Consider the following 61,946-nt stretch of genomic DNA (forward strand, 5'->3'; position numbering starts at 1 on the left):
TTTTTAATAGTCTCTCTTTCTCTATATCCATTTATCAATCCATCTTGGTTAAATTTGCTTTTATCTAATGACAAAAGAACCAATTCAAAATTTGCATTTGCCCAAATTTTAAAATTTCAACCTCAAAGGAGCTAATAATAATTCTACTTTAGTTTTCCATGAACTGAAAAGATGAAACTCTCAAAAAGCTTTCTAACTCTAAAAATAATATCTACATTAATTCTCGGATCTAATAGGGCACATAGCCCAATAAAAAAAATCACCTGGTTCAAGATAAGAGATTACAGATTATTACTGACTATTTTATAGAATATTAATGCATCAGATAAGAGAGGACAGGATACTCCTGATAAAACAAAATAATGAAAAAAAAATATCTGCTGTACTTAGAATCTTTCTGTTTCTCATCACTGATTACCAAGTTTATATGACTTTGCATATCGTTTGAATTGTAGAGCTACACATATAATAACATTTGCTACAAAGATTCTAAAGACATAAATGCCAATCAGTATATAAAGGCAGCAAAGTTTTGATATGGTATAATAATCTGATTCTGGGTTTGTATTTGAATATACTAAAAAAAGAAGAGAAAAAAGAATCAAACAAAAAAAGAGACTGAATAAATAATAACTATACATTTAATTAATTATACTATTGGAATGAACAATTAGAGTTACAACAAAAGCATATAATTGTACAAGAGATCTCAGACAAAAGCATATAACACACAAACATACAATACTACTAGTCTACTGCAACAACATAAAAATTCAGAGCTAATAACAAAGAGGGTACTTATTAAAGTGGCCACATGAACAACCATACTTTCCTCTGCAGGGACACGTGGCATAATAGTAGGGCGGTGGCATTGGACAAGGCCTTCGAGTCTCAGCAGATGAGAGCCAATGCACCATGGCTAACAGCAACAATGGTGTGATTATTAGAGCCCAATTGATCTGGACTTTTGGGGTTTCAACCTCTATCACTGGCTCTTGTGAGACCACCCATGGTATAGCCAATAAAATTGCCACCACTGATAAGAATACCACAACTGGGTATAAGGGTGGGCTTTCATTTCTTCTACATGCACAGTAACCCATTATAGATCAGAGATTTTTTCTTGGGACAATTTTCAAAGAATAGTTTGATTTATATTATAGATAGGAATATTTATTGTTGAGGATGATATTGTATCAAAGTCTACCACAAACTGTTGTGTCCACTTTTTTCTTACTATTATTAATATTTTTTTAAAAAATTAATTTTAGTGCTATTGTTTGGTTTGGTCATAGAGCTATCAATCAAATTCAAAGCCATAATGTCATTTATCAATAAAGTTAAGCCATTGATAGCCTTTAGGTGAGGAGGAGACAAAAGTGGAGGGGACAAGGCCATTAGCTTGAAAGATAATCAACCCTATCTATATATGATTTTTGTTTGTCCTGTTATTTAAAATTTCTTTAAGCTTTTTATTATTTTTTTTTTTACTTTTTAGAGAGTAATATGAATCACACTATGATAACTGTCGATGCAAATGAACTTTGAGTAAACAAGTTAATTATCTAGTCAAAGATATATAAAGTCAGAATATGAGTTACTACAAACAAAACGATTTTTATAAGACTAAATTATTTCGAAAATTTAGACAAAATAACTTAAGACCACTTTCAAGAGACATTCGATGTACAGAGACAAAATTTCCCCAATGTCGTATCCAGATAGTTTCCCTAATTCCCCTACTTGATATCTTCTAAACTTGTCCTCCAGCTCGTTTATCTGCAATTGGATTGGATCCTCTTGCTTTGGACCAAGCTGTTGGCGAAGGTCAGGTTTCTTCCGATTCAAGTGCTCTCGCAGATCCAGTTGGGAGTAATTGCTGGCAGATCTTGTCTTACTCATTGACTTTGTCTGTGAGTGGCTTCCGGATTTACTAGTTCCCATACTTTCTCGGTCATTAGCTCGTTGAGTACTTTCTCCTCTTCGAGTTGATCGACTATGGGTTCTGGATCGCCTCGAAGTCACACTTGCTTCTTCACGCTCTGTTCCTTCCTCCCGAGAGCGGTTTGTCGTATTTCCCCCATCAGGATATGTACGAGTCCTCGCTCTATGGGTTTGGGATGAACGTTGGTGATTTCTAGCAGGTGATCTCCGTTCTCCCGGTTGAGTCCCAAGATCCTCCTCATTTTCATGAGGGATTTCTCGTTCATCAGTTTCCGGTTGTCTCCCATCTGGCTGTTCGTCCTGATTTTTTAAGGGGTGTCTCATTTTTTCTGGGTTATTTTTCCCGGGCCTTTTCCTATCTCCTGGTTCGTGAGCCACGAGGTCTACCCCGTGGTCTTCTCTCCAAGTTCAGGTTGATTTTGAGCATCCGTCCCTTGTGCCGCCCTGGCTGAGGCTGCCTCACGTTCTAACTCAGCGTTTCGACGTTGGGCTTCTTCCAAACGGCGTCTCAGACGACGACTTTCCGTTTCATAAGTTCTTTCTCCCACAGATTTGGGCACCTCCACAATTGTGTACTTCATCCCTCGATCCGAGGTTTTGACCATTCCCACGCCGAGTTCTCCTCAAGCGTGTTGTCCGTGTACTAGGACCAACGTTGGGTCGAGTTCTCCGGGAACGCGTGGTCCGTGCATTGGGGCCACCCTCAGGTTGAGCCCTCCTGGAACGGGTGTTCCTTCTGGACTGCGGGTTGGTAGATCTTTTGAAGCCCATAGGCTCTTTCCCAGAACGATGATTGGTTTTCTCATGTGGGGTGTTAACATTTTCTGAATTTTAAGCCATGAAGGAGATGATTTTTCTTCGAAAGAAGGGAAGGTTTATCTGAGCTTTTTTACAGAGACTCTCAATGAAAGCACCAAACTGTTAACGCAGATTTTTGTTAACTAAATTTAAGCCTCACAGTGATGATTTCACACAGAACAAATAAAAGCTATAGAAAAGTAAAGAATATGAACACAGAGTTTTTTTTACGTGGTTTTGTAGTTAAAATTCTACATAGTCCACGAGTCAATCTTATTCAGATTTCTGAGTATGTTTCAGGGCTTCTTTCATATGAGTTTTTTTCGTCCCTTTTTTGATCTTCTTTGTCACTATTTATAATTACATAGTGGACATTGAATTACAAAGTTGACCAAAATAATTTTACAGCAATCATCCCTAAAATTTTGGGATTTGATTACATATCACGTAGTGTAAATGCGATTTATAATTTGAAAATCGTATAACTGTGATTTTCCCGCTTTTATTGGGTCAAAACTATCGTGTATTAAACACGTGTTTAACTGTTGAATCTGGAGATGTCTCGATAGAAACTTTGATTATAGTGATCCCAATAGCGAGCTGGGGCCATTCTTCCTTCCGAGGTCGACAATTTATGTCTTGTGTCGATCGTGGTTATTTGCAGAGAAGTCTTCTAACTCGCTAGGGTTGTAAACCTTGCTCCTGTTAGCTGGATGAAGCTATATGAAGTCTTCCCATAGCGAGATGGTCACCTCACTTACTTGTTCTTTGAGCCGATCCGACTTTTACACTTAGTTTGTTCATTGCATACTAAGGACTTTCATGGTTGATACGTGTCGCTTTCTCCGGTGCCTCGCTATTCATATTTAGCGACATATGGTTTCTCGCTAATACACTAAGTGCCAATTTGTACATTGATTCCTCGTCTAAGACCTTACAGTCAGCGGGTTACAAATATACTCTGATACTTACGTAATTAATGAGTTATTCCATAAAAAGCTATTGCACCGATTCACATTCCCTTTATCTTAACACGTGTCCTCCAGCCGAATTTCGGGTATAACATGAGTCACTCCTCTTCAATTCACCTGCCAAACCAAGAGTAAGCCACTAGTTGGCATATGCAATCTCGATAACTAAAATCTAAATTAAAGTCACTGCAAAGTAACACTGGCTTGGCAATCCAATAAGCTTTAGCCACAATTCTTGCATGTCAACCACATTATTACTCCCATGTATAAAGTAATTAAGACAAAATTCCTTGTCCTAACATGTCATTCTAACCTTGCAGTTAATAAACTGAGTGTTTTCCACCATAATATCAACTATAACAAATGTTTTGTGCCATACAAGCGAAATTTTACGTTATCTATAAATAGGGTGGAAATACTTTAAATACTCCTAAAATATGAAAATCTAGGTAAATTCGAGACTGACCAATTGGTTAAACAGAATTACCAACCGATCTACTGGTTGACACACTGCCAACCGGTTAATCGGTTAACCGGATCTACTAGAGAAACTACAACTCAAAAAATTTCGAGTTCTTTCCTTCTACAACCTGCTCAAAACTGAATCAATCTTGTTCAAGCTTCTCAGATCAATATAATATCACTAGTTCAACAGATCTAGAAGCTTGAAACACAAATTAATCCAAAGAAGCAAGAATTGCCATTAAAATCCTAGCTTGAAGTTCTAAAACTCTATAACACCTCCTTCAAACTTAATACCTAGCTATTATGCTCACAATTTCTAACTCCATAACAGTTTGAAATTCATCCAACACACAAATAAAAGAATTAAAAGTCAACACTAAACTCACACTAAAATTACTAATACAAGTCCTAATTTTCTTATACCTATTTAATATGTAAAGTAAGAGTAACCTCAATTCTCCACTTGATTAAAGCTTGAAATTCCTCCTAAGATTTGCTCTTAATTTTCCTTGAGTTGAAAAGGGATTGAAGATGAGATGGGAGATAAATTTTCAAAGTATATGTGTGTGTGTGTGTGCATATATATGGATCGGCCAAGACTTCCCAGGGAAGAGAATTCCCAATTAAATCAAAGTTTTTTTCTTATTTATTCTTTGATGAATAATCTAAAAAGAAGTCTAAATGTCATCTCCACCATAACTCCCTAAAATCATCTATACCTCTAATATAAATCAAATAATTTATAACCACCAACATTGAATTTCAGCAAATTGGCTAACAGTCACAACGAGATAATTTTAGTAGTATAGCAGTAATACCACAAAAATAAAAAAGTATCCAAATTCTCATATTATAAATCAAATATAATATTTATTTTAATTGTTTAATACTTAGTAATACTTTAATCATATTATTATTATTATTATTATTATTTACTAAATACTCTCTACTGCTTCTCCAAATTCTCATAATTCTTTAGAATCTACATAACTTACTAAACTCACCAGTTTTTCCCCTTGGACCCTAATTAAGCACTGACATTAGTGTAACTAAATAGCTCATCTTTAAATTTTTAACTAAAAAATAATAAAATAGTGCTACATCAAGTGAGCTAAATCATTCTTAATTTTAGCTCAAACACTATTTCCTTGTTTACATGTAGAGATATTTTTCTAAATTTTTAGGATTCTTCAAATTTTTTTCTTCATCAAGATATGATATTACAATGTTGTAAAAGAAAATATAAAAAAAAAGGGATGTATGATATAACATAAAAGTGTGAGCTAAAATAGATAAAGTTAAATTTTAATGAAATATTTTAAAGAATAAAATAGAAATGCTGATGTGAGTACTCTAACACGAAATTTGCTTGTTGGCCCCTGCAGAGTACCAGCCCTATATGTAATCAATAATTAGGAAAGCCTAATAGTCTTATGTTTATTTAGTGTGCATGTTTGGCCTAATTTTCAGACCAAAATTAATGCCTTACGCATTGTAAATATCGATCGGTTTTTAATAGCTGCATATATAACTCTCGATCTCATATTCAAAATATACACATATACTACTTAAAATATATACTTTAGTTTAATGTATAATTTATATTATAATTAATTATTTCCAATGACTAATATTATTGTATTTCTACTACCTTTTCTCTTACTGCAATGGCTTCTCATTTCTGGCTCCCCCACTACAAATCAGATTCCCAAGGTACGTAAATAATAATGCTGTACGTATTTCAAAACTGAAGATGTTACTCTTGTATTTAAACGGGGATAATAATAATAATAATAATAATAATAATAATAATAATAATAATAATAATATTATGTGTAATGTAATTAAGAAAATTCTTAAATTTACAACCTAATTAAATATATACGTAAGTCTCATGGGGTCATTTTGTTCACCTCAATTATTATTATTATTAAGCTAATTATAATTTTGTTCCTGAACTTTGACATATATTAAATTATGCCTCTTGAACTTTTAAGGTCGTTAAAAATACTACCTGAACTATTGAGATTGTTGAATTTAAAGATTTTTTTTTCTAATTTTAGTAAAAAATTATAATATGGATGAAAGTTTAGGGGACATAATTTAGTACATGTCAAAGTTCGATGGGTATAATTTAGTATATATAAAAGTCCGGGGAGCATGATTTAATACATAAACAATCACTGAAATAGTAAAATTGTCCTTAAATCCAATAATCTCAATAGTTCAGGGGCATTTTTAACGACCTTAAAAGTTTAGGGGGCATAATTTAATACATGTCAAAATTCAAGGAACAAAAATCCTAATTAGTCTTATTATTATTATTTTTTAAAAGCAAAAACTAATATCATTGAAAACCAACTATCACCTCAACTTTTGATAATATAATTTTTTGTAAATTTTAACTATTTTTGACTCCATACAAATAATATTTTTTTATTTATGTTGTTACATGTTTTTCCTTATAAGATTTACATTTTTGTTTATTAATTGTCCTTATAAAAGTTATATTTTTTATTTTTATCTTTACAAAATTTATATTTTCTTTTTATATTTTTAGTTTTTATTTTTGTTAGGTGTGTTTTGAAAATTTTATAAATTAAAAGAAACCCCTTATTAATTTTTTAATTTTATTTTTTTTTTTAAAAAAACAATAATGAAAGTTTTAAAAATTTGAGGAAATAAATATAAAATTTCAGCAAAAAAAAAATATAAAATTTAAAAATATTAAAATTGAATCACAACATTAAAAATAACAATGAAATAATAATAATAATAATATAAAAAATATATTAATATTTATATATTTTAAATTAATCTAAAAATTAATATAAATTCAATTAACCTAAAACAAATAATATATAATATAATATAATATAATATAATATAATATAGAGACAGCAAAATATAGAAACAAATTGAGAAGTGTTCACAGGCTCTGTTTCTACATAACCAAATAGAGACTAAAATTAAAGGTTAATATATATAATATAATATAATATAATATAGATACACAGCAATATATAGAAACAAATTTTACTAACATTGGTACTAAGGTGGTGTGAATTTGTACAGTTTGTTAAATGCACATGTGTCATTTTAATTGAGTTATGTCAAAATATAAATGGTTGAGACAGTAGTTGGGATAGGGATATGAGACAGAATTTTCATCCGTTAGTAACTTGCACCACAGTTAATCTAACAGTATCTAACAATACTTCCCTTATTTATCGATCTTATTATATATTATATAATGATATTTAATCTTCTATATGTTCATCGTGTACATGTTTTGTAAATATAAAAGCTTTTATTATACAACTGATTAAATATATAAAGGGAAATTTGAATATCTATGCATTAATTGGAAGATAATTTTTTCCCTAATTGAATACATATGGAAATTGAAAATATGTGACAATTTTATCTAAAACCCAATACTACCCCTCCCATATCTCAACCCCATCTCTCTCTCTCTCTCTCTCTTCCCCATCTCTCTCTCTCTCTCTCTCTCTCTCTCTCTCTCTCTCTCTCTCTCTCTCTCTCTCTCTCTCTCTCTCTCTCTCTCTCTCTCTCTCTCTCAACTGACCGAACCACAACCCCCAATCCCCCTCACCACCGCCCAAGCGCCGGCCCCTCACCACCGCCCAAAATGCCGGCCCCTCACCACCGTCCACAACACTGTAAACACGCACCGACGGAGACCCAAAGCACCATCCACGAACCGAACCCACGCCCACTCGACCAAACCCACGCACGCACCACGCCATCTCGACCGAACCCATCTCGACCGAACCCACGCACGCACGCCGGCCGAACACCACTGGAGAAGAAGAAGGTCCGATGCCGCGCAAAAATTTCAATTTTTTTTTGGTTTTTAAGGTCGGGTCCGATGGGCCCATCAGACCCCATCGGACGGGGTATCGGACCCATCGGGCCCCCGACTTCAAAAACCCAAAAAAACCCATCGGACCCCAAAAATTTGGCATCGGGCCCATCGGACCCCATTTCAAAAACCCAAAAACATGCCCCATAGGGCGGGCATCGGACGGGCATCGGGCGCCATCGGACCCGACCCATTAAAAGCCCAAAAAAATGAAAAAAAAAAGAGTTTTTGAGAGGGGTATTTTTGGAGTTTGGAAAAGTGGTCATATATTTTCAATGTAGAAAAGTATTAGTTTAGGGAAAAATATTAGGTATATGTAAGTATAGAAAATCAAATTTCCCTATATAAATATATATTGTTGATGTCTACTAAATCCCTACACCAACTCGCCATACACATTACATCATCAAAATCATCATTGATCTTTGCATTCAGTCAAACAAGTTATAATCATGACATAATAGATTGCACATACACACACTTGAATTCAAAACTTTAAACACAAACTGATATGAACAAACTTCGAATGATCAATTTTCTTATAGATAAGTTAGAAGACTACTACAAAAAGGAGTATTCACGACAGTCTTAAAAACGTTTTTTTTGGAGAACCGTCACTAAAAAAATTAAACGAGTGTTTAAAACTGTCAGAAAAAATAAGGTATTATCGACGATTTTAAACTGTCTGGAGGTATAGGCGACGATTTTTAAACGTGCCATAAAAAATCTCGTGTATTTTTAAATGGTAATTGCCGACGGTTTTAAACCTCCGGCAATTCCTATGTTTAAATTTAACGCGTTACGGATCTCAAATTTAATTTATCGCATCTTAAATTTCATTTTCCGCCTCTTAAGATATAAACCCCTCCCAAAAAAAAAAATCAGATCTCATTTTTTCAAAGTTATTCTCTCCTTTGCTACCACGAGCTGCCCCATCCATTTGCTATCACGAGCTGCGCCATCCATCTCCTCCACTCTCTCTCTCGCTCTGTCCCTCTCCTCCACTCTCTCATGGCAGCACAAAGGTAAGCAACATTCTCTTATTTATCATTTAAATTTCTATTAGCCATGATTTGGTTTGTTGATCTTGATCTGTGCGTGTGCGTATGCAAAAGAATTCTGAAGCTTACAATCCGAAGAAAGTTTCGAGGATCGTCAAGTGATCGCAATCCGAAGCTTGTAAAAGAAAGTTCGAGGAAGATGAAGACGAGCACAATGACGGTAGAGGAGGATGAAGCTTGTGAAGGTTTTGGAGTGGCTACGACATATGCGAGTAGTGGTTTCGAGGAGGATGAAGACGATGATTTTCTTTGGGGGGAATCCACTGTAGCGACAGTTTAAAATCGTCAGCTATACTATAGCCGATGGTTTTAAACCGTGGCCTATAGTATCGACTATAGCCGACGGTTTTAAACCGTCAAAAATTCTTTTCCCCGATATTTTTCTACCATTGCCTATTCTACCTAGTATTTTCGACGGTCGTATAAGCGATGATTTTATAGATCGTCGGGAATTTTTTACCCGACAGTGTAAAACCGTCAGGAATTCTGGGGTTGTTAGTGGTGGAATTAAAAATTCAAACATGAAACAAACATAACAATCATAGTAAAGAACATACACAATAATACAGAAAGTTGAAGAGAACAAACACAGAGATTTTCCAGAGGTTCACCCTAAATCATAGAGTTACATCCTCGTTGAGCCCGCCATAGAAATTGGTATGCTCTTGCACTATAATCAATATTAGATTACAACAATGGTGTGGAAATTCCAAGTCACAATCTGACTGGCAATTTCAGCATCTCACTCTTTCTCTTTCAATCTTTCTTTACAAAATTGTTCCCCACCTTCCCCCTCTTACTCTCTTCTATTTTCTCTCTTGAATTACTTCTCTCTAGCTCTGTTGAAGCTCAATTCTTGCTCAGGATGCGTCGATCTAATTTGAGTTGAGAAGGCAACTATTTGTAGTAGCCTTGGTAGTTTAATAAGTCGGTTAAGTTGGTTAGGACAGTTGAATTGCAATCTAGATGTAACTAACTTAGATTGAGATGAGTCTAGTTATATGTCCACGTGTTCAATGAGTTTGTAAGGATATTTAATCAAATAATATTCTCCTAAATCTCCTTAAAAGCTTATTGTCATAGTGCAAGTCTATTCAATATGTGTCATCTCTTTTAGCAATGGTTTATCCTCCATTGCTTATGCCTAATAGTTCCAAGGAATGCTTGAACTTTGTTAGGTTCAAAATTTTTGTTACCTAACCAGATTTCCTTTGGTGTTTTGAGATCAATAGCACTTGATAGGCATCTGTTGACAAGGTATGCAGTTGTTAGTATATCTTCTCCCCAAAATCCTTTCGATAATCCAGCTTGCATCAAGAGGCATCTGACTTTGTCCATTAATGTACTATTCATCCTCTCTACAACTACATTTTGTTGGGTGTCAACCTAGCAGTTATGTGCCAATTGATTCCCATCTTTGCACAATACTTGTTAAATTCATCATTGCAAAACTCCAAGCCATTGTCAGTTCTTAGATTTTTAAGTCTAAGATTAGTCAAATTCTCCATAAGTGTTTTCCATTCAACAAATTTATTCAATCATCATTTCTATGTTTATGTAAATACACCCATAACTTTCTTGAGTGATACTATGGGCAGAAAGTAAACACTACCACCATGTGTAAGAGTTTTCTCAGGACCCCACAGATCTGAGTGAACATACTCAAGAATTTATTTTGTCTCGTAGATCGCAGTTTTGAACTTAATCCTATGATGCTTCCCAAGAATACATGACTCCCAGATTTCAACCTTACTCACCTTGTCCTTATTACATAACAGGTTCTGATCACTCATAATTTGCAAGCCTTTCTCACTGATATGGACTAATTTTCTATGCCATATAGTATTGCCTTCTGATCCTCTAGGGAGTGTATTATTGTGTTGTGGCATTTTGAAACTAGTTCCCCTTGTAAGTAGTAAAGACCTTCATGTTTCTTTCTTTTGATTACTGTCATGGAACTCATGCTTAATTTCATAGTTTTGTTTCAATTTTGTTCAAAATACCCAAATCATCAAGTACACTAATAAAAATCAAATTTCTAGCTAGATTATGTGCATATTTGACCCCTGTCAAAGACCTTACAACCCCATTAAAAAATTTTAAACTTACAGTACCTAATCCTTCAATTTAGCATGATTGATTGTTTCTCAAGATGACTTTCCCACCTTTAGAATCCTTTAAATTAGACAACAAATGTTTATTGTTAGTCATATGGAAAGTACATCCTGAATTTGAAATCCAATCATCCCTGAACTCAGTAGCAGCAAGATAAACTTCTCCACCATCATATCCATAACTATCATTTGTAGATTGTTGGTCAGATTTGTATTTGTTATCTCCTCTTTGAGAGTTTGAGCCTTGTCAAAATCCCTTGTAGTTGTTACTTCTTTTCCAGAAGTAACAATCTATTCTCATATGTTCCAATTGACCACAATGGTAATAACCACTGGGATCTTTTGGTCCCTTTGCTGGAGATCTTCCCTTTCCAATACTAGGTCCTTTGTTAGGCTCTCTACTCTAGCTTCTACCTCTATAAGGATTCATGTATTTGTTCTTTCCTTGACTGAAATTCAGTTCACAATTTGAGGAGCTTGGTCTTTCATTCTTCATTTCAAGATCTTCTAATTTAAGGGCTAAAATAACCTCTTCCAAGGTAATTGATGTTCTACCATATTTGATAGTAGTCTTGACTTCCTTGTAAGTCATCTCTGGGAAGGAATTTAATATGATGATGACCTGGTTCTCATTACTCGAGGCTTCTTTTTCTCTTAAGTTTGCAATTTCAATGTACATTCTCAGAAACTTATTAAGATTTTTTTCCAGGGATTTGGATTGACTCATCTTGAAGCCAAAAATTCTTTCCTTTAAATAGATCTAGTTGGTGAGTGACTTTTGTTGAAATTGTTCCTCCAACTTCTTCCATATCTTAGCTAAAGTTTCTTCTTTATCAACCAATAGAATGATTTAATATGAGAGATTGAAGATTATAATTCCAATGGCTGTCTCCAAGAGTTCTTCCTTCTAAATCTTGGTAATGTCTTATGGCCACTAAATATGCTCTTTAAGCACTCTCAAGAGCTTTTGTTCAGTTAGAAGAAATCTAATCTTCCTTCTCCATATCAGATCCATCAAACCTGTCAATGTCAATGTTTACATTACTCATGCTAACACAATCAAAATTCGATAGAGATTTAGTTAGAGAGGGTTTTGTCAGATTGTTCAAATAAGGAATATCCACAAATCTTCTATGTCACGTACTCTTTGTTGGGGATCAACTTCCTCTAGCCTTTGTTTGATTCTTGATCATTTCTTAAGTTAAATCTTTAGCCAATTTGTGGCTTTGATACCATTGTTGGGATTAATCTACTCAATCCCTACACCAACTCACCATACACATTAGATCATCATGTTGGGAATATTTTACCAGGATCTAGATTTAGTAACAAGTATGTTGAATTAACATCCTAAATATGAATTCTCTAAAATAATGAAATAAACACATAAGGGTTTAAGAAAACCTTACATTGATTGCAGCGGAATATAATGACTCATTCCGTTCAAGATCTCTAGCCTTTTATTTCTTTCTATCGCAGAGCTTTATCAAGATCTGAACCTGGATCTCTTTCTCTCCTTCGGGTTTGATTACCACCGTCTTACTCACTATGATTGAGTACTTGACTTGCTATGTATGGGCATGGCCCTCATTCACTCAAGGTTTCGAATATGGAAGAACAATGAAGGAGGTGAGAAATCACTAAGGAAGGAACTCTCTCATCTACTAGTTGTCAGAGAATGAAAAATAGGTTTGATTTGGTTGAAGGCATCAAGTGTATGAGTGAGAGCATCATGCTCCTTTTATAGTGTTTCAAATAGGGCTGAAGGCTGAATTATATGGATTAAAAAAGAATAAAATATTGGGCAAAAATCCAACCCTAGGGCCGGCCTTAAAGGACTATTTTCTAGTTACAATTCTGCCACTTTTTTCAACCACTTATTCTTCTTTTAATAATACCATATTTTCTAATTCAATCCTATAAATGCCAAAACTATTTATTTAATAATTATAATTAATTACTAAATAAAATTGCCATTTATGTTATTTGTTAATTAGACCATACAAAGTCTCTTAATTAACAAATTGACCCCAAAAACTCCTTTCTTCACAATTAAGCCCTTGCTTAGTGAAAATTCTTAAATAAGACATAGTCTAATTTTAAAATTATAATTGACTAATTAAAATCGATTAACTGAGTCTACAAGCAATATTATCTCAACTAATGAGGGGACCATGGGCCTATATAATCGAGCTTTCAATAAGTAGATTTAGAATTTACCAAGTAAATTCTCTAACTTATTAATTCAGCCTTGCGCCACTATAGATTTGGAATTGAATAACACTCTCAATTATATAGAACACTCCATATGTACCACGATGTAGATAGTAATGATTATCCATTGTTACAATCCTAATAGTCAAAGATCCTCTATAGATGATCTACACTGAATAGGGACAAATTTACCATTCTACCCTTCAATGTATTTTATCCTTAAAACACTTAGCTACCTATAAATGATATTTCAGTAAACTGATATAATTACTAAAATGAGATCTCAATCATTTATCTCTATCAAGCCAAGCTCAAAGGAAATTATCGTTTCACTTCTAAATACTTATAGAAGCTATAGATTTCATATCTATGATCAGCGCTCCCACTCAATTGAACTACCATGTTCTTAATCTGTATGTCACGAGAAGATCCAATTGGTTGACTTTAACTAACAGATTGAAGAATATAAATAATACAACTAAGATTGAACCTAACCATATCAAGATTATGATCCATAGATCTAAGATCAACTATTGATATTGACTTAGAAAGATATGACAGTAAGTTTATGATATCTATCCAAGATCAATATCGGTCCCTTCCAATGTATACTCCATACATCCGATACTGGTAAACTTTGCCAATGCCCTGGAAAGGACATAACACTTATCCAAGGTGTAAGTATACCTTACCGCCGGTTATCATGTCAGTCTAAATCCAGTGAACTGGCAAATCATGGGAATTAAACTTTTGAACATATAATCATGATTATATTCTACTGTGCTGATGACACTATAAATCATGAACAAATATATACATATGTATATATGTTCTGGACTTAATAGAATTTATACATTAAGTATAATCATGAAATAAATCATGTGAACCATGCAACATAAAACGATTTCTAATCTTTATTAATTAGTAAATCTAATTATATTGAAATTAGTTTTATTTAGGGCACAAAACCCAACACATCAAGGTCATCATTGACCTTTAGATTCAATCAAACAAGTCATAATCATGACATAATAGATTTCACACACGCACACTTGAATTTCGATCTTTAAACACAAACTGATATGAAAAAACTTTGAATGATCAATTTTCTTATAAATCGGTTAGAATTAGAAATTCAAACATTAAACAAAGATAAAAATCACAGTAAAGAACAAAAACAATAATGCATAAAGTTAAAGAGAACAAACACAATGATTTTCTAAAGGTTCACCCTAAATCATAGAGTTACATCCCCGTTGAGCTCACCATAAGAACAGGTCTGCTCTTGCATTATAATCAATATCAAATTAAAACAATATGGTGAGGAAATTCCAAGTCACAATCTAACTGGTAATTTCAAGATCTCACTCTTTCTCTTTCAATCTATCTTTACAAAATTGTTCCTCACTTTCCCTCTCCCCTTCAAACTCCCTTCTATTTTTATCTCTTGAGATAACTTCTCTCTCTAGCTCTCTTGGAGCTCAATTCCTTCTCAGTCTGCGATGATTTAATCTGAGTTAAGAGGGCTGCTATTTATAGTAGCCTTGGTAGTTGAATAAGTCGGTTAAGTTGGTTAGGACAGTTGAGTTACAATCCAGATGTAACTAACTCATATTGAGATGAGTCTAGATATATGTCTACGTGTTCAATGAGCTTGTAAGGGGATTTAATCCAAAAAAAATATATTCTTCATAATAAACAGCATTATGTGATATATATGGGAGCATCAACAGCATCACCAAATGTAACTAATGAAGATACTAAAGTTGCTGATGAATTATCTCATCTGCAGTTACTTTCCTCCATCATCCCAAGGTTAATTATTTTATATATTTACATCAATATTTAAATGTTGTACACTACATATAAACTTAAATTTAAATATTACGTATAATATATATACACTAAATTTTTGGCAGGAAAGAGAAGGAAAGAATATCTCTAATCCACCATTACCACCATGCGATTAGAGGATTCTCTGCTATGCTTACCGATAATGAAGCTTCTCTTTTATCAGGTATTTGTCTCTTTTAATTTTAACAAAGATCGTTTGAATTTAGTTTTTATTAATAAATTAATATTATTTATATATATATATATATTCATCTTTTGGAAATACAAAATAGCAACTCCATCATAATGAATGTTTTTCTGATAACAATGATGAAAATTAAAAATTGAAAATGGGAGAACAGGTCACAGTGATGTGGTATCAGTTATTGAGGATGAAATAGTGGAACCACAAACAACACGTTCATGGGATTTCTTAGAAGAGGGAATGCAATCAAAATGGGGTTTGGCTAAGCCTGTCACCAGCAACATGATTATTGGGGTCATTGACTCAGGTATGTAATACGTACACACGTCGTATAATAATATATATACATCTTATTAAATTATATTCTCATGTCATCTACATATTATTTTGCAAGATTATTATACTTAATAGCGTAAAATAAAGCAAGATGAACAACTCATTGACAAGGTTCACCCCTAGAAACAAATTCTAGGTTACTATGTTCTTGGGTCCCCTAAAGAATGAGGGCAAATAACATCCAATTAGAATTAAGGTTACGTTACAATTTCCAGTTTGTAAATTAATTATAGAGTGTAAAGCAATACAACATTGATTTTTACAACAAGTTTACCCTAGGATCTTCATAGATCAATCAAGATCACAATCTATGTCCACTTAGATTCGAAGTCAAGATCCCCTTGATTCGGTTCTGTTGAACTTCCTTCATCAACACATCTGAAATCCCTTCAGGTTAAACAGGTTCCATTACCACTTTATCCCTAAAGCTTGATCACAATTAATGGAGAAACTTGTAACAACAAAGAGAAGGAGAGAAGAAGAATAATTTGCCTTAGAAGAGCAAAATCAATGTCAAAGTTTCTACCAAAATGAGAGTTAGTTAGAATTTGTTGAAATCAAGAATGTATAGTATTAGTACTCCACTAACCGACCCTGAAACTCAAAAAACCAGTTCATCATAGATGGCAAAGATATTTTATCTTTGAATGCACGCTGACCTGGCAAAGTAAGGAAACTAAACCCACAAAATACAAACTTAGATGGAATAGATGACACTAACACATAGTTTGCCAAACTAAAAACTATGGTTTTTACAATTGGGTTTGTACATTTTTCTATCTACATGATTAATTTTTCTTTTTTATTGGGGTAAAGAGAAGATTCGAACTTGGGACCTCCTCTTTGTTAGGAGAGATGTAAAACCACTACCTCATCTACATGATTAGTTAAAACATTTATTTATTTTTCATTAAAATAAACATATTTATATTTCTTATTAATAGATAGATGGTTTAAAAAAATTGTAATTTATTTTGCATGTATAAATTTTATACACTAACTAATATATATACATATAATAGTTTCACTAGTTAATCATGTTAAAATAACGATTACTCATAATCATTAAAGTCAAGATCTAGTATTTATTTAGAGCATCAAAAACAATAAAACACATACCTCATATGCCATCCATGAGAGCCATCACCACCAAGATCTTTGAGCAAAAGTTTTGGAGAGAACACTTGTGGAGCAACCCTTTTGCCTTTCACCACACAAAACCATCTCACCCCTTTACCACACATTACACATATATATACATATATGCTATTGCCCTTATAACCCTAAGGGGTTATTAACCAATTGGGCTTATGGGGCCTTTTATGGTGTACTATAATTTAATGGGCCAACTATAGTATTAAATGTGCTCTCATGTGCCTCTAACACATAATTAAGTTGTTAACCATCCCATTATAGTTATTAGCAACATTAGGCACATAATTAATGATTGTGTATTATGGAATTAATCCTATGATTGTATTAGTCCATTATAATAATTCTAACATTCTCCCACTTGGACAATACAATCACGCCACCATAATAATATCTATCACACATAAGGTAACCAATTAAGATGTACATAATATCATATCGACAGGATACATGCATTATGTATGAATTGACCTTGTAGACATTTATCCATTAACAATCATTAACAATCAAGCTAAACATGCATGACGTACGACAAAATTTAGATTATGCGCATTCATCTTGTTTTGTACCTGTCACTTCCTTGAACAACAACATATATGTATAAGCGTACATATGTAACAACAATAAAGAAGTCACTTCAGTATCATAATGCATGTTCTTAACAAAACACAAGCCATAAGTAATCCGTACAAAATACTAGCATGTTCAATACATAAATAACAAACTCCCACTGAGCTTAACAAGCTAGGCTTCCAACAATCCCATTCGGGCAACATGCTCTAAAAATACACATATGGGTAAGCCTTTCGTTAGTGGGTCTGCTAACATGCCAGTGCTAGGCGTGTATTCAATGGAAATAAGAGACTCTGTAACTTTCTCTTTAACAAAATATTACTTTATGTCAATATGCTTTGAGCGAGAAGTACTTCTAGTGTTCTTAGAGAAAGCTACTGCTGCAGAATTATCACAATATAATTTCAGCGGCCTCGTGATAAAGGCTACAATATCTAGTGCTAAAATGAAATTCCGCAGCCATATTGCTTGACAAGTAGCCTCATAACACGCCATATACTCTGCCTCTATCGTGGATGAAGCTATGAGTGTCTGCTTGACACTTTTCCACAATACAGCTCCTCCAGCCATCATATGAATGTAGCCTGAAGTGGACCTTATTATCGTCCACGCATCCCACACAATCGGCGTCACTAAACCCAACTATATCTAGAGTGTTAGCTCGCCGATAGGTCAACATATGATCCTTGGTACCCTGAAGATACTGCATGACCTTCTTAGCCGCTTTCGAATGGCTAAGTCCGGGATCACTCAAGTACCTACGCAACACGCCAACAACAACATCAATATCAGGGCGTTTGCATACTTGAGCATACATAAGGCTACCAACCAGTGACGCATAAGGAACAACTTTCATTTCATCTCTCTCTCTCTCTCTCTCTCTTTATCATTTTGTGGACATTAGGCTTTTGAGAACTTGTCACCCTTCACTATCGGTGCCTTCCCAGAAGAACATGAATGCATGTTGAATCTTTTCAAGATCCGATCAATGTAAGTTTTCTGAGACAAACGAAGAATACCATTGGCCCTATCTTGAAGGATTTGAATCCTGAGCACATAAGAAGCATTGCCTAGGTCTTTCATGTCAAAATGGTCAAACAAGAGTTGTTTTGTCTTAACCAACATGTCAGAATTATTAGATGCAAGAAGGATGTCATCAACACACAGTACCAAGAAAATGAAACTGCTCCCACTGACCTTCATGTATATACATTGATCCACCATGTTCTCCCACTGACAATCATATCAAACTTGAGATACCACTGCCTTGATGCTTGTTTAAGCCCATATATATACTTCTTGAGTTTGCAAACCATCTGTTCTTCACCTGACTTCTCAAAACCTACAGGTTGAGTCATGTATATCCTTAGATAGGTCACCATTCAAGAAGGCATTCGTTTTTCTCACTCTTTGAGAATTTCTTGTACTTCTTCTTGATCGCATTGACAAAATCTTTTGCAATCTTAGTTTGGGGAATACTATCACGAATGGACTCATCCATGTGATATCTCATAAGCATCAAACAACAACAATTGGAATGCTCCCAATCCTCATAGGACTTTCTATCTTTTTCAGTGGTATCATTAGTAGGTTTCAGAGGTGCAGAAGTTCTCAAGGCCAAATCCACTCTCATAAGAGTCAAATTCATCATGAGAGATTCTACCCACTGCTTGTGGTTAGTTCCGTTCATCGTCAACATGGCAGAGGTTCTTGGATTGCTTAAAGCTAATGAGAAACAATAGCAATAACCATTAAATGTATCTTATAACATAATCATGCCATTTGTGCTCTTTTCTCATAAATAAATGATCACAAAATAACAAACGATCATTATGCATGCTAGAGTACTCAGACAAATTAACAAGATGGAACTCATACACAGGTAAGAACAATCTATTAAATATTATAATCAAATACATTAATTCACTATAGAAAGGATAGATGAATTGTGATTCATAATATTTAATAATTTTCTTCACCATATTAAGCATCTTTAATAAACAACTATTATCGATAGGATAATTAAATACTTATAAAAATCTTAATGATATTTGGAGGAAAATACAATACTTAAATAAATTAATATTTAAGTGTTCCTCATTACCAAATAATTTTCCATGCTTAATCTTACGATAGGCAAGAAAATAAGCACTAATTGTTGAAATAAATCACAAAATTTATGTTACAATACTAAAATCATTAATCAAATATGAATAATATTCATGCAATTAGTATTGTGCATACCAAAAAATAATAGAGAATTAAAAAACATGAAAATGGTTGAATACTGGCCCAAAAACACCCTTGCACGCGCCCCCACGCGCCTATTTTCGTCCTCTTTTTTTTATACTGATTGTACGACATGTCGTTTTGCAAAAACGACATGTCGTTTGGTGGATGAACGACAAGACAGAGGATCAAAACGACCCGTCGTTTGCGTTGAAGGGGGGCTGAGTCGTTATGCGTACAATATGTCGTTTTACGGAGACAACATGTTCGTTTTCCTGAACGATAGCCAAATGGTTCAGAAAACGACCCGTCGTTTTTCTCCGTGGGGGCTGAATCAAAAGGGCGAACGACATGTCGTTTTGCCCGATAAAGGCAAACAACATGTCGTTTTTCAGTCGTCCCTATCGCCCAAAATTGTTCAGTCGGGTCCGTGGGTCTGAAATCTGGATCGGCGCGACCCGATTCGTGATCCGGCCATATCTCCCACAACCGGCCACCGAATTCGACGCCGTTTGAGGCGTTTTGTCCCATTTTTAATCCTCTATCATTTTTCAATACCCATTTACTCAAAAAATACAAAATAATACATCATAAATGATGAATCCAAAATGGGTTTCCATTGTTAAAGCTCATATATATCTCAATAAAAAATATATAAAAGATTGTTTGCAAGAGATATTTATATATATATATATATAAATGAATATATTTAGGAGGATAAAACACATATCCATTCACCATTAAACTTATTAATCTGAAAAAACATCATACATTTCAGATTTTGAAAATGGGTTTATGGGAAAAAAATTTGAGCCCTAAAATCAATAACTTTGGCTCTTGATACCAATTGTGAAAATAACGATTACTCATTATAATTAAAGCCAAGATCTAGTATTTATTTAGAGCATCAAAGACAATAAAACACATACCTCACATGCCATCTATGAGAGCCATCACCACCAAGATCCTTGAGCAAAAGTTTTGGAGAGAACACTTGTGGAGCAACCCTTTTCTCTTTCACCACACAAAAACTATCTCACCCCTTTACCACACATAACACACATATATATACATGCTATTGCCCTTATAACCCTAAGGGGTTATTAACCAATTGGGCTTATGGGGTCTTTTATGGTGTACTATAATTTAATGGGCAAACTATAGTATTAAGGGTGCTCTCATGTGCCTCTAACACATAATTAAGTTGTTAACCATCCCATTATGGTTATTAGCAACATTAGGCACATAGGTAATGATTATGTATTATGAAATTAAACTTATGATCGTTTTAGTCCATTATAATAATTCTAACAAATCATTCATTAAAAATATAACACAATAAATTAACTCCACAAATAATATGCTTGTTTAAACATGAATAATATAATCTTATGTGTTCAAAACATGTAGCCTATTATTAAACTAAAAATACTTAATGCATGCTATTTAGATCATAAAATGTATAATGTGGAGTGCAATATCAATATTTACATTAATTTACAAATAATTATATAGATATATATATTTGTATGTACGTAAATGACAGTAATAATAATTGCGAAAAATAATGATATATGATTAGGGATCTGGCCGGAGGCTGAAAGTTTTAACGACAAAGGAATAGGGCCAATACCTTCAAAATGGAAGGGAGCTTGTGAGAGGGCATCAGACTTCAATGCCTCCTCCAACTGTAATAGGTGTGTCATATAATAAAATTATATTTAAATAAAGCAACCTTTAATTTATTTAAATTATATACACGTATATATTCTAACATACTTTATATATAAATTTGATATTTTTGTAGACATAATTTGATTATATATATAGGAAGCTGATAGGCGCAAGATTCTACGTTCCTGATCCTAAACAAGCGGCGAGTAAAGAACTGACACCAAGGGATTCAACTGGGCATGGAACACACGTGGCCTCCACTGCAGCAGGTGCAGTAGTTCCCGGAGCTTCAGACATGGGTTTAGGCAGTGGGACAGCGAGAGGTGGTGCACCATCAGCAAGGATTGCCAGCTATAAAGTGTGTTATAGTGGTGGTTGTTCATCAGCAGGAATATTAAAAGCCATTGATGATGCAATTAATGATGGGGTTGACATAATCTCTATGTCACTCGGATACTCAACACCCTCCTCCAACAGCTTCTTGGAAGATCCACTTTCCATCGGTGCTATTCATGCTGACCAAAATTCTATCTTGCCAGTTCTTGCAGCCGGTAATGCCGGCCCTACTCCTTCCACAGTTAGCCACACCGCACCCTGGACATTTACTGTCGCAGCTTCCACCATTGATAGAGATCTCAGGTCCATAATTCACCTTGAAAATGGCAAAATTATCAATGTAAGTTTTTATATATATCTATTCTATATAAAGTGTGCCTATATAATAGAATTCTTGGTTTATGAGAAATTTATGGGGGACTTTTTATTTATATTAAAAATAAAATGGTTTATGAGAAATTCATGGATCACTTTCTATTTATATATAATAAAATAAATCCCATTAAATCCAAAAAAAAAAATATGATTGGGTTTTTGCTGTTGTACATTTACGATTGGGTTTTCTATAATTATTTATTGTATTCCTTTTCCTATTACAATTTAGACATTCCCAAAGGATCACACATAATATTCCAATCCGCACTTCTCTTTTTTCTTTTTCACAACTTAGTAACAAAATATATAAGTAATAATAATAATAAAAAAGAAGCGTGACTTTTATCAAAGTTCACAAAACTAAGTATCAATAGCGAAAAAAACCCAATAAAGTTTACAACTAACAAATGATTGTAAGTGCTCGGCATATGCATTAGTTTCCAGGAGCAAAGTTTTTTAAAGTTACGTAATAATTTACATATATGCTGCAAACACAATATACAAAAAATAAAGAAGAATATGGAAGAAAGAAGAGACCATTATTCACATCTAGAAAGGCAGTAGAGATAATAATAGAAACTTTTTATTTTTTTTTCTTTTTTTTATCAATTTTTTTTCTTTTTGAATAAAGATAAATTTGAATTTTTAACCGTATAGAGTTTTATTTTAATAAAATATAGTATTTTAAAATAATTTAATAGTATCTTGTTATAGAATACTGTCACTTTTTGTTAAACATGATTTTCACTTTTTTGTCGACACTACCATATTCAATTTGTCAACGAAAAAATGGACAATCCTGATATATGCAGACCCGGCTAAAATGAAAAGTGCAAAATACAAAAATTACACTATTGTCTCTATCGAAGCAAATGAAGATTGAAATCTACTAATGACTATCATTAGTTTTCTTATCTACAATTTTTAGACAAATGCTATATTCAATTATCAACAATTTAGAGATTGATTTTTAATTTTCTTTTTATCTTACACCCATTTAAGTAATCTTTCTTTAAGTATTGGAACATCAATTTTTAATTTATTTTTGGATTAACTTAAGAACATATTTAAATCAATCATCAAGCTTTCTTAAATACTAATATATTGCATTCAGTATTCACTTTTAATTGACAACATTATAAACTATAATATTTAGATACACATAATAATAATCTCACCTAATAACTAATAATATTGTTTCTTTAATTTTTAATTGTATCACTTTCAAATAACATAGAAAAAAACTAGCATAAAATTTAGTATACGTGTCTCGCACGTAACTTTTTACTAGTATAAATATATATACGATAAATATTAATGTGAAAGTATTGCTACTCTGTATTTTAAAGTTGTTACGCATATGGTTATTATTGCAAATTAAATGTATATTGATTTAATTTGCCAAATCAAAAATCTAGAATATTATTGAGGTAATAAGCTTTTTTATTTGGTTTGTTAAAAGTATGGAATGTAATATTTTTGTTTTCTTTCCTTTTATTAGGCACTTGGCATTAATTATTCAAATCTTTCACGGTCAGCTATATATCCATTTGTAATTGGAAAAGAAGCTGCTATTAATTCTTCAGTTGTGTCAATTGCAGAGTAAGTGTCATCACACCATCAAAACATCAAGAAATGGTTAAAAACATGTAACTAATTAATTAGATCAATTGACATGTTATGGATGATAACATTAATAAACATATTATACATATATATATATGTCATAATACACATTTAACATATTTTAAAATGAAATAAAAAACATTATTAAAGAAAAAGCATGAAATAAAGTAAAATAACATTATTTACGAATTAAAATATATATATTATTTATGTAATAATATCATATTTTACGCACATAGAGTAACGTTGTATTTGTAAAAGAATTTATTATTAAATAATAAATTATATACTAAATGTGCAGAAAGTGTTATAGTGGATCTTTGGACATAAAGAAAATCTCTGGAAGTATTGTAGTTTGTGTTGATGGTGGAGACCCTTCACGTTTAGACGTTGTGCCTTTAATAACAAGCAAAGGACTAATTATGTTTACGGGAAAGACTGTGCTCGGTTCTACATCCACATTCCCATCAGTACAAGTAAACAACATCGCAGACTATGACATTCTTGTAAACTACTTTCACTCTACCGCGTAAGTATATATCTTCAATCTCTATTACTGGCTAACTAGTGTTGACCATAATAACATGTGTCACTCTGTCATGGGTCTAAAACAGTTAAATTGATATTTTAAATTATAAAATTAATATATGTTGAATTTAAAATTAATAAATAATTTATTTCTCAAACAATTTAAATAAAAATATGATAACAAATAAAACCCAAAATCATTACCAAATTACAAATTAAACCCAAAAATCACCCTCCCTAATCTCACCCACCATCCATGATTTGACCTTCATCACACTCACCATCAAACTCCCCAAACCACACCGGCCCACAACCACACCCTAAGGTGGCGTTTGGTTGGAGGTAATGAAATGTAATGGAATGGAAAGGAAACAATTTTCATTCCATTCCTTTGTTTAGTTGCATTTTAAAGTATTGGAATGACATTTTAATGGAATGCCCTTTCCACCATTTTGGTGGAATGACTATTCCGTTTTGAAATGGAAGGAAAGACCATTCCAATGTAACATGAGAAAAAATTTAATGATTTTTTTATCAATTTTTTGTATGCATTTTAAATTTTATTCTATTCCATTCCTATCCTCATTTCCATTCCCATTCCTACGTTTTTATTCCTCCTAACCAAACACCACCTAATTTCCTAAACTTATAAAACCCTAATTTCTTAAAACTAAAATGTATGGATGGCTACAATGTTTGGGGGATCGGTGACGAGATGGAGGTCGAAGATGGGTGATGGGTGCCGAGATTGAGGTCGTGGTCGCAGATGATGTTGGCCAACATGGGCGACAGTTGTCTTGCGATCTTTAGTGAGCGACAAATCTTATGATCTCCAATGGAGAGTGGCTGGTCTGAAGCTCACAGAAAAACTCAATTGTTGATTTCGTTGTTGGGTTAAATATGGGAGATGGATTATGGGGGAGGATTAGATATGAGAATGAATAATCGATCACTAAGTTTGATATATATATATTATTTTGATTTATAACTAATAGAAAAATTCCAATGCCTATTTTGAGGTGCCAAGCAACACAAATAATAATAATAATAACATACCATTATTGGTTGAAGGTGCTTACCAATATAGTCTCACCAGAATTCAATTTATGAGAATGCAATTCAAAGACTTGTAAATGCTATTGAGTCTTTGTGTGGAGTTTTATTTATATAGAGGATTTACAAGAGATGAAGCTATACATAATATCACTGTAACATAATTTACAACTTGTAAGAACAAGTAATTATATTAAACTAAAAAACTAACTCAAGACACTAAGTAATAAGATTAATTTCTCTATCATCCCTCCTCAAGTGAAAGAGTATTGTACACACTTGAAGCTTGTGCTTGCGATAGTCAAAAAGATCGGTAGACACCGACTTTGTAAGAATATCAACTATTTGATCATGAGCTAGAACATATCTCACTTCAACTTGTTTGGTCAAGATTTAATCACGAATGAAATGTAAATCGATCTCCATGTGCTTGGAGCATGCATGAAATACTGAATTCACAACTAATGAAGCAGCTCCTTGGTTGTCATCCAAATAATTTGAGGAGAGGTTAGAGTGAAATTTAGTTAAGAAAGAACATAACACAACCAATTCACTTCTGCAGCTGTGTTGGCAAGCACAGAAAACTCGCTTTTAGTATTTGATCTTGCAACCACCTGTTGCTTTTTGACAGACCAAGATATCATATTTCATCCAAAGTAGACTGTGTATCCCCTTGTTGAGCGTCTCTCATTGGGGCAACTTGCCCAATCATCGTCTAAGTAAGCATGTAAATAGAGTCTTGTTTTTGGTCTGACATGAGGCCCTTCATTTATGGTACCTTTGAGATACCTAAATAGTCTTTTGCAGGCTTCCCAATGTATGGTAGTTGGGGCATGTATGAATTGACTCAGTTTGTTGACTATGAATTCCACATCTGGCTAAGTTAAAGTGAGATATTGTAAGGCTCCTAACGTGCTTTTGTAGAGAGATTGATCTGTAAAGGGTTCTCCACAGGTAAGAGACGGCTTGTGTTGAGCTTGTAGGACTTAGACTAGGTTTTAATCCTTCCAGATCCAACTTTACTAACATATTAGAAATATACTTTGTTTGACACAAGTATATTCATGTATTGTCACTTGCATTTTCCACCCCAAGGAAATAGTGTAAGGAGCCAAATTTTTTGATAGAGAACACCTGATTCAGTTCACCAATAAGGTTGGAGATATCATCTTCATTGGGACCTGTTACTATTATGTCATCTACATAAACTAGTAACCCAATCAAGGTCTGTCCAAAACCTTTTATGAAGAGAGATGTGTCTGACCGAGAGGCTTTAAACCCTTTGGTGAATAGGGTTTGCTTCAACTTACCATTCCAAGCTCTGGGAGCTTGCTTAAGACCGTACAAAGTTTTGTGTAGCTTGCAGACATGAGTTGGCTTGGTATCATCCACAAAGCCAGGTGGTTGGGGCAAAAACACTGTCTCTTTTAACAATTCATTCAAGAATGAATTGGAAACATCTAGTTGATTGATTTTCCAATTGTTAGATTCAACTAGGGTGAGTAGATCTCTAACAGTGGCTGGTTTTACAACCGGACTAAAGATGTATGTGAAGTCAATACCTAGATTTTGGTGGTATTCTTTAGCAATAAGTCTATATTTAAAGTTGTCTATTGTGCCATCAAAGTTGAGTTTGATTCTATGCACCCATTTTTTGCCCACTAAACGCATGTGAGGATCATAAGGCACTAATGTCCAAGTACCATTCTTCTTTAAAGCAAGGTTCTTCCTTTATAGAGTTGAACCACCTTGGATTAGTAAGAGCTTGCTTGAGAGTTGTGGGAGCCTTGGGTAGAATGCACTCTTTAAGAGGATGTTTGGTGGCATGATAAGATTTAGGCTTTTAAACTCCATATTTAGATCTGGTTGTCATTGAGTGATCATTGACAGTGGGTGGGGGACTGTCATGTTTGGAATAACACTGGTGGATGCAATAGGTATTGTTGTAGAAGATGTTGAAAGAGCTAAAGTGGATGTTGCAAGAAGTGGAGTTTGTGCTGCGGGAGCTATTGTTGTGTCTGTAGGAACTATTAAGGCTATAGCTTCAGGATTTGTGGTCACAGGAGATGATTGATTAGTGCCAAGCTGGGGTGGCACATGGACAACCTCCATAGGCAATGGTGAGAAGAAGCAGTAGCAGGCTCAACTCTAGTAGTCACATAAGTTGAGGACCTTAAGTGGTAAAATAGGAGCATTAGCATCTAAGGGAGAAGTGTAGAAACTTGTGGTTGGAAATAGTGATTTAGGAGAGGGAGTGCAGGGAAGTCCAACTCATTGAATTTCACATTTCAAGCTATATAGATTCTCCCTTTACTATTCTGAGATGGATAGCCTTTATGATGTAGTGAATAGCCAACAAAGATACACTTCTCTGATCTGATGTCCAACTTGTGTGGTTGATAAGGTCTTACGTGTGGAAAGTAAGCACATCCAAATGGTTTTAGACGGTTGTAATCTGGTAGCTTATGAAAGAGACATCCATAGGGAGATAAGTCATCAATAACATGGGTTGGCAATCTATTGATAACAAATACAACATGCTGATATGCTAACCACCAATAAGAAAAAGCTAACCTAGATTCTACAAGTAGTGAAGACCTGTTTCTATTATGTGTTTGTACTTTTGTTCAACCCTACCGTTTTGTTCATGGTCATAGAGACATGCGTGTTGGAACTGAATCCTATGTTGAATGAGAAACTTAGAAAAGGATATGTATTCCCCACCCCAATTGGACTGAATAGTTTTGATTAGAAGGCCAACTTGTCTTTCAATAAGATTTTTAAATTCAAGAAAAGAGGGGTATTCTTAGGACTTTAGGGTAAGGAGAAAGATCCATGTAAACCTACTAAAATAATCAATGAAAATTATGTAATATTTATGGCCTTCTATTGATGAAACATGAGATCGAGGGCCCCTAAAGAATTGGGTGGAGCAGTTCTAGGGGTTGAGATGCTCTCGAATTAAAAGTTGGGTAAGGCAGCTTATGAATTTTTCCCATGTTCCAAGCCTCACAAAATTTTAGGTTTTTTTAAAGTGGTTGAAATATTAATTTTAGATAGTGTTTTGTCAAGAATTCTAGGTGTTGGATGGCACAATTTTGAGTGCCAAATATTGACATCAGAGTTAGTTTGCAAAAAAAAAAAACTTTCAGAAGAATAGGAAAACACATCTTTATTATTTGCCGAAAGTACAATTATTTTCAGCTGATGGACCAACTTTATTACAATTTGACTAACAAGAAGAAGACTCTGAATCTTTAGACAAACAAGAAGGAGACACTGAGTATTTTGGCAAGGATGTGGCTAGATGACACTAGAGCTCCACATATGAATCATAATAGGAGATTTTTGAGAGCATGTAGAGTCTATTCATAACTCTCCCTTTGAGCAAACATTCAGAACTGGCCCAGGCACCAGGTCAACATGGGCGATAGGTCCAAGTTGTGCCCATCAAATGCTTTTGTTTGATTCCCGAAAACACTCGTATATCAGTTATCGGTGAAAATAGAGAATAAGCTCAAAGCCTTCTCAAAATGTTTTTTGGAAATGGCCCATGTTGACAATATATGTCAACCTAGGGCACTGGGTCCCAATTCTGGCTCCCAAATGGCTCTATTTGTTTCCCGAAAGCACCCAAATCTTAATTGTTGATGAAAACAAAGAATATTCTTGGAAGACGTTATTTGAACTACTGTTGGAAATGGCTTAGGTTGATAATATGTCAACCTGGGCACTAAGACCTAGCACTAGGTCAACTTGGGCGTTGGGTCCCAATTTTGACCTCCAAGTTGATCCATTTCTTTCCCGAAAACACTTGATTCCTCATTTTGGATGGAGACAAATAAAATGATTAGCATACTTCTTATTGTGGTTGGAAATGCTCCAGGTTGACAATATGTCAACCTGGGCGCTGGGTGCAACACCAGGTGGCCCGAGCACCGGGTGCTCTAAACGGAAAGTGTTCCAATTTAGATTCTGATGCCTATAACATGGTTGCGACAGGTCTTATGCATGTCTAAGTACAAATTTTGAGCCATGTTTACTAAGACGGACCCGAAAACTGAAATCCTACTTAGGAATGTGAGCCTGGGCACTAGGTGAAAAGCCTAGGCGTCTGGGTTGACTTCTGATGTGATGTTTCATTTCTTTTCAATTTCCAGGTCTCGGACTTGGATTCTTTTTGTCTTCTTGGTTCAAAATACTTAAAGATAGTGAGTTGGAAAAATTTGGCGGGATCCAAACACCCATACTGGAGTTCTCTGAGTCAACCTTGACGCGGGGCTAGGGACCCCTACTAGGTTGACTACTACGATTCGGGACTACTTAACTACTCTGAGATGTTTTTTTCTTGCCATGTGTTAAACATTGATGTCCACATCACCAGGGTCAATTTCCCGGTAAACACCTAGCTTTCGATTGACTGGAAAATCTTGTATCAAGGGCTCTCCAAGCAATGAAGGAGGTATTGTACTAAGCTAAAAGGCCAAGAACTATCTCGGACATTGATGATTAGAGCCAGCTGAGGAGAAGATCTTTCCTTCTCTAAGTGGTGAACTTGGGGTTTATCTGGCCATTGAGTAATCGTTCAGGTGTAGATACGCAAGTGAGGAGAATATCATCAAGTCCATGCCTAATAACAATTGGGATGACCTGAGATTTCCAACCAAGAAAGTTGGAGCCATCCAATTTGATAGTGAGGGAGGAGTTGATGGAATTCTAAAAAATAATTACATGGTTGATTGGCCAAAATAGGAGTCGAAGTTGCAGTGGGGGGTTGTTGAACTGTGGAGCGAGGTGGGTTTTCTGGGCGAGAAGGATTCATAGCAGACATTGTACAAAGGAAATCTGATACCGTGAAGGAGCTTATCAATACAGAGTCTCATCAGAATTCAATCTATGAGAATGCAATTCATCGTAGACTTGTAAAAGATATTGAGTATTTGTGAGGAGTTTTATATATAAAGAGGATTTACAAGAGATGAAGATATACAAAATATCACTGTAATAAAATTTACAACTTGCAACCAATAATTCTGTTAAACTAACAAAACTAGCTCAAGATATTAAGTAACAAAATTAGTTTCTCTAACATTGGTACAATTTAATATCGATTCACACATTTTAATTTTATATATAATATAGGAAACTACTACATGGTGTTGGATATCTTTAAGGTAGTAAAGCTCTAACAATAATATGTCGTAAGATATATAATTCAACTTTACCATAATAATAACATATTTGTTAACATATATATATATATATATTGTTTGTAACACTACAGGAATCCAACAGCAACAATTTATCCAACAGTTGAAGTTCCAAAATTGTATAAACCTGCACCAGTGGTGGCTAATTTTTCATCGAGAGGTCCTGGACAGTTTACGGAAAACATTCTTAAGGTCTCTCTCTCTCTCTCTCTCTCTCTCTCTCTCTCTCTCTCTCTCTCTCTCTCTCTCTCTCTCTCTCTCTCTCTCTCTCTCTCTCTCATCTATTATATGTATATGTCCTAATATAATGATGTGAGTGTAATAAAATTAAAAAACACAGCCAGATATAATGGCTCCCGAAATGGCAATTTTAGCTGCTGCTATGAACACATCAAAGTATGTATTCATGTCTGGAACCTCTATGGCTTGTCCACATGTATCTGGGGCTGCTACTTTCATCAAGTCTGTTCACCCTACATGGACTACTTCTATGATCAAATCAGCACTTATAACAACCGGTATATAAATATATATATGCCCCTCTCTCTCTCTCAATATATATAGCTTTTAATACTGGGTCGGCAAACTTTAAATTGAGTAGGCTTTTTTATATTATTTATTAAATTAAATCGGTAAGAGCCATGAGTAGTGTAGTGTGTGCAATACCACGAAAAATGTTACTATAGTTTGGTTATATGTATAATTTAATATATTGCGTCTCACATATTTTCTTTTAATACTGCAATGCATAAAACCTATAAATTTACACTAGCTATGACCTGAATTTTTGTTTCTCATTTGGGCACAACCAACAGCAAGTGCATATGACAACACAGGCAAACCAATAAGAAATGAACTAAACCTAGTGGCAAGCCCACACGAGGCTGGATCTGGAGAATTAAACCATATGAAAGCTCTAGACCCAGGGCTAGTCTTCGATACAACCACACAAGACTATTTCAATTTCCTCTGTTACTACGGTTATAAAGAGGCAAAAATAAAATCCGTACTTAAGGGAGCAAATTTATTCCAATGCCCTAAAAACTCAAAGCCAGAACTGATCACAGACATTAATTACCCATCCATCTCTATTGGCAATCTTAAACGACAGCAATCAAGTCCTACAGTCGTCAAAAGGACTGTGACCAATGTAGGAGCCTCCACCTCAACATACACTGTTCGAGTCAATTCTCCCAAAGGCTTAGTTGTAAAGGTTAATCCTGATAGGATTGTGTTCAGCAACAGCTTGAACAAGACTTCCTTTGAGGTGTCGTTTGATGGCAAAGGGGCTGTTAGTGGGTATAATTTTGGAGATATTACTTGGTCTGATGGTCTTGATCATTCTGTGCGTGTTGTGTATGTTGTCAAAGTAGTATAATTTTACTTTGCCAATTATATATAATATAGTAATATATCTTAATCTTATGTAGTGATAATTAATGTAAACAGTAAATGCATGCCATGATTCATGCATGCAGATATGTTTTTACTTTATAATTTGGCAAAGGAATTGCTTGACAGGCAAAGTGGCCATGGAATAGTTCTATTTAAATTTTGTAGATCACTATTGTCTACAACTTTTGAATTTATTATCAAAAGTTATAACAATATATTATTGAATAAATAAAAAGTTGTTTTTTTTCTTACTTCTCCACCTTATTATTATTATTATTATTATTATTATTATTATTATTATTATTATTATTATTATTATTATTATTATTATTATATTTAGAATTAATTATCTTCCTTAACACACCCACCCACTAGGGTCTCTGTGTTTAAAAAACCATAACCATCACATTCCTTTCCATTCTAGTAGGGCCGACACTGAGAGTAGGTGAGTTAAGCGTGTGCTTTGGGCCCCCGAACACTCAGGATCCTGAAATTATGAAAAAAATAATATTAATATATAGATAAAATATTAAATAAGAAGAAAACATAACAAACATTATTTGGTGTAGTGTTAAAGGGAATTACTTTAAGTCAAGAGGTCAAGGGTTGAATTTCCAACCTAGACTTTTCTATTCTTTTTTTAAATATTTAATGTGTAGTTATGAAGGATTGAACCTTGGAGCTATTAAGAGTTTTTAAAAGATTTACCATTACACTAAAGCACTAGAACTATCATTTTGATAATGATTAAACTATATATAGGGGTCCCAAAATTTTATTTTGTCTTAGGCCCCATATATCTTAGGACTGGCCCTGCATGATTTGAATGTAGCAATACTTTAAGGCTATAAGTAGTTTTGTGTTATAGCTAGTCTCATTATAAACTTTAGTTGTTTTTGGTATTCTTAGTTGTTGTTTGTCTCTGTCTAGTGTTGTTTGTGTTGTTCCTTTTCTTAGTGTCGTATAAGCTTTTATTAGTTTAGCGGCAGGTCATTTACTTGTGCACAAACGGTACAGTTTAGGTATTACATATATATATAGAATAATTAGTATTTTTGTCAATGAACTTTCCGATTCTACCTTAAAATATACGGTTGGTTAAAATTTCTCCTGAAATATAATAGATATATAATTATGCCCCTTATACTAGGTTCTGTTTCTTTTACCGTTAAAAATTAGCATTTTTACCTTCTGACCAATATAAAATTTTGCATTCTTTTATTAAAAAAAAAAACAACTTTAAAAATTATAATGTTTTATTAATTCTGAAATAAAAAATATAAATTATTAAAAAACCTGATAAAAGTATTTAATTAATTATAAAAATATTAAGTTTACTTAAAAAACTTTGAGGGGTACGATTTGATAGTTGTCAAAGTTTAAAAGGAAAAATTGCTAATTTACAAAAATACGTCAGTATTTAAACAAAATGATGAGACACAACCTAATAGAATGACTAAATTTCTATAAATGTAAAAGTTCAGGGGGAATTTTTAACAAGTCGTATATTCTAGGGGACATAATCGTTTTTGTCGAAAGTTCAGAGGGAAAAATTGCTAATTATTCTTATATATATAATTGTTATCCATGTTTCTAGATGGAGAACACGTGTAATTTCGAGATGGTTTTAGCTCAGTTTCTTCAGGCCCAATCGTAGGCCCAACCAAGATAATGGATTGACACCACTACAAAATTAGCCTTTAGAGGCGGTTATTTTAGCTGAGTAATATAAAAAGGGTAGCCAAAGAATTTTGTTCTCATGAAAAAGCCTATGGAGTCGGTTTTTATGAAAAAACCGACTCCATAGAGGACAAGTGTAATTTTGAAGGGCCTACGGAGTCAGTTATTATGTAATAACTGACTCCATAGGGGACACGTGTATGTGTACCCCTATGGAGTCGGTTATTACATAATAACCCACTCTATAGGGCCTTAAAATCCCTTCAACCAACCCTAATGAATCACTTCGTCTCCTCCAACATCAATCTCCTGCCCAAATACCCAATCGAAACCCTCACCAACCATCGCCGATTCAGCCCTAAATTCCCATTTCTCCACCATTTTTTTTTCTTCATTTTTTTCCAAAATTTATCATTTTCAACACCCAAAAAGATATTACTGGTATTAGAATAACAATATTTAGTCTTATAAGTGCAAAGTGAGTGTGTTGGTGCGGTTGTGTTGGTTGTAGCTCCGACGACCGAATTTGACATAAAAATATTGAATCTTAACGTTTATTAAGGTAAAATTTTGATCTTTAATAATTTTATTGAGGTACAATGCATTATTTTTGGTTTAGTAAATTTTATTAGGGTTTTTCTTGTTAAGCTTGTGAGTTCTTTGGGGGTTGCGGTGGTGGCCGAATTTTTTATTGGTGTTGGTGGCAGATTTCGGTAATAAGGTAAAAATTTAATCTTTGATAGTTTTATTATAAATTTTTTTGGATTGGAATGATTTTTGTATTAGTGATTGTGTTTGTGTTATACTAATAGTTTTGTTACAAATTTATTATTTTCCTTTGATATTAATATGTTAAATATTGTGATTGAAAGATGAAAAGTGAAATTGAGAATGAGATAGGAGAGTATTAAAATAAATTTTAGAAATTAGGTTTTAAAAAATATGTTAGTGAGATATAATCTATTATAAATGCCCAGGTAATTTAGTTTTTTTTTTTTTTTCAAAATAGATGTAAATATAAAATGAGAAAAAAATTTAACTCTTTTATCTATTTTTTTTATGTTCATATTAAATTAAATTAAATTTTATTTCTTTCTTTTAATTTTCTATTTTCATTACAATTCACGTGTTTTTTATTTTTTTACTAGTAAATAGTTAAATCTTTTTATTACTAACTGGTTACTAATTGTACTAAGTAGTTAGTCATTAGTAATTAGTTAGTAATAAATTACTAACTTAATTAGTCAGTAACTAGGTACTCATAAATTATATAATTACTAAGTAGTTAAATAATTAAATTTATAATTTTGTATTATTTCTTTATGTTGTAAGTTATGTGGTCGATTTGCAAGGATCCGACTTATTAGGTGTTGATTAGTTTCTAGCTAGCTAGAGGTATACGTTCACTAACTTTTGTTATTAATTAATTATGAATGCTTAGAAGAGTTTTAATATCTTAAATATTCATTTGTAGTGAAGTAGGTTCTACGATATATTGTACTGTGGTCGCATGGGTGGAATAATATGTATGTTAGATGAGTTAGAATATCTTAAATATTCATCCGTAGTGAAGTAAGTTCTGCGAATACATGTACTGCGGTCGGATGCGTGGCAAATTTTTTATTACAATATGTTGTTGTGATTATTTTATATTGTTTTGGATTGTTTTAAATTGTTATTAGTAGCTTTAAATTTTTTGGAACTTTAAATTATAGCCGTTATGCTACCAAAATTTCGGTGAAATTAGGACTAGTTACTAGTTAGTAATTTAGTATACTATAATTAGTTACTAGTTAATAATTTAGAGTAAGATTAGTTACTAGTTAGTTACAATAGTTAAAATAATACAAATAATCCTTGAGTCGTAAGCCTCACAAATTATAATGAAATAATAATTTAAAATACCTAAGGATCAATAATATGTCACATAAATTTTAAATTAAGAATATTTGAAATAGTAATTTCATTGAAAAGAATATTTAATTTAACTAATCTTATTCTAATTAAGAATTTAAAGTTATATTCCAAATATAAAGGAAATACATGTATAAAAAGGAGGTTAATAGTGACATAGAAAGAGAGAGAAACTAAGAATAAAAGTTGTATTAGTTTCTTGTTCTTGTTATGATGCAAAAGTTATCACAACAAAAAGAAAAATATATATTTTGAGAGATATCAAGCGAGAAGAAGAAACCATAATCATGTCCACTGCTCGCTCGATTAATAAAGAAATATCTAAGCGCCATATAGAAGAGATTATGCCTCAAAAGTTCTTGGTTGGTAAGAAAGAGTCAAACCCATTGAACCAAGATCTCCATCATGCAATTACAAGTTTATCAGCTAAGATTTACATTAAAGATGTTCACTTTCTCATTGAGTTTATCAAGCTGAGCTTATCCAAAAAGGTAATCAAAGGACAATACTCAAATTTTGTTATATTGGATTTCTGTTTTTCTACTAAAAGCTTAAGCTTTTCTCATCATTTCATTACATATAACTTATTGTTTTTCTCATCATCTCATCATTCTCGGGAAAGATGTATAACATGTGACGTTATGTGAATTTTTTGGAAGTCAAGGATATGCTTTTTCATTTGAGGTATGCTTTTTTTGACCTACTTTTATAAGAATTTTTTTTCTTTCATATATTTAGATAATTCTTAAATACTTAGAGTAATTTTAGAATAATATTAATGTAATACATTTACTTAGGGTAATGTAAATGTGTATTTATTTAACTATTCAATTTAAATTTTATTTATGGTTATTATATATAATTTAAACACAATTAAATATATTAATAATAAAATAATATATATAAAAAATAGATTTAAAAAAAAAATATGTTATCACATAAAATTCTAAAGATGAAAAAAAACTATAAGAATCCCCTATGAAGTCAGTTATTATGAAATAACTATATCCATAAGGTCCCTATAGAGTTAGTTATTTGATAATAACCAACTCTATAGGGACCTTATGGATATAGTTATTTCATAATAACTGACTCCATAGGCCCCTTACAGAGTAGGATATTTCATACTCTCTTTAGCGTCACCTGAAACAGTGTTAGTCATAAATTTTCTCAAAACCGACGCCATATGCCCAAACAAAGTGCCTCTAAAGCTTTTTTGTAGTAGTGTGGATCCATTAGCGAAGTCAAGCCTTCCAGATGTTGGACAGCGGACTCATCTAGACAAGGTACACCTTCGGCACAGTGTGTCTCCGGATGGCATTGAACAAATCTTTCGGATGTGTAATTAATGGGCATCCAGATATCTAGCTCTATATCACATCAATTTATTACTAAATCCCTTAATATCAGGGCTTTATTACCAAGATCATCTCCAAGATTCGTGTTTTCCGAATAAGGAAATAAAATAATTATCAATCAAGCATTAATGTGTCTTTATTATCCACAAAAGTAGGATTCAGTTTGACACCTATCAACATGATGTGGTTTCCACATCAGTAGAAGATCAAAGTCTCACAGACTGGGCCTCTCTTTCTCTCTCTCACAATAAAGATCGTTGGAGCACCTCTTCTCCTCACACCAGCACCAATCGTCGGACTTGAGCCCATCACACGAGGCGTACCTCAAGTCTCTTTCTCTCTTGTAATGTTTTTCTCTCTTTCCTGATTCATTATTTTTTTGCAGGTTGTTGTGTTCGACAGTCGGTGGAGCCTCGTCATTGGAGGTCCCAAGTCACGTCTCTCTCATGTTGTCCTCGCTTATATCTCTGATCAATGTCCTCAAGTATCTTCGGTGTTCATCCAGTTATACATGTAAATGATTTAAATACTAACATTTGGAAACTATTAAAAATCTTATTGTAGTCACATTTGAGAATTAATGACACTTGATTTATATATATATATATATTGTTGTTTATTTGGTTTTGTTCTTTTAAGTTTGGACTCTCTTTGTGGTGGATTATTTCTTGGGTTCAAATCTGAAAAAAGTAGATGAGTTCTAAAAATTTATTTTATCTTATTTATTTATCTTAGCATCGGCTTTAAAGGGTCGCTATTGGTAGGTTACCTTTAGGAACAGACAAGAAAAAGGTTAGTGACCATTTAAAATAGTCAGTTATAGTCCCTTGTATTGTCGTTAGTTTTTAACAGTCGGGAAACTTAATACCCGACTATCTATGACCAATGCTTATTCCATTCTATTTTGTGTCAATGGTATAGGCATCAGTGTAACGTCCCTGCTTCAAGCCTCCATTGGGCCCTTACACCCACGGACTGATGGCTCTTATACACGAGTACGCCACTCTGGCTGCTTCCTGGATTGATGACTGACCCTACAGACCAACACGAGTGTTTTCAGCGTGCTTTGTCCTCACTCGCACGCTTCCTGGGAAAACATCCCAGGAGGTCACCCATCCTTAAAATTGCTCCGGAGCCAAGCACGCTTAGCGTGGAGTTCTTTCGAGATGGGCTACCGAAAAACAAGATGCACCTTGTTGATATAGGTAGTACCAATCAATCCATTTAAGCCCTCTTCAACTGTGTAGTCCCATACCTACACAGTCTCAGAATCATCCCACTTGACCTTCCCCAGGCGGTGTGGGACTGCACAGCTTACCCGGTGTTTCCCCTTATGGATCACGGGACTACTGACTGTCACAATCACCCCCCCTTACGGGGTCCGACGTCCTCGTCGACCACACTTCCGGCTGGGTCAAGGCTCTGATACCATTTTGTAACATCCCTGCTTCAAGCCTCCATTGGGCCCTTACACCCACGGACTGATGGCTCTTATACACGAGTACGCCACTCTGGCTGCTTCCTGGATTGATGACTGACCCTACAGACCAACACGAGTGTTTTCAGCGTGCTTTGTCCTCACTCGCACGCTTCCTGGGAAAACTTCCCAGGAGGTCACCCATCCTTAAAATTGCTCCAGGCCAAGCACGCTTAACTGTGGAGTTCTTTCGAGATGGGCTACCGAAAAACAAGATGCACCTTGTTGATATAGGTAGTACCAATCAATCCATTTAAGCCCTCTTCAACTGTGTAGTCCCATACCTACACAGTCTCAGAATCATCCCACTTGACCTTCCCCAAGCGGTGTGGGACTGCACAGCTTACTCGGTGTTTCCCCTTATGGATCACGGGACTACTGACTGTCACAATCAGTCTTACGAAACAACGGTAATAATATACTTGATTGTTTCAAAGAGTTGCTTAAACCTTTTTTTTTGTTTTTACAAATCTACTAACAAAATAGCATGAAGATCACACTGACGTGATAATCACCAATAAAGTTTACACCTTCGATAAGTTGTATGTCCTTTCCAGGGCATTGGTAAAGTATACTATTATCGGATGTATGGAGTATACATCGGACTGGGCTGAACTTGGATAAGACATCATAAACTTACCGTTATATCTTTCTATGTCAACATCACTTAGTTGATCTTAGATCAATAGATCTTAATCCTGAGATGGTTTTGTTCAAGCTTAACTGTATTATTTATGTTTTGACTTGTTCGTTAATGTTGAAAAAATGGATCAGCCCAATACTTACATCTTGGGAACATGATAGTACAATTGAGTGGAAGATAGGGATCTATAGCTTCTATAATGACATAGAAATAATATGATGATTTTCTTTGAGCTTGGCTTAAAAGAGATAAATGAAAGAGCTCTTATTTCAGTAATTATATTAGTTTACTGAAATATCATTTATAGGAAGCTAAGTGTTTTAAGGATTAAATACATTGAAGGGTAGATCGATAAATTTTTCCTTTCTCGATGTAAATCATCTATAGAGGATCTTTGATTATTTGGATTATAACAATGGATAATTAATAGTGTCTTTTTATTTGAAACATATAGAGTGTTTTATATAATTAAAAGTGCAATTCTAAATCTTGGAGTCAGGAGGAATTAATAAGTTAGGGAATTTACTCGATAAATTCTAAACTACTTATTGGAAGCTTGATTATATCGGTCTATGGTCCTCGCACTAGTTGAGATAATATTAGCTTGTAGACTCATTTAATTGGTTTTAATTAACCAATTAGAATTTTAAATTAGACTATGTCTTATTTATGAATTTTCACTAAGTAAGGGCTTAATGAGAAGAAAAGAGGTTTTAAGTTTTATTTGTTAATTAAGTGACTTTATAAGGTCTAATTAATAAATAAGTTAAATGATAATTTTATTTAATAATTAATTATAATTATTAAATAAATAGATTTGATATTTATAGGATTAAAATTAAAATATGGCATATAGGTCTTAAATAAATGGCAAAATTGAAACTAGTTGAGCCCATTACATGGTCGACCACTTACGGGAGTTGTTAGCCATTATTTTATCTTTTTTTTCATTCCATATAATTTAAATCCTAACCCTTGAAGGAATTCTATAAATAGATAATGATAGGCTTATAACCTGATACCCATTCATTAGTCTATTCTGTCAGGTAATTGAAAATAAAGAGGCTCCTCTCTATATCGAATTCTCTCTCTCTTATCTCTTCATAATTTCAAAGTCCCTATAGTGAAGAGTACCTTGTCCACTCATATCAAGTCAGTACTCAATCATAGTGTTGAAGATTGTGATGAATTCCATCAATAGAGAATATCCAGGTTCAGATAATACTCTGCGACAGAAAGGAACAAGGGTTAGAGATTTGAACAGAAGGAGCCATAATATTCCACTGCCACCAATGTAAGATTTTCTAGATATTTATATGTGTTTAATTCATTGTTTTAGGAAATTCATATTTTAGGATGTTAGATTATAGTGTATAATCAAACATACATGTTAGTAAATCTAGATCCTGGTAAAATAACTTCCAACAGGTAAGCCTTACAGAGGTAGCTAAATATAAAAGAGCTAGTGCCCATCGCTTTTTAGCATGGCCTCCCATCGCTCTTCAGCGATGGCCTCTGCTTGATATCTCAGGTAGTGTTAGCCAAAACATGATTTTAAAAGCAAACACTAAGTTGTAAGCTTTTGTTACACGAAAGATCAATTGTGTCTAAACCACTTGCTAACAAAGATAACTTCTTAAAGTTATTCTTTTTCAGTTCCACAAGCATACACCTGGTAGCACCCCTAAGAAATTTCCCAAGCAAGGTCTATGAAACTTGGTGAATTGTAAGTGACTAAGAGACTGTAAGTTTGTGTGCTCACTTGGGGAGCACCCACACTGTACAATGCATCAAACTAGGACAGAGAACTTATGCAAAGGAATTTAAATGCTTAGTATAAGCTACCAAACCTGCCTCTAAGTCAAGTGCAGGCATACTTCAACTTGGCATAAAAAAAAAGTAAATCTAAATACTTACATGTCAAGGCAACAAGAAGATAACCAGGATAATCATATGTCCATAGTAAAAGGCTTTAAGGATAAATAAAAGTAGTATTCGAAAATAGAGTGCATGTAGGCTAAAAACAAGAACATGAAAGCCTTGAGGCCAAATTTGAAAAAAAAAAAAAAATTGGTTCAAATGCATAAGGCCAAGGCCCTGCAAGAACCATACTGCCAAAGAAAAGCCGAACAGAGTTCCTATAGGAACCACATACTGGGCAAAATCTCTAAGGCAAGGTAGAGTTCCTAGCAGGTTCCAAGCCAAAAGGCAGAGTTCCTTGCATGTTCCAAGCCATAGACAAAACTCTGGGCAACCGTAGCCAAGGGTACTTGCCAGATAATGTCATTGTACAAGGCTGGGTAACAGCGAAGTACAAGTCTCAAGTGTAACAACTGGGACAAATGTTGAGCTTAAGTTGAACATTTGACTGTAATAGACTCACTATTATGTTTCCTACAGAGCTTCTAAGGAAACCACACATGAGACTAAGGTTGTATATGCCTACAAGGCCATGACAGGATTCTTGACGAGGTCAAAAGAGGAGCAAAAACTGGTCACCCGCTTGGAAACAAGGCCTAGGTCAAACAAGGTTCCCAAGCCTTAAGAGGGTTCGCCATGGTCCCACGGCTCAGCCAAGAACTGACTAGGGCTACCGAACCCAGGCATGAATAGGCTAGCTTCCTAAGGTGAAACTCTAGAGCTGGCCAACTCCCATGACTGAATCCTAGGGCTAGCCAGATCTCAAACAAGACCCCCTAGGGCCATCCAAGGTTAGTTTTGAATCGAAATGTGTGTTTTTTTAGAAAACTCAGATGTGTTCTTCGTGTTCTCCATGACTCAAAGAGTTAAGAATCACGGGAAAGGCCAAAATTGAATCTTTTTCATCAAGAGATCACACATTATGCATTCTAAAACTATCATGTGAATCAAAATACTAAAAGAAGATTACAATCTAACGTGAAAATCAAAAAATTTGTAAAAGCTTAAAAAGCTTGAAACTTATCAATAGAAAGTTCAAAGAAGAGATGTCAAAGAAAATAAGATGAGGCATATATGGAGAGAGAAGATCAAAGATCTAAAAGCATGCCATGCAAAAAGCCAACACTTGGCTAGACAAGGTTGCTCGACAGAGGCTAATACAAGCAAGACGAAAGCTAGAAAGTCCCTATCCGACCAGATGCTCGAACAGGGACTTGGGGGCAAATGTTATCCCAAATTTTGTCCACCTGACATGGCACGTCCACGTAAGGCAAGACTGAGTACACATGGAATACAGCCTTGCCAATAGCAAGACAAAGTCTCTTTACAAGGCATGGCAGAACCATCAAGCAACAAGCGATAGGAGCTAAGCAAGCCGTCAAGAAGCTGCACAACCATGTTTGTCCATCCAAAGGGAGTACATAGGTCGGCTAGGAGGAGCTTGTATGGTCAGCCAAAGTTTGAGCATAAGCTGGCCGGCCAAAAGGTGATTATCAGTTTGCGAATGAAAAGCTGTACTGGATTTCAGTTTGGTACCCATAGTTCGTTGAAGACTCTGCTAGAACTTCGAAGTAAATTTTGGATCTCTATCCGATATAATGGACTTTGGAATGTCATGTAACATCACTATCTCTTTCACGTACAAATCTGCCTACTGATCCACTGTAAAAGGTTGTTTTTACCAATTGAAAATGTGCAGACTTTGTGAATCGATCTACCACAACCCAAATCGAATCGTACATTCCCGTGGTTCAAGATAATCCAACCACAAAGTCCATGGTGATGTCCTCCTACTTCCACTCAAGAAGTGTCAGTGGTTGCAATAAACATGTTGGTCTCTAATGTTCAGCCTTGATCTGTTGACAAATTAAGCACTAGGATACAAATTCTACCACATCTTTCTTCATTCCACTTAGTAGGCGGCGTAGGGTCCGAATTCCCAACTTTTCTCATCATAGTCATGAATAATGGCATAAATCTGTGTTTGACATTGTTGCCCTCATCTCTAAGAACGTTCTCAGTTTGATAACCTCTGGCGGAACCATTTGTCCCTTCATGTACAAGGAACAAATCTCTAATTTTAAATCATATGCCAAAGGATCAACCTCCAACTCTTTATATAAAATTTGGCGCATTTTCTGTATGGTCGTGTCAGTTCTAGCTGTCAACGTCAAACAGCCTTCGACTTTATAAACCCAATTAAAACCCTCAACACACCAAACACCATCGTACGATACAACAAGAAACACAGTCGATCATGCAATTTCAAACAAAAAAAGGTAAGTTAGGGAAAAATACCAAAAAATACTAAAAATAAAAATATCGACATCATATCGATATACCATCGATATTCTGTCGATAAAAACATCTACAATTCGGGTAGCAGTCTCTATCGACAAACTATTGACACACTATCGATATAGACTCGACAATGCACATCGCATGTCAGACACGTGTACAATTAGACATTTAATACTAATTAATTTTTCCTGCCTTCGCAACTATCGACTTACTATCAACATACTATCGATATAGACTCCACAATGCATATTGCATGTCAGACACGTGTACAATTAGACATTTAATGGTAATTAATCTTTCCCGCCTTTCCAACTATCGACATTGTATCGATATTCAATCGACAAATACACATTGCATGCGTTTCACTTGTACAATTACTCATTTAATGTTAATTAATTTTTTCAACATTCTCAACAAGTATTCCCAACAAGCAAATTGCATGTCAGACACGTGTACAATTAGACATTTAATGCTAATTAATTTTTCCCACTTTCAAACTACCACTCTATCGATAAGCTATCGACATAACATCGACATCATATTGATAATTTGTAGACTGATTTTCTTTTGTTCAAGTTTTATCGACATTGTATCGATATTCTATCGATAAATACACATTGCATGCGTTGCACTTGTACAATTACACATTTAATATTAATTAATTTTTCCTACATTCCCAATAAGTATTCTGCTCTATAAAAGCAAATCCCTTTCTAATTCATAAGTGTTCTTATCTTATACTTTTCTTATACTTCAAAATTAAAGGAAAATTTCTCTTATAATTCTCTTAAGTTCAATATATCTACTAGAAAGAACAAGGGCAAATACCCAATTCTAACTCCCGAAGAGATCAAGAAGGAGCCTGGTTGTGGAGAAATTACTCCTCAAATGCAAAAAGTTCTAAACGACTATAAACGTTTTGAAAAAGAACGGGTGGCGAACGAGTGGAGGTACCTACAACTTGAAAAAGAATTTCACAAAACTGTTGTATGGCTGGCTCTAGCACCAGGGTTCCCCGAAGGGTGTCGTCGTTGCAAATTAGGCTATTTTAATGGTAAACCGGTGAAGCCTGGATCTTTATGCAAGTATTGCAAGTCTCACCCACAAGACAAAGAATTTAATTTGTTATTTTAATATTTTAATGTTTGTTTTTTTAATGAACTTTTTAGTGTTTGTTTTTTTTTTGAATGACTTTCAATGTTTTAATGCTTGTTTTTTTCATTTTTTATCTTGAAGTCGACAATATATCGACATTCCATCGATATATTGTCGACAAACATGGTCGACTTAATGTCGAAAATAAATTATGTTAGTTAATTTACTTTTGAATCGACATGACATCGACAAACTGTCGAAATCATGTCGATAAGGGTCATCCCTGACCTTTCTTCGCATAATATCGACATAGCATCGATATTCTATCAACAAACTGTCGATAACAGCTGGAAAATCCAGATTTTGACAGAAAAATCAGATCTACCAAATCTCTACCATTTTAGGCTAAAAAACACCAGTTCCAACAAATACGACACATAACAAAAGCAAACTACATAATGTCTAACAAAATGCTTAAAACACAACTTACCTATTATAATTGTGTATGATTATGAGTGATTGGGGTGTGCTCCGGTTTTCCACCACCGCCCACCGAGAGAGAGAGAGAGAGAGAGAGAGAGAGAGAGAGAGAGAGAGAGAGAGAGAGAGAGAGAGAGAGAGAGAGAGAGAGAGAGAGAGAGAGAGAGAGAGAGAGAGAGAGAAACACACGAGAGGGAAGAGAGAGAAACACACGAGAGGGAAGAGAGAGAGTGGTGGTAGTTTTTAGTTTTTTCTAGAGAGAGAGGGGTGCACGAGAGGGAAGTTTTTTCATATTTTAACAATTTTTTTTTTTTTAAAAAAAAAAGTGTAAAATGGGAAATTCATATAATCAATAAAATTAATTTGTACAAATTAGTGGAGGGTCTAAAATTTGATATTGAGAATTTTATTAGGGGCAAAAAGTAAAATTTCCCTTTTACTTTAATGAATACATGAAAAGCCAAATTAACAAAATTTATTCATCCCCATAAATAAATTTTATTAATGGGAAGAAATTCATACTCTTTCTCTTCTAACATCAATAAGAATAAAGACTATCCCTAAAAAGATAAAAATCAGTTTCATTACACATTTTATGCAATTTTCAATGTATTGAACAACAAATAAATAAAAATGTTAATTAATTATGAATAAGTTAGAATTTTTTATTGGTGGCATATGAGAAAAAAGAAATAAAAAATAGGAGAACAAATTATACCTACAAAGCTACAAGTCACCTCACCTAATTTCCCCCTCCCTCTGAGGTTACCGGCTTGTCCGGTTGATCAATTCTAGTAGGACTGATTTTGTTTGTGTACCTAAAATGAAAAAAAACATAGATTCTATTTTAATAGATATTAAATTAAAGTATAGACTATAGACTATATAATATAATAATATGAATGACTATATACACTCATTATTATCAACTAGTGAGCTCTTTCGTTTCATTCGGTTTTCGTTTCGTGTCGAAGTAAGGACCCGAAGCTGGCTCTTGGGAAAGAAAAAAATAAAACTCTTCTCTGGTTAGTCCACTCTTGCATAAATAAATAATAATTAATAAATGGAATTGAGATTTGATACAAGATTTGTTTCAGTAAAATGCATGCATGTTTTTCTCTTGGTTTGTTTGATTTGGAGTATTATTATGGCTGCTACTGACTCGTTCTTGATCGGATCTTGAGTTTTTGGTTTTGTTCTTGTTTGGTTTGTGTGTTTTGGTGTTCAGATTTGAGTTTTAATTTTCTTAGTCAAAATGTTATTTTAATTTGCTACTAAACGATTTTGTTTGATTATGTGGCTTGTTTTGTTTTCTGTTTGGGTGGAAAAAAGAATGATAACGGAACTGAATCCTTTGAATGTTTGGTTTATATCTAAATGGGTATTGCTAGTTTTATTCTATGGGGGGAATTTCCATGGTTGAATCTTGTTTGATTATATATGGTTGAACTTGCAGGGTGGTGAATCATTGATCCACCATATCTGAAATTTCCAGAGCATATTATTATTAACCATGGAGCTGCCTCAGAATGGAAGTGCAAGGAGCAATGAATCGTTATGCACTGTGGCAGAAATCGAAGACATTGATTTCTCAAAATTCATGGATAGACCACCTAGACCCTTGAATATGGATAGGAAGAGATCTTTTGATGAAAGGTCGATGAGTGAATTATCAATTGGGTTCTCTCCTCGGCACTCCTCTAGAAATGCTGACTTTTCACGAAATATGGACCATGCTGATTTTGTTTATTCACCTAGTAGAAGGTCAGGGATTAACACTCCAATGTCACAGCATAGTTTTGAACCACATCCCATGGTGGGTGAAGCTTGGGATGCTTTGAGGCGTTCTTTGGTTCATTTTCGAGGCCAGCCTGTTGGGACGATTGCTGCTTTGGATAACTCTGAGGAAGAGCTTAATTATGATCAGGTTCTTTAGAAAATTAAAGTGTGGTTTTCTTTGGAGGGTGTTACTTGATTGTTTATTGGTATGTATTAAAACTAACTTGGCCTTTTGTTTATGTCTTAAAGGTGTTTGTGAGAGATTTTGTTCCGAGTGCATTGGCTTTTCTGATGAATGGTGAGCCTGAGATTGTTAAGAATTTTATCTTAAAGACGCTTCGCCTTCAGTCATGGGAGAAAAAGATTGACAGGTTTCAACTTGGAGAAGGAGTTATGCCAGCTAGTTTCAAAGTACTCCATGATCCAGTAAGGAATACCGAGACTTTGATTGCAGATTTCGGAGAGAGTGCAATAGGAAGAGTTGCTCCTGTTGATTCTGGATTTTGGTGGATTATATTGCTCCGGGCATACACGAAATCAACAGGAGACACTTCCTTGGCTGAACTGCCTGAGTGTCAGAAGGGTATGCGCCTTATTCTAAGTTTATGTCTTTCTGAGGGGTTTGATACATTTCCAACTCTTCTCTGCGCCGATGGATGCTGCATGATTGATCGTAGAATGGTATGTTCTTGCTTTTCCCGTTTCATGCTTTCATTGTCTACCACCTTAAAAACATGCTGCTAACTCACGGATTCATTAATCTTGTGGTGAGGGGCATCAATAATGTGTGTTCTGCAAAAAGAAAAGTGTGGTTTCTAGTGTTGGAGCCAGAAATTTTTCCAGTGGTGGGGACATGGACTAGGAAATATCATAACAAAGTGTTGGCAAAATTTTAATATTTCACACCCAGTTGAGACATATGCCCCCACTGGGCACCAATGGGTCCGACACGGGTGGTTTCAGAGGGAATCAAACATCTTAGACAAGTACTTTAAAATTTAAATTAATTTCTTACTGAGAATGCTGACCTCGTTCTCTGTAACCTAACCACTAAGAAGTAGTTGGATGAGTTGTTTAGTGTGTGAGGCTCTTGTGGCTCTGTAAGGCCAAGTAGTTGAAAAGTATTAGTTGATGAAAACAAAAAGTGGTCACGGTTTCTAAGTGTGAGCTTTTTTCACTTTCTTACCTAAAAAATTGCCAGCCATACTCTGATTCACATTCCAGAAGATTTATTTGATGAATACAAAAATTTACTGATTGAAAATAAAGATTGTTGATCTCAAACCCACTTAGGCTGATCATTAGTACCGGTAGAATTTGATTTCCCTTAAAATTTCTTGTGGTTTCCTGCTAAATATAATTGTTTCAATATCTTTACTACAATTTTTTATTAATTATCTAAGTACATGTTTTCAGGGCGTTTATGGGTATCCCATTGAAATTCAAGCTCTTTTTTTCATGGCCTTAAGGTGTGCTTTAGTTTTACTTAAACAAGACGAAGAAGGTAAGGAGTTTGTTGAGCGAATAGTTAAACGTCTCCACGCCTTGAGCTTTCACATGAGAAGTTACTTCTGGCTGGACTTGAAACAGCTTAATGACATATACCGATATAAAACAGAAGAGTACTCACACACAGCTGTCAACAAATTCAACGTCATACCAGATTCACTTCCGGAATGGATTTTTGATTTCATGCCATCACGTGGTGGCTACTTCATTGGGAATGTCAGTCCTGCTCGAATGGATTTTCGCTGGTTTTGTTTAGGCAACTGTATTGCTATTCTGTCGTCTTTGGCAACTCCTGAGCAATCCACTGCAATTATGGACCTTATAGAATCAAGATGGGAGGAGTTGGTTGGAGAAATGCCTTTGAAGGTCTGTTATCCAGCCATTGAGAGTCATGAATGGCGAATCGTCACCGGGTGTGATCCTAAAAACACAAGATGGAGTTACCACAATGGAGGATCTTGGCCAGGTCAGTTTCCTTCCAAGTTTCAAGGAACTATATACATGTTGAGGGCGTTTGACAAAATGACATTTTTAATCACATAAAAGGGTCTCTTTTTGATAATTCATTCCAAAATGAGTTTACTGACAAACTGTCTAACCACTCACTTTGGCACTTTATAAGACCATCTGACAAAATGACAATATGTATTTTTCCACAGGTTTACTCTACATGTATGTAAATGCAACTCTCTTTATTCAAAAGAAAGTGTGTCATAATTTTAGCTTCCATTATAACCGAAACTAATGAACTTTTTACATACAGTGCTGTTATGGCTTGTTACTGCTGCTTGCATCAAAACTGGACGACCGCAGATCGCAAGACGGGCCATAGAGCTAGCAGAGACGAGATTGCTTAAAGATACTTGGCCAGAATACTATGATGGAAAGCTAGGCCGGTACATTGGGAAGCAGGCTCGGAAAAACCAAACGTGGTCCATTGCTGGTTACTTGGTGGCCAAGATGTTGCTTGAAGATCCGTCTCATTTGGGTATGATCTCCCTCGAGGAAGACAAACAAATGAAGCCACTTATGAGGAGATCAAATTCGTGGGGTTGTTGATCAATTTTTCTTAGTTTTCTTTCCCCTTTATTAAGAAAAAAAGAAAAAAGAAATTTTAGACTGAATTTCTTGCCTAACATTACACAAGTTTTTCAAACCAAGCTAAAGTCAGGCTTAGTAAAATAAAGGTATTTGTTATTCTGTGCTTACAAGTGCAAAACTATCCAACTATTTTTATTGTTAATTTCTTTATGAAGTTTTGTCATTTTCTAAATTTTTTAATGGTTCTTGCTTCTTCATCCTTATCGTTGTTTTTTTAAAATACAAATCCGACACACCATCCTCGTGATTATTGTTTATTTGATTTTAAGAAACGCCGTTCTATCTTTGTTCTAACTTCTTTCTAATAATTCTAATTGAAATAAAAAGCTTTTTTAAATATCATTTTAAATATTGTATTTTATAAAAAATTACAAATTGAACTTTTAATTTTATTAAATAATAAAATAAATTATGTATTTTTTAAAATAGTATAAATAGAATTTTAAACTAATTTTTTTGTCAAAATAAAACTTACTAATATTTCAATATAAAAGTGTTATGATAAAACTGACTACATTTTTTTGTATCTATTCGTATTAAGAATTGTTTTTAAATTGGTTGTATTTAAAAAAATATTAAAAATTGAGGTTAAGGTTCTATTTTTATCATTTTGAAAAATATAAGGTTTATTTTATCATTTAACAAAATAGAAGGTCCAATCGACAAATTTTGTAAAACACAAGGTCTAAAATGATATTTACCCTTCTAATAATTCTCATAAACCTAAGAAAAAAAAAATTAAAAGGTTTTAATTTTTGTTGTTAGTTTTCTTATCGCATTCTTGATTTGTGTTAGACCTATCCATCAAATAATAATAATAATAATAATAATGTGATTTACAAAAGTTATCGATTGGACTCTTTATATTGTTAAATGATAAATTGAACACTAAATTAATTTTTCATCAAAATAAAAAATAATAATCCGATCTAGATTTGTTATGAGAAAACTTGGTACATTTTCTGTATCTGTTCCTGCTAGAAATTGTCTTAAGTTGGTTATATTAAAAAAAAAACCAAAAATTGAGACCATGGTACTATTTTGTACCATTTTGGAAAATACAGGGTCCAATTTGTGATTTTATAAAACAAAGAGTTCAATCGGTAACTTTTGCAAAATACATAGTCCAACTTAATATTAATCATGTTTATCGAGTTTTTCAAAAACCGATTTAAAAATAAAATAAAAGCTAAAGAAAATAAAAAATATATATATAAGATCAAGACGAGAGTACTTTTTGGTGGGATATGGTTGTTGTCGCCAAAGTCAAGAATCTTAGGCGCTAGTGTTCGGACCATTGCCCGCTATTATTGAGTTTCAATATCATTCCTCCAAAGTAAGTGGTTAAGGTACAATGGGGGCATTGTTTTGATTATGAATAAACTTGGTCTAAAAATAAAGATTTCCATCAGTTGATTTCTGTTGTTCGGAGTCAAGGAAATCACATCAGTACACCCATGGAGCTAGGAAATCATTTTCAGACTTGTGGTACTCGTTTGGCTCGCTAGAATAACATCCAAAAGAAACAATATCATGCTTAAACAAAGGAGCTTAAAGCACAAATGGAGTTTCTTTTAGGTTGTAACTTGATAGAGGCTTTGATTAATCTTCGTGGGGTGAAAAAGTAGCTTAATCTATTGCTCATTAAGGATGAAAGTTTTTGGACACAGAGAAGCTGAGCTATTTGGTTGAATCATGGGGACCGTAACACTAGATGTTTTAAAAGGCTTCATCTCGCCAAAAAAAGAATCATATTAAGGGTCTATTTGATTCAAATCTGGTGTGGTAGAGTTCTAAACTAGCAATAGAAAGTATCATTTGTGGCTATTTTCAAGACCTTTTCACCTCTTGGGAGTCTCATCGCCAATTGATAACTCACCTCTAACATTTTGTGCCATATCATCTCAGTCGCACTCAAAATGATAGGCTTCTTCAAGAATTTACAGTAGCAGATATCAATATGGCTTTGTCTCAGATTAGCACATTTAAATCCCTAGGGATTGATGGTCTTCCTCGCCTCCTTTATGATCACCGCTCAAACATCATTGGTCTAGATGTTAGCCAAGTTTATTTAACGTTCTCAATCATAATATGGACTTCATCGCTCTAAATAAAACTCTAATTTGTCTCATCCCTAAAGGCCCAAACCCCACAACTATCTCAGTATTTTGACCTATTAGCCCTTGCAATGTCAGCTACCAAATCATCGCCAACTACTTGGCTAATCGAATGAAGGATAATCTTCATGAGGTAATTTACGAGAACCAAAACGCCTTCATCATGGGATAGATTATCCAAGACGAGGCGATTTCAGGTTTTGAGAGTCTCCACTGTATGAAAAAGGGTCGCTTTGGGAATGGCCAAAAAATGGCTCTCACATTGGATATGTTCAAAGCATACGCCAGAGTTGAATGACACTTTATCGAAGAATGATTATCTATGTTGGGTTTGATTCAGATTGGGCAGCTAAGATCATGAATTGTGTCTGAATGGTCTCTTTTTTGGTGCTAGTAAATGGGGACATTTTTGGTAATATTCTTACAGAGTAGGGGTAACTACGAAGAGACTCTTTCTCACTTTACCTATCCCTCATATGTTCTAAAGGTCTTTCTTGCCTCCTTCAAGAGGTAGAGTAGGCTGACCTCCTCCATGGAATACGTTGTGGCTGAAATGGCTTAACTTTGTCTCACCTTTTTTATGTAGATGATAGCCTTGTGTTCATTAATGCCAATGCAAAAAAAGGTGGCTACCTAAAACAAATCCTAGATGAATATTCTGCTTTGTCGAGACAAAGTATCAATCTTCAAAAGTCAGACCTTTGTGTGGGTCGTTGAATTCAATAGGCCGAGAGATAATTTTTGGCTAATCTTATGGGTGTCAAGCAGGTTGAATGTCATCTCGTTCCTTTGGTATGCTAGCCTATGTTAGAAAATGGAAAAAAGGAAGTATTTTATTCTCTTTGCACTAAAATTTGCAATTTTCTTCAATGATTGAAAGAAAGTCTTTTTCCCAAGTTGGGCAGGCAACACTTCTTAAGACAGTCATACATGTCATTCCTTGCTATATTATGAGTTGCTTTAGGCTTTCAAAAGAACTGATTATGAATATTCACTCAATGATGACCCGATTTATGTTGGGATCCTTAGAAAACAAACATAAAATTTATTGGGGGCGATGGGATTAATTGTGTAAAGCTAAAACTAATGGTGATTTGGGATTCTGAGACTTACAGAAATTTAATCAAGCTCTCTGTTGAAATAAATCCCCACATGCCCTGTACACTGTTCAGATCTACATATACAGTTAAAAGACTAGGTGGCCTTTGGCCTTTAAATTCCTAGGATAGATCAGCAAGTTAGTTACAAAGTCTGTTAAACTTTGTAAGTAACTCTTTTTCTCTGCATTCCACTACAACATATATAAAGCCAAAAATCTCAGAACAAAAATAGAGACCAGATCAGAACTTAGAAAATCAGAGCAGTACACACAGGAAAAATAAGACCAGCCTTGAGAATTGGAAGAGACTTACATTGGGTAAGTTTTGGAGCCCTAGGGTTAGTGCTCGGAGGTCCAACATCATTTCCAGGAAGATTGTACATGCAGAAGGAAGAAGAAGAGATTAATGTGGGCAGAGAGAAAAAGGTGAAAAATAAATACCGTAAACACCAAAAACATTACCAATCGTACATGTGATTTAGAATCTACCATTGTAACTCTTTGATCTTTCAAGATCTATAGTGGAAACGAGCAATCTGAGGCGAGCTCGAAGAGGATGTACCCAACAACAATTTTTGGGGAACCTCTATAAATTCGGTGCACTCTTTCCTTTTTTTTTCTTTTCTGCATTTCTATATTGTGTTTGTTGTGATTGTATTTTCTGGGGGGTTTATTTCAATCTGGTCTGGGAAGGGATTTACTCTTGGGTTTTTCTGGGTAATCGATGCTGCTCTTTAGAGAAGAACCACGAAGAAGTAGAGTTCTTTGCTAGGGTTTATTTTGTGGTTGTGCCATATATGTGTATGAATGGAAAAAGGGATTATATATTGTCTGATTGGAGTCTAGGGTTTCTTGTGTGTATAAAACAATTTGTAGTTCAATGGGTTAAATGGGCTGTCGTTTTTTGAAGTTTAACTCTAGGGAGTCAACGTTGGGTTTGATTGGGTAAAAGGTCTGTTTTGACCTTGGTCTGTGATTATTTCATTGTTGTGTGTAAGGAAAAAATCCCTACAGTAGTATCAGAGCCAAACAAGGCATACATCTGCAGCAAAGATTAATCAAGAAAGCATCAAGAAACACATTCATAACAGCAAGAATTCAAATGCACATAAACAGTTCACAAAGATCAATAACAAGATTACTCTAAACTCATTATCTATATAATTTCTTTGAAATAATTTTATACATATATGATTATGAGTTCAATGAAGGTTGATATTGATAGGTTTGATGGTTCAAGTGATTATTGGATTTGGAGGAAGAAGATTAGGGCTTTATTGGCTCAAAATAAACTATTGAGGGTTCTTAATGATCCTGTAGAATGGCCAGCTGATACAACCAAGGCCCAGCAAGAAGAGTTGCTGGAAACAGCAACCGGTTTAATCATCTTCAACCTATCTGATTCTATAATCAGATTGGTTGACAATGAAGACACACCTGCCAAAATTTGGAACAAGTTGGAAGAGCAATTTCAAAAGAAATCATTGATCAACAAGATTTACTTGAAGGAGAGAATCTTTGGATTTAATATGAGTCCAACTAAATCTCTAGAACAGAATTTGGATGAGTTCTTGAGATTGCACATTGAGTTAGCAAACTCAGGGGAAAATGAGGCCTTAAGTGATGAGAATCATGCAATTATCATTCTCAATTCACTACCGGAATCCTACAGGGAGGTTAAGACAGTCATTACGTATGGGAGAACTGAGATCACTCTTGAGGAAGTAATCTCAGCTTTTAAATCAAAAGATTCGAAATTAAAGGTTGAAAGATCGGGGCATACTAATGGGGATGTTAACCTAAGTAAGGGAAGGCATACACAAAAGAAACCAATGTAAAATAGGGGTAGAAGCACTAGTAGGGGTTCACAAAAGGGCAGCAATCATCATCACAAAGGGAGATCAAATTCAAAGGGCTCTAAAGATCCTAATGGGTGTTATCATTGTGGAAAGCTAGGGCGTTTCAAGAGAGAATGCTACTTTTACAAGAGAAGCAATGGGAAATCAAATTCAGATCATCAAGAAGAATCAAACAAGCAAAACAAGAGTAAGAATGACTATCAAAATGCAAACCTAAGTGATGGTTATGATAGTGGATGTCTATGTAACTGCATCATCTTTTAAAGATGATTGGATTATTGATTCGGGTTGTACATTTAACATGACTAACAACAAGTCTTATTTGTTTGATTACAGGGAATCTAGAGGGGGCAAAGTCATTCTTGGGAATGATCAAATATGTAACATTGAAGGTTCATGTTCTATAAATTTTTGAAATGTTTGATGGCATTATTAGAATCTTAACTAATGTTAGATATGTTACTGATTTATCTAGAAACTTAATTTCTATTAGTGTACTTGATGATCTTGGTGTTGTTAGCAAAATTGAGGCAGGTACAATCAAATTGGCCAAGGGCTCTATGACTATCATCAAAGGACAGAAAAATGGTGGTTTATACTACTTGCAAGGAAGCCCTGTAGCTTGCTGCCACAATACTAAGGAGCATGTCACAGAAGACACTAAGGCTGTCCTATGGCATAAGAGATTGGGACACATTAGTGAAAGAGGGCTACAACTCATGAGTGAACAAAAGCTACTTGGTAAGGACAAGGTAACCAAGGTAGATTTTTGTGAATTTTGTGTACTAGGAAAGCATCATAGACTTAAATTTCAAATTGGCACACACAAATCACAAGGTATTTTAGATTATGTTCACTCGGATTCATGGGGTCCTGAGAAAACCCTAACTTTTGGGGGTAGTTCCTATTTCTTATCTATTGTTGATGACTATTCTAGGAAAGTTTGGGTTTATCTGTTAAAACATAAAAACGAGGCTTTTCAAAAATTTGTGCATTAGAAATTACTTGTTGAAAACCTAACTAATAGAAAATTAAAAACCCTAAGGACAAATAATGGCCTAGAATTTTGTAATGATGAATTTACAGGTTACTGTCAAGACAATGGAATCCAAAGGCACAGGATAGTGAGGAAAACCCCTCAGCAAAATGGTGTTGCTGAGAGAATGAACAGAACCATATTGAACAAAGCAAGGTGCATACTTTTCAATGCAGGGCTTGCAAATGGGTTTTGGGGAGAAGCAGTTGTAACTCCTACATACCTAATCAACAGAAGCCCCTCTAGTGCAATTGAAGGTAAAACCCCTGAAGAAAGGTGGATTGGTAAACCACCTGACTTGTCTAATTTGAAAGTTTTTGGATGTCCAGCTTATGCACATCAAAGTGTAGGAAAGTTAGAGCCTAGGGCTCTAAAATTTGTGTTTCTGGGTTACCCCGAGGGTGTAAAGGGCTATAGATTGTGGGTAAAAAGGAAAGAAGGTTTTAAAACACTCATTAGTAGAGATGTAATTTTTCAAGAAAATAATTTTCCTTGTAAAAATACTAATGAGCTTGATGCTGGTTCCACAGAAACTAACCCTGCAAGTACATCTATTGGACTCACTCAAACTGGCCCAACTGAAGTGGAGCCAGATCCAGATTAGGTGGAACCAATTCAACTGGAACCTCATGAAGCACCAAATCAGGTGGAACCAGATCAGGTGGAACATGAAGTTCAACATGAAGAAGACAGGAATCAGGAAGACCTCACAGAGTATCAACTTACAAGAGATTGAGCCAGAAGAGTTCCTAAACCTAACCAGAAGTACAGTTACAATGTGTGGGATGAGAGTATTGGCTATGCCTATATGTGAAAACTTGAAGCTGAGATCTATGAGCCTCAATCATATGAAGAAGCTCTTAAAGACAGAAATTACAAGGCCTGGTTGAAAGCAATGAAGGAAGAAATGTACTCTCTCATAAAGAATAAGACTTGGAGAGTTGTACTTAGACCTGATGGCAAGAGTGTGGTATCTTGCAAATGGCTTTTCAATGTCAAGGAAGGGAGGACTAAGGATGAACCTGTAAGGTTCAAGCCTAGATTAGTGGCAAAAGGGGTTTACACAGAAAGAAGGGGTAGACTTCACAGAAATATTCTCACCAGTGATGAAATATAAGACTATAAGGTTGATGTTATCACTAGCTACTCATTTCGACATGGAGATTAACCAAATGGATGTGACCACGGCTTTTCTACATGGGGATCTAGAAGAAGACATCTATATGGAGCAGCCAAAAGGATTTGTGGTTAAAGGCAAGGAAGACTATGTTTGCAAGCTTGACAAGTCTCTATATGGACTGAAACAGTTCGGAAGACAATGGAACAAAAGGTTTGACACCTTTATGACCAAACATGGGTTCAATAGAAGCTATTATGACCACTATTTGTACTTTAAAGGTTCGAAAATTGCTAAAGTTTACTTGCTACTCTATGTGGATGATATGCTAATAATTACTAAGGAGAGGTCAAATATCAACAAGGTCAAGGATTTGCTCAAGTCAAAATTTGAAATTAAGGATATAGGTGTGGCAACTAAGATTTTGGGGATCAACATTCTAAGGGACAGAGGCAAAGGGAAACTCATGCTACATTAGGAAGACTATATCAACAAGATCATAGAAAAGTTTTCTATGAAAGATGCAAAGGCTGTTTCACAGCCGATTACCAACCAATACCTTATGTCTAAGTCTATGTGCCCTAAGACCAAGTTAGAGCAAGAACAGATGGCTAATGTTCCCGACTCTAATGCAGTAGGGTCCATAATGTACTTGATGGTTAGTACTAGACCTGACCTTGCTTATGTAATCAGTGTGCTAAGCAGGTTCATGTCTAGTCCTGGAAAAGAACATTGGAAATGGCTTATGAGATACTTAAAAGGTACATCTAAGATGGGATTGGTCTATCAGGGTCACCAAACACATCAAATATTGAAGGGTTCATAGATGCAAATTATGCAAGGGACAGGGACACTAGAAGATCTACTTCAGCCTACTTTGGAATTTGTACTAGTTGGATGGTAAAATTACAACTAGTAGTGGCTTTGTCCACTACTGAATCTGAATATATAGCTACTACTGAAGCTATTAAAGAGGCCCTATGGCTTATGGAGGAACTGAAGTTAACGAAAAAGGTGCCTATAATCTACTCTGATAGTCAGAGCAGCATTTATTTGTGCAAAAACCCTGTATTTCATGACAGGATAAAACACATTGAGATAAAATATCACTTTATCAGGGATAAAGTTACACAGGGACAGATCGAGATAGACAAAGTGCTTACTGAAGTGAATCCAGCAGACATGGGCACAAAGGTTGTGTCCCTCAATAAGTTTAAGCTTTGCTTAAGCTTATTGGGGATTGACACAGGTTGGTAAAACTATTGGAAATATTTTACCAGGATCTAGATTTACTACCATGTATGTTTCATTAACATCCTAATATGAATTCTAAAACAATGAAATAAACACATATAAAGTTTAGGAAACCTTACATTGGGTGCAGCAGAATATAATGACTCTTTCCGTTTAGATCTTTAGCCCTTGATTCCTTTCTGTAGCAGAACATAATCAAGATCTGAACCTGGATCTCTTTCTCTCCTTCCTTGATGTTGATTCTCCTTCTTGTTGTTTGGATTCTTCACAGTCTTACACACTATGATTGAGATACCGCTTGATGTGTGTGGACACTACTCTATCACTCAAGGTATTTCGAAATTCAAGAGAAGAAAAAGAAGAGAGGGGCAGCTATGGCTTTTCTCTGAAATGAACAATATGCAAGTCATAGTTTCCTGAAGCCAACACTTTCTATTTATAGAATGTCATCTAGGTTTAGGTTAGAATTTTATGACATTAAAATAATGGAAAAATAAATGGTAAACCTTTTGCATAGTGGCCGGCCATATAAGGGAAATGGGCCTCACTTTGCAACTTTCCCATTTTGTCATTTTTCAATCCCATTTTCTCAAAAATGCCAATTTTCCAATTTAACCATTTAAATGCCAATTCTAATTATTTAATAACTAAAAATTAATTATTAAATAATATTGTCATTTAATATATTTATTAATTTAGACACATAAAGTCTCTTAATTAATAAATAAACCTAGAATCTCTTTTCTTTACAATTTCGCCCTTCCTTAGGGAAAATTCATAAAGTAGACATAGTCTAACTTTAGAATTATAATTGATTAATCAAAATCAATTAACTGAGTCTTACAAGCAGTATGGTCTCAACTAGTATGGGGACCATGGGCCTATATAACCGAGCTTCCAATAAGTCGAACCGAATTTACCAAGTAAATTCCCTAACTTATTAATTCCTTATTGAATCCACACTTAGAACTTGGAATTGCACTCTTAGTTATATAGAACGCTCTATATGTTCCACGATATAGATACATTATATGTAATCATGAAATAAATAGAATTCATACATTACATATATGTAATCATGAAATAAATCATGTGAACCATGCAACATAAAATGTTATTTCTGATCTTTATTAATAAGTAAATCTGATTATATTGAAATGAGTTTTATTTAGGGCACAAAACCCAACAAAAACCTCTAGTGGGTTCAAGCTAAGACCCTCAGATACACTCAGACAACAACAAATATATCAGTGTACAACACATATGGGGATTAAGGTGGAAATTGTTGAAATAAATCCCCACATGCCCTGTACACTGTTCAGATCTACATATACACAAAGAGTACATACAGTTAAAAGACTAGGTGGCCTTTGGCCTTTAAATTCCTAGGATAGATCAGCAAGTTAGTTACAAAGTCTGTTAAACTTTGTAAGTAACTCTTTTTCTCTGCATTCCACTACAACATATATAAAGCCAAAAATCTCAGAACAAAAATAGAGACCAGATCAGAACTTAGAAAATCAGAGCAGTACACACAGGAAAAATAAGACCAGCCTTGAGAATTGGAAGAGACTTACATTGGGTAAGTTTTGGAGCCCTAGGGTTAGGGCTCGGAGGTCCAACATCATTTCCAGGAAGATTGTACATGCAGAAGGAAGAAGAAGAGATTAATGTAGGCAGAGAGAAAAAGAGAGTGAAAAATAAATATTGTAAACACCAAAAACATTACCAATCGTACATGTGATTTAGAATCTACCATTGTAACTCTTTGATCTTTGAAGATCTATAGTGGAAACGAGCAATCTGAGGCGAGCTCGAAGAGGATGTACCCAACAACAATTTTTGGGGAACCTCTATAAATTCAGTGCACTCTTTCCTTTGTTTTTATTTTCTGCATTTCTATATTGTGTTTGCTGTGATTGTATTTTCTTGGGGGGTTATTTTCAATCTGGTCTGGAAAGGGATTTACTCTAGTTTTTCTGGGTAATCGCTGCTGCCTTCGTGTTCTTCAGAGAAGAACCACGAAGAAGTAGAGTTCTCTGCTAGGGTTTATTTTGTGGTTGTGCCGTATATGTGTATGAATAGAAAAAGGGATTATATATGGTCTGATTGGAATCTAGGGTTTCTTGTGTGTGTAAAACAATTTGTAGTTCAACGGGTTAAACGGACGGTCATTTTTTGAGGCTTAACTTTAGGGAGTCAACGTTGGATTTGACTGGGTAAAAGGTCTATTTTGACCTTGGTCTTTGATTATTTCATTTTTGTGTAGGGCAAAAATCCTTACACTCTCCTTGTAAAATAAGGATGGAAAATCCTTCAATCCCCCATTTTATGTTGGCTAGGGTTCTAAATGAGTGTTACTTTGTTAATTGCTTATTCTTGGAGGCAAAACCAGGTGGGTATAGCTCGTTCATGTGATGTAGTATCCTTTGGTGGAGGAAATTGATCAAAAAAGGGGTTCACTGTCGAATAAAATCTGGCAACCAACTTAAGATTAATGAAGATAAATGGTTTCCTCACCCTATGACTTTCACCCTCCGCTCTCTTGGTACGGTGGCCCCCAAAACAACTCTTATTACTCTTAAGAATGCAAATGGCACCTTGAACAAAGCGCTAATACGCAATAATTTTCATGGTGATGATGTCCCTCTTATTATGGGGTTGGCTCTGTGTGTTTCAAGCATTGAAATGATATAGTCTGGCATTACACTCCTCGTGGCCATTATATGGTTAGTAGCAACTATAAAGTGGCAGCTCGCAATGAGTTCGCTCCTAGTAGCTCCTCACCTGAGATCTTAGAAAAATAGTAGAGTACCATTTGGCATCCAGAGCTTCCTCTTAAAGTGAGTATGTTTCTATGGAGAGTCTATAAAAGCTGGCTTCCAACGGGGTCTGTCTTGACTTCTCGAGGGATGAAACTTGACCCATTTTGTAGTGGTTGCGGTTATCGTGATGAAATTGTCCCTCATGCTCTTTGGTGTTTCCTAGGGGTGATCCCATTTTGGAAGAGTTTCTCTTTGTGGAAGTGTTTTCCCCTCCTCACTTGAACCTCATGGACATTTTATTTGACATCTATAAAAAAAACTAGCCAGAGATGAATTTCATACTTGTGTGATTCTCTCCTGGCTAGTTTGGAAGCGTAGAAACAGGAAACAATTTCATTTATCGGTTCAACGTGATGATCGATGGATCGGTTGGGCGCAAATGGAAATAGTTGAGCTACTCCACCTGGTTCGATCAGGTACTTCTTCTTCTCTTCTTACTCCTACTTCCGTTTCTCGGTGGCTTTCCCCTTTTCCTGGTATTGCGTGCATCAATTGCAATGCTTCTATTCTTACCAAGGGCGAGGTCTATGGGCTGGGAGCTACAATTCGAGACCACCTGGGCCATGTTATTGCAGCCGAAATCCAAAGTCGCAAAGGTCATTTCTTTGTGGAGCTAGCTGAGTGCATTGCTATCCAAATAGGTATTCAACTAGCTTCCCGGTTACATCTTCAAGCTACAATTCTTCAGTCCGACAACCAACGAGCTATTAACTAATTGCAGCAGCTCGCTTTTATAGCCATTTATTGGAGTGCGTTGCTTGATGAAGTGTCTTGTCTGGCTGGTTCCTTTTATTTCATTTCCTTTATTCATGTTAAAAAGTTATGTAATTCTGTTGCTCATTGTTTGACCAATTTAGTTGTGGTCAATGGCTGTAACCAAATTTGGTATGGGGACTTTCCTGATTGTGCTTCTTCCTTAATTAGTGTAGAATTGTCTTCCCCTCTTTTGTTGTTTTCTTGTAATAAAATTCTATTTCAATAATAATAAGAGGTTTTTTATTTTTACATTTCACTTTTTTTTTTTTTTTTGTATTTTTACAGAAATCCACATAACAACCCACATAGCAACCAATAGAGTAAGCTAAAGCGTAACTTAAATCCACATAACAACTCACATAACAACTAAAGCAATCCAAACTGTAAATTTAAAAAAAAAGTTAAAAAATAGTATATAAAAATTCTTTTAATAATAATAAATTGAATGGAATAATAATATTTCATATTTAAATTTTTTTAAAATGGAGTGATATAGATAGAATTTAAAAATGTTATAAATTATATACTATAATATAATATAATTAATCAAAAATAATATAATAAGTAATGTGAGAAATATAAAATTCTCAAAAAAGAAATCCTTTTCACTTTTAGTAGTTGAAAGTGGAAAGATTAAAAGAAAAAGTG

At 34.6% G+C, this 61,946-nt stretch overlaps 3 protein-coding genes across 4 annotated transcripts; 2 read left to right on the forward strand and 1 right to left on the reverse strand.

The window, feature by feature from the left end:
- Positions 1-619: 619 nt before the first annotated feature.
- LOC133031746 (uncharacterized) lies at positions 620-5,608 on the reverse strand. Of its 2 annotated transcripts, none has more exons than XM_061105363.1 (2): positions 4,629-5,608; positions 620-3,830 (listed from the first exon to the last, which is right to left on the reverse strand). In XM_061105363.1, exon 2 carries the CDS (start codon positions 2,266-2,268, stop codon positions 1,645-1,647), a length of 624 nt encoding a protein of 207 aa, XP_060961346.1. In that variant the 5' UTR covers positions 2,269-3,830; positions 4,629-5,608; the 3' UTR covers positions 620-1,644. The 2 variants fall into 2 exon arrangements, with proteins under 2 accessions (XP_060961346.1, XP_060961347.1); XM_061105364.1 differs by having other exon boundaries at positions 4,602-5,608.
- A 117-nt stretch (positions 5,609-5,725) lies between these two features.
- On the forward strand, positions 5,726-32,229 carry LOC133031745 (CO(2)-response secreted protease-like). The gene is made up of 11 exons (XM_061105362.1): positions 5,726-5,891; positions 15,156-15,268; positions 15,373-15,470; positions 15,649-15,798; positions 21,364-21,478; positions 21,612-22,131; positions 23,668-23,768; positions 24,094-24,321; positions 30,658-30,775; positions 30,924-31,101; positions 31,399-32,229. The coding sequence occupies exons 1-11, from the start codon at positions 5,802-5,804 to the stop codon at positions 31,959-31,961; spliced, it is 2,274 nt and encodes a 757-aa protein (XP_060961345.1). The 5' UTR covers positions 5,726-5,801; the 3' UTR covers positions 31,962-32,229.
- Positions 32,230-45,520: 13,291 nt separating this feature from the next.
- Positions 45,521-49,407, forward strand: LOC133032689 (probable alkaline/neutral invertase B). Its single transcript, XM_061106827.1, has 5 exons — positions 45,521-45,871; positions 46,303-46,773; positions 46,875-47,306; positions 48,042-48,600; positions 48,898-49,407. Exons 2-5 carry the CDS (start codon positions 46,360-46,362, stop codon positions 49,191-49,193), a joined length of 1,701 nt encoding a protein of 566 aa, XP_060962810.1. The 5' UTR covers positions 45,521-45,871; positions 46,303-46,359; the 3' UTR covers positions 49,194-49,407.
- The last annotated feature ends 12,539 nt before the right edge of the window (positions 49,408-61,946 follow it).

The sequence above is a fragment of the Cannabis sativa genome, chromosome X, assembly GCF_029168945.1.
Source record: "Cannabis sativa cultivar Pink pepper isolate KNU-18-1 chromosome X, ASM2916894v1, whole genome shotgun sequence".
In the NCBI taxonomy this organism is placed as follows: domain Eukaryota; kingdom Viridiplantae; phylum Streptophyta; class Magnoliopsida; order Rosales; family Cannabaceae; genus Cannabis; species Cannabis sativa.

Excerpts from the sequence above, each read along its gene's own strand:
- LOC133031746 (XM_061105363.1), bottom strand. The coding sequence starts at position 2,268 with ATGAGACACCCCTTAAAAAATCAGGACGAACAGCCAGATGGGAGACAA.
- LOC133032689 (XM_061106827.1), top strand. The coding sequence starts at position 46,360 with ATGGAGCTGCCTCAGAATGGAAGTGCAAGGAGCAATGAATCGTTATGC. Across the intron at positions 47,307-48,041 it reads GCATGATTGATCGTAGAATG|GGCGTTTATGGGTATCCCAT; the intron begins GTATGTTCTTGC and ends ACATGTTTTCAG. Across the intron at positions 48,601-48,897 it reads CAATGGAGGATCTTGGCCAG|TGCTGTTATGGCTTGTTACT; the intron begins GTCAGTTTCCTT and ends TTTTACATACAG.
- LOC133031745 (XM_061105362.1), top strand. The coding sequence starts at position 5,802 with ATGACTAATATTATTGTATTTCTACTACCTTTTCTCTTACTGCAATGG. Across the intron at positions 15,269-15,372 it reads CTTTCCTCCATCATCCCAAG|GAAAGAGAAGGAAAGAATAT; the intron begins GTTAATTATTTT and ends AATTTTTGGCAG. Across the intron at positions 23,769-24,093 it reads TCAGTTGTGTCAATTGCAGA|AAAGTGTTATAGTGGATCTT; the intron begins GTAAGTGTCATC and ends CTAAATGTGCAG.